General features: G+C 35.9%; 3 protein-coding genes and 2 non-coding genes across 5 annotated transcripts; all 5 read left to right on the top strand.

Annotated features, from left to right (window-relative positions):
- The first annotated feature begins 19,869 nt into the window (after positions 1 to 19,869).
- LOC141678019 (putative protein phosphatase 2C 13) lies at positions 19,870 to 22,269 on the top strand. The gene is made up of 2 exons (XM_074484204.1): positions 19,870 to 20,191; positions 21,159 to 22,269. Exons 1-2 carry the CDS (start codon positions 20,036 to 20,038, stop codon positions 22,152 to 22,154), a joined length of 1,152 nt encoding a protein of 383 aa, XP_074340305.1. The 5' UTR covers positions 19,870 to 20,035; the 3' UTR covers positions 22,155 to 22,269.
- A 1,135-nt stretch (positions 22,270 to 23,404) lies between these two features.
- On the top strand, positions 23,405 to 27,202 carry LOC141678801 (dihydrolipoyl dehydrogenase, mitochondrial). The gene is made up of 2 exons (XM_074485195.1): positions 23,405 to 23,756; positions 25,735 to 27,202. Exons 1-2 carry the CDS (start codon positions 23,490 to 23,492, stop codon positions 26,983 to 26,985), a joined length of 1,518 nt encoding a protein of 505 aa, XP_074341296.1. The 5' UTR covers positions 23,405 to 23,489; the 3' UTR covers positions 26,986 to 27,202.
- A 1,769-nt stretch (positions 27,203 to 28,971) lies between these two features.
- Positions 28,972 to 34,712, top strand: LOC141678411 (small ribosomal subunit protein bS1c-like). Its single transcript, XM_074484721.1, has 7 exons — positions 28,972 to 29,399; positions 31,017 to 31,292; positions 31,661 to 31,741; positions 32,072 to 32,353; positions 32,446 to 32,556; positions 33,081 to 33,167; positions 34,316 to 34,712. Exons 1-7 carry the CDS (start codon positions 29,094 to 29,096, stop codon positions 34,415 to 34,417), a joined length of 1,245 nt encoding a protein of 414 aa, XP_074340822.1. The 5' UTR covers positions 28,972 to 29,093; the 3' UTR covers positions 34,418 to 34,712.
- Positions 34,713 to 63,228: 28,516 nt separating this feature from the next.
- LOC141681314 (small nucleolar RNA R71) lies at positions 63,229 to 63,335 on the top strand. The gene has a single exon (XR_012558755.1). It is a non-coding gene; the product is annotated as a small nucleolar RNA R71 (small nucleolar RNA).
- A 4,267-nt stretch (positions 63,336 to 67,602) lies between these two features.
- On the top strand, positions 67,603 to 67,709 carry LOC141682011 (small nucleolar RNA R71). Its single transcript, XR_012559416.1, has one exon. It is a non-coding gene; the product is annotated as a small nucleolar RNA R71 (small nucleolar RNA).
- Positions 67,710 to 72,089: the final 4,380 nt, after the last annotated feature.

Below are 72,089 nucleotides of genomic sequence, written 5' to 3'. Positions count from 1 at the left end.
AGCAAAGTTGGTCTGAAAGGATTCAGGCATGGTAACATTTATGAAGCCAAGATTTCAACAAGTGCTGATGGTTCTGCAATCTGTCTGATGAGTAGAGCATCAATTGAAGAAAGCTGGAATTGGCACAAGAAACTCTCTCATTTAAATTTCAACAATATAAATGAGTTGGTCAAGAAAGATCTTGTGAGAGGACTGCCAAAGTCAGTATTTGTTCCTGATGGCCTTTGTGATTCTTGTCAGAAGGCTAAACAAAGTAAATCCTCATTCAAGAGCAAGACTGAATCATCAATTCATGAGCCTTATCACCTACTACATGTTGATCTGTTTGGTCCAGTAAATGTCATGTCTATTGCAAAGAAGAAATATACTTTGGTCATAGTGGATGAGTTCACCAGATACACATGGGTGTATTTCTTGCACACAAAAAGTGAGACTGCATCTATCTTGATTGATCATGTCAGGCAACTGGATAAATTGGTCAAAGACTCAGTAAAGATAATAAGGAGTGATAATGGCACTTAGTTTAAGAAATTAATAATTGAAGAGTTCTGCAAAAACCATGGAATAAAGCGGGAATTTTCTGCTCCTGGAACTCCACAGCAAAATGGAGTTGTTGAAAGGAAGAATAGAACTCTCATTGAAGCTGCACGTACAATGCTTGAAGACGCAAAGCTTCCAACCTATTTATGGGCTGAAGCTGTGCAGACTGCTTGTTTTACTCAAAATGCAACACTCATTAACAAGCAAGGAAAGACACCATATGAGATGGTGAAGAAAAAGAAGCCAAATCTGAAGTATTTTCATGTATTTGGATGCAAGTGTTTTGTTCTTAAGACTCATCCTGAACAGCTATCTAAATTTGATCTAAAAGCTGATGAAGGAATCTTTGTTGGATATCCACTTCCACAAAAGCCTTCAGAGTCTATAACTTGAGAACAAGAGTGGTCATGGAATCTATCAATGTCTCTTTTGATGATTAGAAGATTACTAGACTTGAAGATTTTATTGATCATGATCAGCTGAGATTTGAAAATGAAGACTCAAATTCTGATACTGAAAATCCTGACAATATAAGTCCTGATACTGCAAACTCTGATGGATTAAACTCTGATATTATTGAAACTGTGGTGACTACGCCAAAGGAAGATGCACCTATGTAGGGGGAGCATACTCAAGATATTACCACATCTCAAGAAGCATCAGAACATACATCTGGCTCTTCAAGTTCTGATTCGTCAAGATCTGATAAGCCAAGTTCTGATAGTACTGAAAATCTAAATTCTGAAGAATCCAACTCAGAGAGCATAGTTTCCGGGGGAGCATCAGAGAATGAAAATGAAGACAGCATGGATCATGGGGGAGCATCCAGTTCTAGAGAGAACCTTCCATCTGCAAGGAAGTGGACTAAATCACATACACCTGATTTGATAATTGGAAATCCTGATACAGGTGTCAGAACTAGAACAGGTACTTCAAATGAATGTCTTTACAATTCTTTTCTTTCTCATACTGAGCCAAAGAAAGTGGAAAAAGCTCTTCAAGATGCTGATTGGGTGTAAGCAATGCAGGAAGAGTTAAATGAATTTGAAAGAAACAAAGTCTGGACCCTAGTGCCAAGACCAAAGAACAGATCTGTTGTTGGTACAAAATGGGTATTCAGAAACAAAACTGATAGTGATGGCATAATTATAAGAAATAAGGCAAGGCTGGTTGCAAAAGGATATTCTCAACAGGAGGGAATTGATTATGATGAAACATTTGCACCAGTTGCTAGATTGGAAGCCATAAGGATATTTTTGGCTTATGTTGCTCACAAAAAGTTTACTGTCTTTCAAATGGATATGAAAAGTGCTTTTCTCAATGGAGAATTGGAGGAAGAAGTATATGTTGAACAACCTCCAGGCTTTGTAGATTCCAAATATCCAGATTATGTCTATAGGCTTGATAAAGTACTTTATGGACTTAAGCAAGCTCCTAGAGCATGGTATGAGACTTTAGCTCAGTTTCTTCTGGAAAGTGGATTTAACAGAGGAACTATAGACAAAACACTGTTCTACCTCAACCATGGAAAGGACTTACTTCTGGTCCAGATTTATGTTGATGATATCATTTTTGGGTCTACAAATGACAGACTTTGTAAGAAGTTTGCCAAACTGATGCAGTCAAGGTATCAGATGAGTATGATGGGGGAACTTAGCTATTTTCGGGCCTTCAAGTCAAGCAGAATGAAGAGGGCACTTTTATTTGTCAAACTAAGTACACCAGAAACTTGCTGAAGAAATTTGGAATGCAAGATTGTTCAAGTGCATCCACTCCCATGGCCACTGCAACAAAACTGGAGAAGGATACTGGTAAATCAGTAGATATTACTGATTACAGAGGTATGATTGGCTCTCTACTCTATCTAACTGCTAGTAGACCTGATATCATGTATGCTACCTGTCTTTGTGCAAGATTTCAAGCAGATCCAAGAGAACCTCACTTAACAGCTGTAAAAAGAATATTCAAGTATCTTAAGGGAACAACTGATCTGGAATTGTGGTATCCCGGAGAATAAGATTTTAAACTAATAGGTTACTCAGATGCAGATTTTGCAGGCTGCAAAATTGACAGGAAAAGCACAAGTGGAAGCTGCCAATTTCTTGGAGGCAGATTGGTTTCTTGGTTTAGCAAGAAATAAAAGTCAATTTCCACATCAACTGCAGAAGCAGAGTACATTACTACAGGAAGCTGTTGTGCACAGATTTTTTGGATGAAGAATCAGTTACTGGATTATGGGTTAACATATTTCAAAATCCCTATTTACTGTGATAATCAAAGTGCTATTGCTATGACAGGTAATCCAGTTCAACACTCAATGACAAAACACATCAGCATCAGGTACCACTTCATCAGGGAACATGTGGATGAAGGTACAGTGGAATTGCACTTTGTTCCAATAGATCAACAACTAGCAAATATCTTCACCAAACCATTGTGTGAAGCTACTTTTACAAGATTGGTAAATGAATTTGGAATGGTTTGAGGTTCTTTTTCTAAATCTACTTAGTTTTGTTCTGATGCATCAGACTTTTTGATCAGTATTTACAGAAATTACTCTCTTTGTGTATTCTGTGCTTAATTGAAAACTTACTTAAGTACTGACTGTTGTCTGTTGTAACTTTCTAAACTCTGATAGTGATATGTCTGTTTATGTAACTATTCAATCCTATGAGGATACTTGTGCTAGATGCTAACCTAGTAGTCTTTAATAAACTAGGGATCATATGTTAACAGTAATTATTTATGTGGAAATCCATTGACACAAGCAATTTCTGATATTGAGCCTAGTTGCGTTTACTTTGTCTATCTTATTACTAAGTCTCAAACTAGAATATTGCTTCTCATCTGTTAAGTTCTGATGCTAGTAAATCTGTTGAATGTACTAAGTGCTGATAAACCTCTCTTATCAAAAGAAAAAGAAAAGAATCAAGGATTAAAATCAGGTACTCCTTTGAGATCTAGAGTAAAAATGTGGAAGGGACGACCCAAGTGCATTGCTGATATTAAGTAAATATGCATCAGAAAAGCAAAATATTTCCTTGGTGACTTTTCACACTCTATGATTACTGGAGAAATACTCTGATAATAGCATAAATTCTGATAAGCAGTCGTGACTCACTTACACTGAGAAGCCACTGTACGATGGAATTTAAAAAGATGCACAAAATTAGCACAAAATAGTTGAGGTGGACTCAAGCATGAACTCATTCAATAGTAGGTTTCAGAATAGTGACAGGTTTTTAGTAAAGTTTTAGTTATGCCTTATTTCTAAGATGTACTGAAGTGAATCAGACTTTACTCTTTGTCTGATATTGAGCTTAATGCACACACTAAACACTCCATATGAATGATGAAAATTACTGTGGTGATCTATGTTATTTTAGATGAACAGTTTCTGTGTCACATTGAATAATTTCTGAGGACGAGTTCTGATTGCACGTTCTGATGATTAAGTTCTGAAGAATCTATATCATATTTTGTGTGAGGACTTACTAAGATAGGCATTCATTTTTCGAGTTAAGAAATCATGTTCTGATAACTGTTAAGTTCTGATATAAGTTTAAGTTCTGATATTACAATCTGATCCTTTACTTGACTTATTTGTGGATTAAATCTAAAAACAGTCTCTTTTTAAATCAGAATATGTTTGGATAGAATATTAACAGTCAATATCATTAGGGATAGTGGTTCACGTCCATGTACAATAATGTTTACTTGTTACTTGTGCGCATTAAACCCTGACTTACACTTCCAATGACTATTTTTCGTCTTCCCAGTCTAGGGAGACGAGGTAGAATTAACTCTACCTATTAGCATTAAATTTTCTTGCGTCTCCTGGCATTCTTTTGCCTATATAAACAACCACTTAACATCAGCCTTCACATCAATTTTTTTATCACAAACTCACCTTCATTCTCTTTATATCAAAAACATCATGGTCAATTACAACATGTTTTTGAACTATGAAACATTCAACATGGACTGAGCTGTGAAGCCTGGCAGCAGGAATGACACGTCACTGCCATTCCTGATGAGATATGGGACTCAGTTCCCCAGGAGGTACTCACCCACCTCCTGTTCTTCTACATGGATTACCATCGCCATCTGGAGCGATTGGAGGATGAAAGGCTGGAAGCTCTCCGCCAGCAAGAGCGAATCATCAGACTCGCTATTCTGTTTGTCGAGAGTAGGAAGAAGAAATGATTTACTTTCTTCTTCCTGTTTTTCTTCATCGTCAGCCTTGCCCTGCTTCTCAGCTAGGACAAAGGCTGTTGACGTTAGGTTTAACAGCTTAGGACAATCTTGTAAAAGTTCTGATGTAATTTAATTTTCATGAATGTATTCACTTAATATATTAATGAAATTTCTTTTTTTGCAAGTTCTTGTCTCTGAGATGTTTTGTAATGCATTGATAAATCATGATAAATATTCATATTCTGATGACCATTTCAATTTTAATTTAAATTAAGTTCTGATCTTACAATATCAGTACTTGTTTACTTGATTTATTTTGGTCATTCTCACTCGAATTTTTTTTCAGAATATTGGTGTTGCAGTGAAAAATAATTGAATAAGTGGGAACAGTTTCAATTTTGAATTAAAACCGATTTACCTTGATTAATGGAATTACTGGGTAAGTGGAACGATTTTTCCTTGAAAAACTGCAAGTGGGTAAGTAATGATTACTGTTTTCCCGTGCCCATTAATTATTCATTATTACTGCATGTCTGACAGGTGTTCAACGGTTACATTTTTTTTCTTTTCAAAGTATAAGTATGACAGAGAGAGGATTTTTTTTAATCTTTTATTCACTTTTATACTTTATCTCTCTATTTGCTTTTACTCTCTTTCTTCTCCTGACGTTGGTTTTTTATATAGGCATTTTATCAAACACCTAACATGCACTCTTAAACCTCGATTATTTTTATGGCACCTAAGGATTTGATCATTGATGGAGCTAAATTTGTTCCAAACAACTATGCTGCAATTCTCGATCATGTTGAAGCTCCATCTGAGTTGCATTTTGTGCAAGATCTACTTGCACATAGTGAAATTGGGTATGCATTGGCCCAACCTTCAACCTTTTCGGGCCAACAAGTTCTGACATTTTGGAGGACTGGAAACTTTAATAATGGTGGTCCAAATGATACTCCTAGTATTGTTTTCGAAGTGGGTGATTCTACATATGGGGTAACTCCTGGTACAATTCGCAAGGCCCTACATCTACCAGAAAGATGTACTTTTTCAACCCCGGAGGAATCAGCTCTTAAAGTGTTCATGGCTAGTTTGGGGTATGAGCAGAGTTTGGTAAAGCTTGGGCAGTTGAAACGGGCTCATATCAGAAAGGAATGGAGCTTCTTCTTTGACTACATCACTAAAGCTTTTGGGAATAAATGTTCAAACTTTGATGCTATCCCTATAATGAGTCAGCACATCGGGTATGCTATCATTAACCAAACTCATTTTGATTTTGCAAATGCTGTGATAGGTTTTATTGGGGATAGGATGACAGAAGATAGGAATGTTGTCTACTTTGCTAGATTTTGTCAGCTTATTTATAACTATTGTTGTGCTGATGAACCCCAACCTACCACTGACTTAACTCCATCTTTCAAAATTGCAAAACGAGCCTTTAATGACTTGGTAAATGCTGATCTTAAGAAAAGGGTGGTTAGACCTTTACAGATTCCTCAGTCTGTAAAACAGATCTTGGTAAATGCTGATCCTGACACCTATAGATCTGTTTATCCTGATATCCAACCTACCACCACATCTCAAACACCACAGCAACCATCAGATCATACCACTCATACTACTCAACCATCCCTCAGAACATATCTCAAATCATATCTCTCCACTTCACAGACAGCTCAACCCTCATCCTCAACACCTACTGTGAAGCCTTCATCTTCCGAGCTTAAAAGGACAAAGACTGTTCCTCAAACACCTCAGAAGAGAAGGAGGATTGTTTTGAGAGATGAATCTGACAGTGAGGAACAGGTTTCTACATCAGAACCTGTTGTCAAAGAAGCTGAGAAAGTTGATTCTCAGAAGGATTCTGGAATTGGGGGATCTAAGCTTCTCAAAAGACTTAGAAGAATGACTGAAGCTCCCAAGGAATCCCCACCTTCAAAGAGATACAAGAAACAGAGAGCTAAAATGCCAGTTTCAGATGATGAGGAAGCAACAGCTAAGGAAGGAGATCAGGAATCTCTGATCTCACAAGAAAAGGAATCTGCTCAAGCCACTGCTTCTCCATTAACTCAAACTCAGGAAGCTGCTACTGAAAAGGCCAACACACCATCTGTGTCTCCTAAGACTGTATCTCCTGTTGATCCAGGCACAAGTGCTGATATTGATATCCAGAACTTGGTTGTGCCTGAAGTACTTTACTTAGAAGCTCCAACAACAATTAATCCATCAACAACACCTGCCACTGATGCTGCTCAAACTCCAGAATTATCCAGTTCACCTTCTCTGCATCAAGATGTTGATGATCTGAATATAAGGGAGCATCAGGATATGGCTGTTGATCAGAACTTGGAACCAGATCAGCAATTAGAGGATGATGCTGAAGCCTCCATTGCTACTCATACTGTTGTTTTCTCAGAAGATACTGATTTTGTAAGTTCTGATGCTGCAAATGCTGGAGATACTGGTGATGTTGCTCCAAGTGCAGATGCTGATGAAGCAGGTCCTTCAGGACATGCACCTCAACAAACTGTTCTTAAATCTGAACTTGTTAAGAAGTTTGTTACAAGAGAAGCACCAGTGCCTTGGAGTGAAACTCCTGCATGACAGGAGTGGACTAAGGAATGGAACTCAGTTACCTGTGCTCCAACTGCACAGCACCTGGCTGAGCACTTGACAAAAGCTGATGAGATGTTAAATACTGATGATTTCAAAACACAGCTTAGAGTCACTGTATTGAGTACTAAACATTTACAAGGTCTCCATTCAACTACTCATGCAGAATTACATCACTTACGGGAAGAATTAATGAAGCAAGAACAAGTTCAGAAGATTGACAAGAAAAAATTCTTCCAACCTACCTTTGACGGAGTTGCTTATATTGAGAAGACTCGAGAGTCACAACAAGCTCAGATTGATGATATTCTGAAAAATCAAGCTTCTCAGCAATCTCAACTTAATGAAATCCAAGCCTCAGTGGAATTGCTTGTCTCTCTTCTCTTAACTGCTGATGCCAAAAAGGGGGAGAAAGTAATTAAGTCCAAATACAAAACTGATAGGAGACTGAAGGGGAAGGATGATGAAAAGGATGATTAAGGAAACCCTGGAATGGGTAGAGGTCATAGTCGAGGTAGAGGTGTTTCATCAAGAAAAGCTGAAATCACAAGTCACGGGACAAGTTCTGATACTGGAAAAGGAATTAGTTCTGCTACTGGTAAAAGGATAAGTTCTGATGAACTTTTAGATCTTGATGAAGAAATGTCAAGACAGTTATTTCTTCAGGAAAAATCCAGGAATGGACTTGGAGAGTTTAATGGAAGAAGAAGCCAGACTTAAATCAGAAAAAGTCACATCTAAATCTGAAGCTTCTGGTAAAAAGACTCTTCCAAAACTCAAGGGCATTGTGATAAAAGAAAGGACAAATTCTGAAGCAACCATGGTTGAATCACAACCGCAGATAGATCCAAGATCCAAGGGTAAAGAAAAAGTTGGTGAAGCTACCAAGGTTTATGTGCCTCCTGTGGATGAAGAAATTACTGATGAAAAGGATGATCTTGCTCTGACTTCAAGAAAAGTTTTTAAGACAACCTCTAACATGGCTCAAGTTGTTCAGAGTCAAGAGACAGTAAGTTCTGATATTTCAAAGAAGCAAGTAACCTCTGACACAGCTCAAGTTAACTTGATATCAGAAGATAAATCAAAGAAACTCCTACCAGGATTCACTAAAGCAAAACAGACTCAACCTTTGAAGACTGCTGCAAGTGGTTTTAAAGCAAGAGTAGTTACTGGAAAGGAAGCAAGAGATAAAACTGGATTGGGAAGTGATGATGAAAGAAGAATACATAACACTACCAATGATCCAACTTCCTTGAGTGAACCAGGTATTGGAGCAACTCCTGAGAGATTGAATCAACTAGAATCTGTACAAATGGTTTACCATACCTACTTGAAAGAACACATCTTGTTGTACTTCATGACAGATGGTAGGGTTTATCATATAAGGTAAAATGTCATTCCATTGAAGTATTTTGAAGAACTGGAGCATGTACTATTCTTACTTCAAGTGAATGACAGATTAACAAAAAGTGCTGCAAACTATTTGAAGGATCAGATTCAGAGACAGAAAAGGCTTTATTCTGTTAAGTCTGACAACACATATCTTCCAAAGTACAGAGATCACAAGGGTGATATAGTTGAAATGAAGCCCAACACTGCTAAGATTATAACTACCTTTCTGGGTTACAGGGCTGTGGAATTCAATCCAGAGTCTGATAAGGCATATTTGATCAGACTGGATCAGGATATAAGAAAAGCTAAGATTAATGATCTCAGGGCTGCAATCTTTCAAATTGGTGAAGATACTGCAGAACTTAAAGATGCTAAAAGGAGGATGATTGATGAACTCAGATATGCTGAGAGATGTTTGTTGAAGAACTATCTCAGAACAACTCCTGACATCAGAGAGATCAGAAGATGAAGCCAAGTCAAGATCTACAACTGCTTAAATTTTGATATGAATACTGTTGTTATCAGAAGTTAAAATTTTTTAAAGCTTTAAGGACTGTAAGTTGTAGTTATCTAGTCTAATTCTCATGCATTTGTACTTAATGTTTTTGACATCATCAAATATCTGTTAAACTTGTATATTATGCTAATTTACAAGTTGGGGGAGATTGTTAGATATATTTGATAATGTCATGACTAATATGATTTATGTTTAGATCTTACTTAAACAGGATAAATCAGTACTTACTGGAAGTCAGGACTTAAGGATATCAGTACTTATATTATCAGGAGATAATCATCAGAAGATGGATATCAGAACTTAAGTACTGAAGGACGTTCAGATAAGGACAGCAGCTGATTAAAGGAAAGAAGATCGAGATAAACATAAGAAGAGATATGCATGAAAAAGGAATTCTATGAAGAATAGAATACTTGGAACAAAAGATATCTGATTGATATATTTTAGGAAGCATAATTATATTCCATATCAATTAGCAATTATCTTGTAACTGTGTAGTATATAAACACAGACATAGGGTTTATACTATAAGTGTTATCATATTCGAGAAGATTATTCATTGTAACCCTATCAGCTCTCGTGATATTTGTTCATCACTGAGAGGTAACAGTTCCATACTGTAACATAATTTATTGTTTCAATAAAGTTTGCTTTCTATTACTTGAGTTATAAAAGTTCAATTTGATTGTACTATACACTGTATTCACCCCCTCTACAGTGTGTGTGTGACCTAACAATATCCTAAAGAGACTTTGGGGTATTACTTTTACACCGATCATCGGGTGTTTGTCTCCAGACATGCTACCTTCTTGGAAAAGGAGTTTATCCTTGAAGGAAACAGTGGGAGCAAAATTGAACTTGATGAAGTTCAAGAAGCACAAACTACTATGGATCAAATGGAAACACCGTTCAGACTGAACAAGCTTCTGTGGAACAGCCCATTCGTACGACAGGGAGAGTGTCTCGCCAACCTGAGAGGTATTATGGCCTTGTCATTGAGAATGGCAATGAGTTGTCAATCATTGATGATGACGACCCTCTGACCTATAATGAGGCTATGAGTAGTGTTGACTCAGAGAAATGGCATAGTGCCATGAAATCCGAAATGGAATCTATGTATACCAACCAAGTATGGACTCTGGTTGAGGCGCCTGAAGGTGTTAAGCCTATTGGGTGCAAGTGGGTATACAAAAGAAAGATTGGAGCAGATGGCCAGGTGGAGACCTATAAGGCCAGGCTCGTGGCAAAAGGATTAAAACAAAGGCAAGGGATTGACTTTCATGAAACTTTTTCGCCTATAGCCCTGTTAAAATCAATTCGGATTTTGCTTGCGATTGCTACTTACTACGACTATGAGATCTGGCAAATGGACATGAAAACGGCCTTCCTCAATGGGGAACTTGAGGAGGAAGTGTATATGACACAGCCATAGGGTTTTCTTTCCAAGGGAAATGAACACCTAGTGTGTAAGCTGCTGCGAACCATATATGGTTTAAGGCAAGCTTCTCGTAGATGGAACATCCGTTTTGATGAGACAATCAAAGAGTTTGGTTTTATCAAAAACATAGATGAACCATGTGTCTACAAGAAGGTTAGTGGGAGCGCGGTAACATTTCTTGTATTGTATGTAGATGACATACTTCTTATAGGAAATGATATACCAATGCTACAATCAGTCAAAGTATGGCTATCAAAGAACTTCACCATGAAGGACTTGAGAGAAGCATCCTACATTCTCGGTATGAAGATCTATAGAGATAGATCTAGAAGAATGATAGGTCTTACCCAGAGTACATACATCCAGAAAGTGCTTAAAAGGTTTAGCATGGAAAACTCCAAAAGAGGTCTCATACCGATGAGCCATGGAGTGTCCCTTTCCGGAAAAAAATGTCTCCTAAGACACCTGAGGAAAGAGAGCGTATGAGTAAGATTCCTTATGCTTCAGCAATAGGATCTATCATGTACGCGATGTTGTGTACAAGGCCTGATGTTGCTTATTCAATTAGTGTGACGAGCAGATATCAGTCCAATCCAGGTGAAGACCACTAGAAAGCAATGAAAAACATCCTTAAGTACTTGCGAAGGACTCATGACATTTTTCTTGTTTTTGATGGTGAATCTAAGTTGAAAATAGAGGGTTATGCTGACTCTAGTTTTTAATCAGAAAGTGATACCAAATCCATGTCAGGGTACGTGTTTACTCTGAATGGTGGTGAGATTATTGAAAGAAGAGATGTCAACGTCGAGAGAGTTGACACACATAACAACATAGCAGACCCACTCACAAAGCTGCTTTCTCAAAGTCACTTTGATCGTCATAAAGACAAGATGGGTATTAGATACCAGAGTGATTGGCTTTAGTACAAGTGGGAGATTGAAAGAGATATGTCCTAAGTCCAATCATGTATGAGGATTTAGGAATAACTTTTAAGTAATCTGTTTTGATTTCATTGATATTAATAAAAGACTTGTTTTATTTTTATTGCGGGCTCTATCTATATAAATGTTTAAATAAGATATACCACAGTTTAGAGTAAAGCTTTTTATGGATTGTGATGAGATCATAATAATGAGACCTAAAAGATGATAACTCTAAACTTAAATAGTTCCTGGTCGTAGGATTACTAACTGGTAATTAATAATTCGCAAAGATCGGTACATACTATGCTTGCTTCATTATGAATGATGTCTGTTCACATAGACATTTGTGTGGTGACACTATAGCTAGTATGTAGGTGCTTATTATAGAATAAGTTCACTGAACATGACTCACACAGCTGAACAACTGATGGAGTTCACTCACGTGTCAGCAGTTGTTCACATAGTGATAGTTGTACAAGTATCCTTAGACTTGAGGTCATCATAGTCATCTTGTGTACACTGAACTATGCTTTTGTTTAGTTCTTAGTCTCAAGGGACAATTATAAGGGCTCTACTAGGTATAGGAATTTGTACACGAAGATAGTGTATGATCAATAAAGGATATACCCCTTCCAGTGAAGGAAGAGAATGTTCAATGCTGATCCACTGATGTTAGTTCAGGAATCTCTGGCCAGAGTGAATGAAATTAGAAAAGAGTTTCTAATTTACATTAAATAGAACTAAGCATAGTGAATGAGAAAGCAAATGATTAAATAAGATAGGCTTGACACAAGTTCCATGCCTTGTATTTAATCGTGACATTGCAGGGTAGCAGGAATTGATTGTACGGTAACTACTCACTGAATAGGTTTTTGGTATTCTAAACAGTGAATTCGTATTATCCGGATAGTCGCGATATGCTGAGAAGTATCCCTCACGATGTAGAATAAATATGATTAATTAATTAATCATATTTAATGAATTAGCGAATTTATATAAATAATGATAAAATAGTTTTATTATTATTTATTTCTACTACCGGCTTAATATTGAACCTACAGGGTCACACCATAAAAGAGAATGATTTAATGGTGGAGGAATTAATTAATAATGACTGATAATTATTTATTTATGAAATAAATAATTAATTGGCAAATTTAATAATTGATTAAATGAGATTTAATTGATTATAAATTAATTAAGAAAACTTCTTAATATTATTAATTAAGAATTTAATTTTTGGAAATTAAATCAAGTGAGAGAATTATTTCTAAAGAGTTTAGAAAAAGGATTAATAATCAAAAGGTGTTTTAATTATTAATGAGAATAATAAAGGGTTAATAATAATAATAATATTTTATGGGAAAATTTTCCGCTGAAAATTTTGCCTATAAATATAGTATTATAAACCCTATTTTTGCCTCAACCAAAAAGATTTACAAAACCCTAATTCTTTCCACCTCCTCCTCCTTCATTACATCGTTTTCTTGGTGGAAACCGGTGGAGTGCTTCACACTTGAGGAGCAGCTGCTAAGGATCTCCGCTCGTTATTCTTGGATCGTCATTAAAGACCTCCATTTTTCCATTAACGTAAAGATTCTTAAGGTAAATATACTGAACTACGAATTAAATATTATTTTTCGCATGGATCCTGTGGAGGGTTTCGGTTTTTTAAGATTTAAATTTACGTTTTCGTTGCGTTTATGTGCTAAAAACCCTTCAGGAACTTGTTTTTCTCTGAGCATATCCTTTGTAGGAAGACAATTACTTGCAGCACGCCAGATGAAATTCTTGTCCTTGGGTAGAATTTTTAAAGTCCATAGTTTCCGCCAAAAGCCTGAATTGTTAGCGTTTTGAACACTGTAAGCCGCGTTTGTAAGCAACATGAATGCACTATTTACTAAGTAAATTCCCAGCTTTTCAACTTTCTTATACCAGTTATCAACATCGGAGTTGTTTAAAGGAATTGACAAAATGAGGTCTGCATCACGATCATCAAATAAGTCATGTATCAAATCACTATCCCATCTATTTTCACCTGTAACCATGAAAGCTGAGGTATTTTGATTAAGAAGAGCTTTTTGTGTAGAGTGTGAAGGGTTTTTAGCACATAAATGCAACGAAAATGTAAATTTAAATCTTAAAAAAACCGAAACCCTCCGTAGGATTCATGCGAAAAATAATATTTAATTCGTAGTTCAGTATGTTTACCTTAAGAAGCTTTACGTTAATGGAAAGATGGAGGTCTTTAATAGCGATCCAAGAACGATGAACGGAAATCCCTAACAGCTGCTCCTCAAGTGTGAAACACTCCACCGGTATCCACCAAGAGTACAATGTGATGGAGGAGGAAGAGGTTGAGAGAATTAGTTGCCTCCCTCTTGTTCTACTTTAGAATTAGGGTTAATTATTTGGGGTTTTTTTGGCAAATAGGGTTATATAATAGTATATTTATAGGCAAAATTTTCAGCTGAAATTTTTTCATAAAATATTATTATTATTAACCCTTTAATTGATTATTCTTATTAACCAATTAACTAATAATTAAAACACATTTTAATCATTAATCCTTTTTCTAAACACTTTAGAAAAATAATTCTCTCACTTGATTTAATTTCCAAAATTAAATTCTTAATTAATAATATTAAGAATTAATTAAATCTCATTTAATCAATTATTAAATCTACTAATTAATTATTTATTTCACAAATAAATAATTACCAGCCATTATTAATTAATTCCTCCACCATTAAATCATTCTCTTTTATGGTGTGACCCTGTAGGTTCAATATTAAGCCGGTAGTAGAAATAAATAATAATAAAACTATTTTATCATTATTTATATAAATTCTCTAATTCATTAAATATGATTAATTAATAAATTAATCATATTTATTCTACATCGTGAGAGATACTTCTCAACATATCGCGACTATCCGGATAATACGAATTCACTGCTTAGAATACCAAGAACCTATTCAGTGAGTAGTTACCGTACAATCAATTCCTGCTACCCTGCAATGTCACGATTAAATATATGGTATGGAACTTGTGTCAAGCCTTTCTTATTTAATCATTTGCTTTTCCATTCACTATGCTTAGTTCTATTTAATGTAAATTAGAAACTCCTTTCTAATTTCATTCACTCTGGACAGAGATTCCTGAACTAGCATAAGTGGATCAACATTGAGCATTCTCTTCCTTCACTGGAAGGGGTAGATCATTTATTGATCATACACTATCTTCGTGTACAAATTCCTATACCCAGTAAAGCCCTTATAATTGTCCCTGGAGACTAAGAACTAAACCAAAGCATAGTTCAGTGTACACAAGATGACTATGATGACTTCAAGTCTAAGGATACTTGTACAACTATCACTATGTGAACAAGTGCTGACACGTGAGTGAACTCCATCAGTTGTTCAGCTGTGTGAGTCATGTTCAGTGAACTTATTCTATAATAAGCACCTAAATACTAGCTATAGTGTCACCACACAAATGTCTATGAGAACAGACATCCTTCATAATGAAGCAAAAATAGTATGTACCGATCTTTGCGGATTACTAATTACCAGTTAGTAATCCTACGACCAGGAAATATTTAAGTTTAGAGTTATCATCTTTTAGGTCTCATTATTATGATCTCATCATAATCCATAAAAAGCTTTACTCTAAACTATGGTATATCTTATTTAAACACTTAAATAGATAAAGCCCGCAATAAAACCAAAACAAGTCTTTTATTAATATCAATGAAATCAAAACAAATTACATAAAAGTTATTCATAAATCATCATACATGATTGGACTTAGGACACATCTCTTTCAGAATGTACATAAGGATCATCTGCACCTGCGAGCCAAGGAACTCCCATAATTGATAAAGATTGACCGTTTCCCAATCGACGACAACTACCTCGATTGATCAAACTTTGAGCTTCAAATATGCTTCTCCATATATAACTAGGGTTGCTACCTAGTTTTGCTGTCATAAAAGATCACGAAGGATAGTAACTTGCTTTGAAAATTCGAGATACTAACTTTTCTGGGTGGACCAATAATTTCCAAGTTTGCTTGCCAATAAGAGCGATGTTGAAGTCCGGGATACTTCGAAAGCCCATTCCACCATTTGTTTTCCTCGAGGTCATTCTGTCCTAAGACATATAATGTATGCAATTCACTTTTTTTGGAGTTAGTTCGCCACCAAAACTTGCACATTGTTCTTTCCAAATCCTTACAAATCTCTAATGGAAGTAAGAATACACTCATAGTGTAGTTAGGGAGTGACTGTGCCACATATTTTAGCAACACTTCTTTTCCTCCCTTTGATAAACTGCTTTTGTCCCAGCCCTGTAAACGTTCCTGCATCCTTTCCTTTATATACCCAAAAGCAACTGTCTTTTTTCGATTCAAAAAACTTGGTAAGCTTAAATACATATTTTTATCTCCTGCCTCAGTAAACCTCAGTTGTTGCCTCAATTCTGCATTAAGGCTGCTACACACATTTAATAATCCTTCGTATTTTGTTAAAATTGAAATTAGTAGAAGGTATTAAGAAATTATAAAATTGTTATTTACTAAAAGATGTACGAGTTAAAAGTATATTTCATATTTGAGTTTTAACCGAATACGAACCATGGATTAGGGATAAAAAAATGGATCACTTCGCGGTCGGATAGTGTTATTCACACCCCCGATCCCCGCACCATAACTCATTTTCTGAACCCGCCCCGGGGATGACCTTACTTCCCGATCCCCTATCTAATATTTTTTACTAAATAAAATTATAGATATTTTTAAATTATTTTTAATAAAAATAATAATTTAATAAATCATAACATATAAATATGTTTAAAATTTAATGTAATATTATAAATAGTAATTAAAATTTAAATGTATTTATAATAAAATATAGAATTAATTTTTTTTATTAAATCATATTCTACTATAAAAATTAATTTGATAAAAAATTTAAAAATGTATATACATTATATTTTATTAATAATATTATATTTATTCATATTATTTTAATTAATATACAAACAAATTATTATTTATTTATGTTAGATATAAAAATCGGGGATCGGGCCGGGGATACCCTTATCACTAACCCGCACAAATCCCCGATCTTTTTTTTTTATAATTTTCCCCATTCCCTACCCCGACCCGAAAAATTCTCTGAATCCCTAACACGTTCGGGGCGGGGACCAGATCAGGTAGGGGCGGGTCGGGTGAAATGCACATCTATTCGGGTAAAATCATTTTATAAAAGAATAATATGAAACAAAGTTCATAATATTTTCTCAAAACTTAATAACCAAAAAAAATCAGAGTCTTTATTTTTTTAAAAAGAGAATTAATTCAATAGTGAAAAGTCATATGACATCTACAAATATAATCGAAATTGATTAACGCATAAACATTTCGATATTAAATCCTTCTTCTTCAAAATGCAACCAAACGATATTTTGAAGATAATATGAATATATGTACTTGTTATGACTCACCTATTATTTTGAGCAATCGATTGTAGATGCAGATTCATGAAATTCTTTATCACTAAGGCAAAAATTTGAAAATTTTGCATATTTATGATCTCGAACATGAAAAACACAAAACACATAAAAAATAAATCAAACTCTCACAATTATGGGTGTACTATTGTCAGAAGTGCACCCACCATATCTCACACTTGATGTTTGCTATTATTTTTTCTTCAAAGCAACTAAGTTAGATGTAAGTGTAATGAAGTGAATTTTAACCCAGTATGAAACTATAACTGGTCAGATGGTTAATTATAATATGTCTGTTGTTACGTTCTCTCCTAATACTGATAAAGAAATTAGAACATAAGTATGTATTGAACTACGTGTGTTGTAAAATACAACTTCTGACAAATATTTTGGTATATCCATGGCTATTGGTCGAAAAAAGGTTGCAGCCTTTACATTTTTGCAAGAAAAAGCTGAACAAAAGTTACAGCTATACGGGAACCAAGTCATTTCGAAAGCAGGAAAAATGACATTATTGAAGACAGCGACACTGGCGATTTTGGATGAATTTATTTATGATTCCATAGGGTATGTGTGACAGAACTGAAAAAAGCATAATTGTTTTTGGTGGGAAAGTGAAGGTACATATGAGGGGTTAAATGAATGACGTGGAATCGAATGTTTACGGTAAAGGAAGATGGGGTTTGGGACTTAAATATCTAAGGAAAATATTGAAATATTTTCTAAACATGATTGTAAATTGTGAATAATGTCAATTCTTTAGTAACAAAGTTAATAAATGCCGAATATTACCCTGAGTCAGAATTTTTAACTGCGAAGGTTGGAACTAATCCAAGTTATATGTGACAAAATATGATGAAAGCTGCAAGGCTGTAGAATACATTGTAGAAGACGTATTGGAGATTGTTTGAGTACGAAAATGTGGGAGATGTCGTGGTTTTCTTGCCTAGATAACGAATTTATTACATATGAAATGTCAGAAGGGTTGAAAGGAGCGACAATACCAAGCTTAATGGATATCAATCATCGAGAGTGGGACAATGATATTATCTCTGTTTTATTCAATTACAAGGATGGCGGTTTAATACAGCAAATCCCTATACCTGTAAGGAGTCGGGAGGATACATGATTTTAGCTGAAGAAATATGAGGGAAACTACACGGTAAAGAGTTGTTATGGAATGTTACATGGAGATAATGAATGTCCAAATGTAAGATTTTGGAGAAAGTTACGGGATTTAATATTACCAGGTAAGATGATTACCTTTTTATGACGTGTTTGTGGAGATTGCTTGTCTACATTATTTGCTTTTGCAGCAAAACATGTACCGGTAGATATAGCTTGTCCTTGGTGTCGTGATCATTAGGAAGATATGATGCACATACTTTTTATTGTAATTTTGCTCAGAAAATCTGGAATGTTGTTGGAATTCATAAATTAATTATAGTATTATAGGTGATATATTTTTTGAAATGTGGTAGAGACTTTTTATAAATAGTAAAGGTAAATAATATGTATTGGTGGGTTTGTTTTGCCGTAGTCTATGGCATAGGCGAAATAAATAATTGTGGGATCGTGTTAGCCCGTCTGTGCTGGAATAAAAGTTATGACATTCAACATGTTGACAGACCGACGAAAAGCACGGAAGGAAGGAGTTAAACAAAAAATGCAACACAAACATTGAGTTAAAGTATGAACTAGACCCCCTGAAGGGTGGGTAGAAATTAATATTGATGCGGCATATGTCAACAAACAAATATTATTGGATTTGGGTTAGGATGTATTGTTCGTGATGAGTATAAGTAGTTTCTACGAACTTGTAGTAAGTTTGTAGAACAAATTATGCAATATAAGAAAGCAGAAACTCTTAATTTGAAAGAATCCCTTTCATGGACAAAATAATGGAGTGGTAACATGTGTATTTTTGAGTCTGATGCAAAGAATATGGTAAATGCGAATAATGAACGTGGATGACATTCTTATTTTGATATAATCGTGAATGATTATAATGAGTTGCTTTACAGAAGTATCAGTTGTTTTTGTTTCTAGTTCTACGAATACAGGTCCAGGTTGTCTGATTGCTTGCAAGAGCCGCATATACTATGTCAGGTCACAAAGAGTGATATTTCATTGCTTCGAATTTCATTGCTTGTAACATTCTTAATATAGTAAGTACTGGTATTTCAAAAAGAAAAGGATGGATTAAACAAAACCAAAATATACTTGGAAATTATTGAAGAAAACAAAAAAATAATTAAGAAACATAAATAAGAAAGAAATGGTTTGACCTTTTCTCGGATAAAAAAGAATCCTCAAAAAATGTTAAGGCGTCTACTTAATGTAAAGGGAGAATATTAGGACTCGTGCTAGTACTAAAAATATCATATTCTTAAAAATAAAAATATTATGACTATTTGGTAAAAATATTATCATAAAATATTTATTATTTAACAAGATATTATGACTCAGTTTGTTACTCGTTCAAGTCATATGTACTTTTCTTTTTAACTAATAATCCATTTTCTTTGGCCTGAAATGAACAATAAAAATATAATTAGAACAAAAAAAGAAGACGAACACCACATAATATCCAATTATAACGACTTTTCGTAAAAATCGAATCATCTAGACATCTCCCACACGCGGCTTTCCTTTCCCCACCAAAAATTGACCTAATTATTATATTTCCGATCCTATTTCAATTTTACATACACCCCCCCACCCCCTATATAACAAACTCCGCGGACACATCCCCCACACTTTTCCTGCCATTTTTTTCACCACTTTTTTAAAAATCTCTCTCAAAAATCTCTCTCAAAATCTCTCCCAAAAATCTCTATTTAAATTAATTAAAAACCCTAATTAGTTTCATCAGTTCGAAGCTTAATATATTCCGGTAATTATGGTGGCTGAAGCTAAGATTATTTGTGAGCAGAGTACTAGTCTCTCTGTTTCGATCCGACCCGACTTCTTCGATCTCTCTGCGTCGTCGTCTAAAGCTCTTGTTGATATTTGTGCTTCTGATTCTGTTTCTCTTGAGTTGACTCGCTCTGAATCGGTATGTTATTTAGTTTTTAATTATTTTTTTTGTTATGTTTTTGTGTTTTTTTGGTGAATTATTTGTTTTAAACTGTGTTGATTAGTCTAATTATGTGTTTTTGTGTGCTAGTTGAATTATATGTTGTTGTTTGATTTTGTTGATCGATTGTTGTGGTTAGCTGATTGTGTTGTTTTTATTGGATTCTTCGTTGCGAAATTAGGGTTCGATTGTTGATTTGTTTCGGGGTAGGGTTATTGGTTGCTTTGCGTGATTACGAAGCATCAAATTGGGTGTTTTATTAAATTAATATTGTTGTGACTTGTGAGAATGGATAAAGTGTTTTAGACTTTTAGCTATTAGATTTGTTTGTATAAGTATATGGAAATTGAAATTAAAATTTATTGATAGTTTTAACGAACACGGATTAGGATATTGTAGTTTGCTGTTATTGATAGGTAAATTTCTAGAGGATTCATAAGGTGATCGCTCACTAAAAGTATAATCGTGTAATTGATGAAAAAAGGATGTTGATTTCTGTAAAGGAAGATTTCGGGTGAGTGGGATGGATCATGATTTCTGTAAAGGAAGATTTCGGGTGAGTGGGATGGATCATGACCTTTTTAGTTTGTGGGATTGTTCGAGTTCAACTTTAATATTATATTCTGTCATGAAAGTTTGAAAGCTGTTTGAAGTCTAAATTTCCTTTGTGGTTGATTATGGTTTTAATCCTTATTCGACAGCCTCTAAATTACTGTTGTTACTAATGAATAAAACATGATGATTTTGAAGGAGCATATCAGATGACAATAGGGTCATTGGGTACCTTATTTGTGAAACCATTTTTGTTCACCTTACATAGTTTGTCATGTACCCAAGTTTGTGATATCTTTCAAGTTCCCTTTGTGGCTATATATAAGTTTACAATATCGCTTGGTATTGCACAAAACTATATTCTGGGATTAATCTTATTTTTTCTTTTATACAGGTTGTTAGGTGCTCTACTATTATTGAAGCTACTTCATTTGAATCTGCTGCCTCAAAGTATGTTCCAACCGTTCGTTCAGGCAGTTACACTGATATCGGACCACGCCGTCGCAATGAGGATGAACACATCTGTGTTGATGATCTGTCTGCCCAGTTAGGATCTCACTACACATGGCCACTACCCAGTTCGTTTTATGCTGTGTTTGACGGTCATGGGGGTTCTGAGGCAGCAGCATATGTAAAGAATAATGCAATGCGGCTGTTCTTCGAAGATACTGCTTTGCCACAGATATATGATAATGACGATAAATTATTGGAAGACTTGGGAAATTCTCATCGGAAAGCATTTTCACTTGCTGACCAAGCACTGGCCGATGAATGCTCTGTATGTGACTTTTGCGGAACAACAGCTTTGACTGCTTTGGTACTTGGAAATCATCTACTGGTTGCGAATGCAGGTGATTCCCGCGCAGTTCTTTGCAGAAAAGGAGTTGCAGTCCCTTTGTCTGAAGATCATAGACCTAGTTGCTTGCCTGAGCAGATACGAGTCAAGGGTTTAGGTGGCTACATTGAGGATGGCTACCTAAACGGTGAACTAGCTGTAACCCGAGCTCTTGGAGACTGGTACATGAAATCTCCATCTGGGTGTCCTGCACCACTCACTGCGGAGCCTGATGTTCGACAAACCTTGTTGACGGAAGATGATGAGTTCTTAATACTTGGCTGCGATGGAATCTGGGATGTAATGTCAAATCAGGAAGCTGTTAGGCTGGTTCGTAGCACTCTAAGACAGCATGACGATCCTCAGGAATGTGCCAAAGCTCTAGTGGATCAAGCCTTACGCCTGGACACATCAGACAATCTCACTGCTATTGTCATCTGCTTCACTTCCCCTGTGAAACAAAGAGAATCTGTCCCTCAACGCCCAAAGTCAAGATGTTTCAGTTTGTCTGACGACGCCCGGATTAAACTGATGAGTTTGCTACAAGGCAACTGAATTTGATTTGTAATTGTTTGCTTGCTTGCGGATGTAATAGTATATAGCGTAGAGTGTAAACCAGAGAAATTTTGCTGAATATTTATGAATAGATATTGAAGTTATTATAGTCTTACAGGCTCTTGTTAGCATTATTTGAATGAAAATTTATTCCAATTTCTCAGGTTTTAGGAAGATTGTTTGGCAGTTTGTTGCCCCTTCAAGGCCCTTGAAGGCACCTTGTTTAATGGTTTATTTTTTTACTTGATTTAGATGTTTTGAATTATTTAACTTCTTTAATACTGAAAATAAATATATTTATTTTGTTAAGAAAAATATAATTTCATCCAAATAACTACTCTCTTTTTCCTTACCACAACCATCTTATCTTATTGGTATGCTTAATTAATTGATTATTTTCTGTTTAATTTTGAACACAAGAATAATTTATTTTTGTTAATGTTACATAAATAAAGGTTAAAAGGATGAAAAACATATAATTTGTTCTATTACATCAAAACATTTACCAGCACATATTAGATGAAAATCGAAACTAAAAACTTAAAACGAAACAAAAAAATTAAAACAATAAATATCATAGTTATCTCCAGTTCCATCCAAATATATCGAATGAGTGCCAAAATGATATAATTTAATCACAAAAATTTGTATCGACATAAATAATAAACAAATAACTTAAACCAGAAATTTGTTTCAACTCTACGCGAAAAAAATTAAAATTTATATTAACTTAACTACTTTATCCTTTCAAATTAGATATTCACTTTCAACATATCGCATAGTTTAAGAAAAAATAAATGTTCATGAATTAATTATATTAATGGATCATAACATGTGAAATGAGGTCTAGAAAATGTAAATAAAAGATAGAATGTGAAGTAAAGTTAACTTTTTAATTTAAATTTGTATTAAAAATTGAAGTGCATAACTGAATTGAAATAATTTTTTTAAGTGAACATGTAATTTAAAATAAATACACTAATAAATAAATAATTATGCATTTAAATTATAATTATGTGCCCAAAAGTCAAATAAAAGGAAACAGAGAGCATAGACTGTATAGTATATGTATAAAACTTGCTCTCCAAGACACCGAAAAGTTAGAAATTTGATACTACTAAAAAAATCTCGTAACAAAAGGAATAAATAAATAAATTGATAATTAAAAAGAAAACACAATTCCAAAAAATAGACGCCAATAAAAGGAGAAAAGGAAACACATCACACATTCATCATCAAGATAATAATATAAATACACACAAAAAGCCACCATTATATCGAACAGCTCCATCCCTAATAAAATATACACACACAACTCAATCTATACATACAAAAATGGCGATGGCGAGTATTGCTCGAAGAAAAGCGACGCTTCTCTCCGGCAAGACTTCCGACGTCTTCCGTTACTCTCTTTCACTCACCTCTTTTTCCAGAACCTTCTCTTCCGGATCTGACGAAAACGACGTCGTCGTCATCGGCGGCGGTCCTGGCGGTTATGTCGCCGCGATTAAGGCTGCGCAGTTAGGGTTTAAAACGACGTGTATTGAGAAACGCGGCACTCTCGGCGGTACTTGTCTTAATGTTGGATGTATTCCTTCTAAGGTAGCTTTGAATTTCAGTTTTGCGTGTTAGATCTCGTTTTTAGCTTGATTTATGCTTTTTTGATGTGTTGAATTTGTTTTTGTTGCGAGTGTGTGTGAATTGATGTTTTGAGTGTCGAATATGCGAAGAATTTAGGTAGTTTGGATGAGTTTTGTGTGTTTTAGTGATTTTGTTATGGAGAATTAGGTGATTTGTAACTGTACTGAATTTTGTGTTATACAAGAAACATGATGTGTTATCTGTATGTATGTTTTGGTGATTTAGTTTCGTAGATTTTACGTGGTACTGAATTTTATTTTACGTGGTACTGAATTTTGTTCTATTAAAGAAAAATGACGTGTTAGATGTATTTATCTGCTGGTGATTTAGTTTTGTAAATTTTACACAGTACTGAATTTTGTTTGGGTGTGTTTTAGTGATTTTATTTTGGAGAATGAGGTGATTAATTTTGTTTTATTTGAACAAATTGATGTGTTATTTGTATGTATGTGTTGGTGATTTAGTAGCGTAAATATTACGTGGTACTGAATTTGGTTGTATTCAGGCAAAGTGTTATGTTTATATGTTATATATCTACATTTATTTAAATTTTAGGTAGTTATATGTGGTATCGACAAAATAACACACTTCGTATTTTGTGAATTTTTATTTGTATGCATGTTTTTGTGAATATTAGGGGTGATGGGACTATATTTTATCATATTCGATCAAAATTAATGATGTGTTGTTTTTATGTTACGTGTATTTTATTGGTGTATCTAGATTTCTATGTTTATCCATAAAATTCTCGCATTTTGTGCTGTTCTTTTGCGGTTCAGGGTAGCTTTGGGGACTTTTTTAAAAACAATAAATAAATATCGTAACTGCTTTTGCTTTATTGTAATTTGCTGTCCATTCTGCTAACTCTTAGGATTAGCTTCGGTTTAAGTGAGTTTAATAGTTCCTGTATTCAATGATTTGGATCTACTTATTTCAACCATAAGTAGGAAAAATATTCTTAGGAAATGATCGAATCGGGTGGCTATCTTAATTTCATAAGGGAAGCAATTGAATTGGCTTTTGATCTAGCAGTTTTGTATGTTTAATTTATTACTAGTGTTGCTGATTCTTATTGCATTCTGATATTTTGTTTGTTATGGATATATTAACTGTGTGTTCATAAGTTTGGAGTATAAAATTTTGTGAAGACTGTAGGAAATTTAGATAGTACTTGTATATGTAAATTGGCACTGAATCTTCTCACATTTTAACAAAAAAATGTTTTATTTGTTTCAAGTTCAGCTAGAGTGGTATTGGTGCTTGTATTGGTAGTTTATTATTATTATCAGAAAGTCAGATTATGTAAACCGTTACTGAATCATGTTACATTAAGAGATGTTATGTAATATATATTCTAAATGCAGCTGACTGTGTAAATGATATATATCCAATTTGGTTTTTGAAAATCCCTTTTCACTTAAATGTTTTATTTCTGCACTTTAGTTCCCTTTATAATTTTTTAGTACTTCAATAAAAAGCATTAATATCATAGTTGCAGTAGGTACTTCCAATATTAGATTAATTAGGCCAGATTAGTAGTTAAAGCTTTGTATAGGTCAGAAAATTAGCATTTATAATTCAAACTCTCAGGCGACCTGATGACATGCTTTTTGTCTTGGATAACTAATACACTGTCTATGTCACTTACTGTTTTAAAAAGGCATGGCCTTCTACGTCACTTAAACACCACATGAAAGTTGAGATATTGTATATTAGAGGTTTGTTGGCTAAATATGGCTGGAATTTTGGCCATCGTCAGCTAAGCAGGAACCTGTTCAAGGAGTTCGAGACTTGTCTATTTCTCTCCAATTTGACTAAAAATCTAATTTATGTTCTGGAATGGAAAAATTTCCCATTTTGGTTTTGCTAAGTTACATTCTTATCGTTTTGTTTTTGAAAGGCAGATTTCTCATTGCTCATATGTTTCAACTCCATTTAGGCCCTTCTTCATTCCTCACATATGTATCACGAAGCCAAGCATTCATTTGCCAATCATGGCGTAAAGTTCCCCTCTGTGGAGGTCGATCTGCCTGCAATGATGGCCCAAAAAGATAAATCCGTGGCTGGCCTAACAAAAGGTATCGAGGGTCTTTTTAAGAAAAATAAGGTGAACTATGTGAAAGGTTATGGCAAGTTCATATCCCCCTCTGAGATCTCTGTAGACACTATTGAAGGTGGAAATACTGTAGTAAAAGGAAAACATATAATTATTGCCACCGGATCTGATGTTAAAAGTTTACCTGGCGTCACAATTGATGAAAAAAGGATTGTGTCATCTACTGGAGCTTTAGCATTGCCAGAGATCCCTAAGAAACTCATAGTTATTGGTGCTGGCTATATTGGCCTTGAAATGGGATCTGTGTGGGCACGTCTTGGCTCCGAAGTTACTGTTGTTGAATATGCGCCAGAAATTGTCCCCTCAATGGATGGTGAAATCCGCAAGCAATTTAAACGTACACTCGAGAAGCAAAAGATGAAATTTAAACTCACAACTAAGGTAGTGTCAATTGACACATCCAGTAGTGGTGTGAAATTGACCCTTGAACCAGCAGCTGGTGGTGACCAGAGCATTCTTGAGGCCGATTATGTTCTTATTTCTGCTGGTAGAAGCCCATTCACTTCTGGACTTGGATTGGACAAAATTGGAGTTGAAACTGACAAGATGGGTAGAATTCCAGTTAATGAACGTTTTGCTACAAATGTTCCAGGGGTGTATGCTATTGGTGATGTTGTCCCCGGTCCAATGTTGGCTCACAAGGCCGAAGAGGATGGGGTTGCATGCGTTGAGTACCTTGCTGGGAAAGAAGGTCATGTGGACTATGATTTGGTACCTGGCGTAGTTTATACTCATCCTGAAGTGGCTTCTATTGGGAAGACTGAAGAGCAGGTCAAGGAAACAGGGGTTAAGTACCGTGTTGGAAAGTTCCCTTTAATGGCAAACAGCAGGGCAAAAGCAATTGATGATGCAGAGGGAGTGGTCAAGGTTATAGCTGAGACGGAGACGGACAAGATATTAGGCGTACACATCATGGCACCAAATGCCGGGGAGCTCATTCATGAAGCAGTGCTGGCAATGCAGTATGGGGCCTCAAGTGAGGATATTGCACGCACATGTCATGCACATCCAACAATGTCCGAGGCCTTGAAGGAGGCTGCGATGGCCACTTATGACAAGCCAATTCATATGTAAAAGATGTGGTAATTGGTCTACAATTGTTTTTTTTTCAGTAGCATCTCTCTTGCAAAGATCTCAAATAACTCAAAACAAGTTTGCTGATTTATAGTTCTGATTCCGACCTTCTATATAAAGGTTTCTGAACTGAAACTGTTTTTTCATACCAAATTTTTATTGTTCCCTTACATCTGCATATTAAAATGCTTAATAAGGAGTAGACAATTGCAGCCTATACTGCTCTATTAGTGCCAATCATTTCCTTTGAGCAATCATTAGGACACATTTGTTTTGTAAGTTATGTTAAATATTATTCTCTAGTTATGCATGCTCCTTGAAGCATCCCTTTATCAAGATGAAGTATAATACTTCACAAAAAAACTAAGTATTGCGGAGAATGTCTTATTATACAATAGGTACTTCCTTTTGATTTGTATTAAATGTGTGTGAGCATGTAACGTGGGATTGATTATTAAGCTATAGAATCAGAATAGAGTAGACTACAAAATCTTGGCTCCTCAATTACTATTACCAAAATCCAGTCATAAGTCCTCGTTACCGAATTGATCTTCGTTCTTGTTAATACCAGTCATTGATCTCGTAATTGATCTTCATTACCAGACGCAACATCTTTATTGTTACCTCCCGCTGATTTTTTTTTTCTTTTGAAACTGAAATTCATTTGATACAACTTGTAGAGCAATATTCAAGATCAGTATTATTTTTTTTTACTTTCACATACAAGTTTGTAAAAATACATATTAAAACAGACTGATAATTTTTGTATTAATTTCTCCCCAACAATAAAAACAAATTTAAATTATAAACCTTACGGTTCAAGCTTAAGCTTTTCTCCAAATGCAACTTTTAAGAAATTTATCTGTATTTCAATTACCCGCTTGAAATGTACCAACATAATCAACACGAATTGCAACCAGACATGCATAAAAAGCCTATCGGGTCTGGCTTGATCCGGACTTTTTAAAGCCCGTTTTTTTCAAAAGGACCGGGCCATGTTTTTTTAAAAATCCGGCTGGACTTTATCCGGGTTTTTTTATTTATATTTAAAAAAAATATTTTAATATTTTATAACTCGAATTATGAGTAGTTTAAATACCGGAGAAAATAATATCTTGATATATCAGATAGAGTAGTTTAGACACCGAAACAAATAATTATTTTTAATATAATATATAAATAATCATATATACTTTAATTGTTTCCAATATTATGATATATTATTTTAAAAATCATAAAAATTATTGTATATTTTCAAATTTTATATAAAAAATCGGTTTTTAATCGGGTTTTTCAAAAAGTCCGGGTTTTTATCCGGGTAGAACCGGACTTTTATTCGGGTTTTTTTCGATCCGGACTTTTATCCGGACTTTTTGCCTTTTTCTTCCCGAAGAAATTGTAGCCGCATATATCCTAGCATATATCCTAGTAAAATAAATAAATAAAAACAATCATATTAATTTCATAAGCGGTAAACTGGTAAAGCAGTATTTTACATTTAAAAGTTTCAAAAATTCTTACTTTTAAAATGGAAATTTTTCAACGAAATATAAATAAATACAATCAAAACCAAAGTTAAAGTTAATATGATTTAAAAATACCAAATATGAATTACATATGGTTTTGAGTGGAAAGCCGCAAATGCTTTATTTTGTTTTGATTGATATAATTTTCTTCAATAATCTTACTATATGGGGAAGGATTTCTACCCATTTGATTTATTTTGATTTGTTTTTTAGGTCTACATCATCTAAACTTGTAGATTTTTGGTTTTCATTTAATCGGAGCTTATTATTTTCTATAGATATATTATCTACATATTTTCCAAAAGAAATAACTAAATTGAAGCTCAAATATAAACATAAGAAACTGTAATTTTCTGTAAAAATCAAAACAAATTACATTTAATTTATTTTTTGTTAGCATAAATATAAAACAAACAGCATTTTCCTTAAGTTTTCAAAAAACATCAGAAAACAAGACATATCCTAAACAAAAAACTGGACCCACCACCTCTCCCAATCTATCCCTGTAAACTCATTCATCAAACTCAACTTCTTCATCAAAATCAAACACAACCCCAATTCTATCTCTATCCCCACACAAAAATGTCTGCACTAGCCCATCAAATTGGGTATGCTTTAAAATGCCCATCTCTCTCCTCAACCAATCTCTCCAGAAAGACAAATAATCTCTACAAGAAAAGCAGGCCTTACATTGTAAAAGCAGCAGTAACAGCCCCAGGTGTGAGTGTTCCAACACCACAAACAAAAGAGAGAGCTAAGCTTAAAGAAATGTTTGAAGATGCTTATGAGAGGTGTAGAACTAACCCCTTGGAAGGTGTTTCTTTTAATGTTCAAGATTTTCATCTTGCTATTCAGCAGTATGATTTTAATTCTGAGATTGGCACCAAGGTTGTTCCTCTTTTCTCGTTTTTTGTGTGTGTTTGTGTGTGTGTGTTGAGGTGATTGTGTGAATAATTGAGGTGGGGTTGGGGTAAAATTTAGAATTTAGATATAAAGTTTGGATTTTTATATGCTTGTCTTGTTAATGTGGGCAAAATTATATATGTATGATTTATGGTTGCTTTGTTTGAGTTGAATTTGAGAAGAATTGAGGTGGGGTTGGGGTAAAACCTAGAATTTAGATGTGAAGTTTAAATTTTTATGTGTCTGTCTTGTTAATGTGGGCACGATTATATATGTATAATTTATGTATGTTTTGATTGAGTTGAATTTGAGAAGAATTGCCAGGCGGCGTTGGGGCAAAACCGGAAAAACCTAAAAAATTGATTTGAATTGTGACTTTTATATGTTTGTTTTGGAAATGTTGGAAAAAGTAATTTTTTTGGAGTGTTGTTTTGCGATTTTTCCGGGGTAGTTGTAATTGACATTTTGATGAGGTAGTGATTGATAGGTTAGAAGTTTGATGGGTGATGTTTTAAGGTTATTGTGGGGGGTTTTGGATTAATTTGGGTAGAGGTTTTGATAAGGACTCGTTGAATGTGTTTTATGAGGAGATTGAAGTAGTCATGATATTAATGCAGAGAAATGGTTAGATTGCGACGAGCTTATACTTGTGGAAATCTGGATTTTGATTATTAAGAGTTGGACAACTTAATACATAAAAGCAACCACATTTGTTTTTATTCGAAATATATGTTGTGCTTTTTGTTTTTCACTAGTTAATGATAGAAAGGATAACTAGAAGTCCATGTGGTCGGAAGAAGTGGAATGATATTTGCACCGTATACAAATTATGAAATATTTTTTTATTTCATTCTTTCCTCCATTCCTTTCCACACTTGATAAAGCTCAGTTTTACGAATTTACGAGTGAATGATTCTTCATTAATTACTCGTAGTCATATCCTAAAGATATTGAATTAAGATCTCTCATTTTATTCACTCTTTCCTTTTGCATTCTCCTTAAGTCTTTAACTTTTCTCTAATTTTTCATTACATTCCAATCCCTTCAAGAAATAGTAGGATTATCTATATTAGAAATTTTATCTGCCCTGATGTTTAGCAAGAAAAATAAAACAACTTGAAGGACTAAAATATCATTCTATATCTTTTTGGTAGTGTACATACTACATAGTTATTTCGGTAAAGAGAGAGGGAATGTGGTTTCAAACTGATGACCACCTAATGAGGGGGAAGGGAGTGGGTGATGACCCTTTGCCAATAGGCTATCTCTGATTCCATATTTACCCTTGAGGACCTAATTCCATTAGAAAAGTAATATAAGCAGAATGTGATTCATAATGTATTTTTGTGGGAATCGTGTCAGTATCCACTACCATAAAAAAGTTCTCCTTTTATAGAGATTCCAAATTTGAATTGGAAATTTTTTGGTAGAACACGGGAGGTATTACCGTATTAGCTTACAGGTAAGAGTTTCATACGTTAAGTTGGATTGCATTTATACAAAATATATAAATAAAATTATTTAGATTGCATTAGACGTGATAAGAACATTTGCTTTAATGTGTAAAAACAAGCTTGATTATGTTTGCATGTCTGTGTTTAGGTCATCGGAACAGTATTCAATACAGATGCTAATGGAGCTCTAGTAGACATAACTGCCAAATCTTCAGCATACTTGCCTGTTCGGGAAGTTTGCATCTACGATATAAAGCATGTGAAAGAGGCAGGAATAGTTCCTGGTTTGCGTGAGGAGTTTGTAATTATTGGTGAAAATTCAAACGATGATAGTCTGATCTTGAGCTTACGCTCTGCCCAATATGACCTTGCTTGGGAAAGATGTAGACAGCTTCAGGCTGAAGATGTTGTCGTCAAGGGTAAGGTGGGAATTTCTGATGCCAGACATCTGTGGTTTTATTCTAATAAATTTTTTAATTAAGCGATTATGATATCTCGTTGAATTAAGTCAATCAGATGCAAACAATAATTTCTGATGCAATACTTAATGTTCATGCGTTCATTAGTGATATTCTGTAAAAACATTAGATTCTGCTGCACTAATTAATGTTTATGCTTCCGTTTATCAGATTGTGTAATCACCGGTAACAGATAGTAAGAATGTTTTGCTTAGTATGATATGCTTGCTGATGAATTTGTGTAGCAATTTGCATTGTGTTTTGTCCTTAAGTAAGGTCCTTCGAATCGCAAGTTTGTCTTTCTGTAATATGATCATTTTCCGTGGTTATGTAGGTTGTTGGTGCTAATAAAGGCGGAGTCGTTGCATTGGTTGAAGGCCTTCGCGGATTTGTTCCCTTCTCACAAATATCAACAGTATATACTTAAAACTGACATTTGACTTTCAATAGCATGTCATATTCTATTGAAGTCATTATTTAATGCACATGCTGTTTTTCTGTATGTCTATACTGCATGCCCTTTCTACTATTCTTATGTTTATTTCAGTGGGTCCATGTCATGATAATCGTAGGAAGAAGGGGACCTTTAAAAAGTATTATTTACATTTATAACTTTCTAAAACCAACTACTAACCCTTGTTTTGTTGCGCGAGCCCCTAAAATGTTGCATATGTGAAAATGTATATATAGATTAAACTTCAAATTTTATTACTCATTAGTAATCAACTACTCATCTACTCATCAGAAATCACCGGCAGAAGAGCTTATTGAAAAGGAAATTCCACTAAAGTTTGTTGAGGTAGATGAGGAACAATCTAGGCTGGTTCTTAGTAACCGGAAGGCCATGGCGGACAGCCAGGCTCAGCTTGGAATTGGATCAGTCGTCATTGGAACTGTACAGAGCTTGAAACCATACGGTGCCTTCATAGATATTGGTGGTATCAATGGACTTCTTCATGTTAGTCAGATCAGTCATGATCGTGTCTCGGACATTGCAACAGTCCTTCAGCCTGGCGACACTCTCAAGGTGAGTAATTAGCAGCATATATTTCAAATGGTGCTAGACAGCGACCAATTTCCACAACTTTCTGAGGTTGACATCACTTTTCCTATCTGTAGGTCATGATACTGAGTCATGATCGTGAAAGAGGTCGAGTCAGTCTTTCTACTAAAAAGTTGGAACCTACTCCTGGAGACATGATTCGCAATCCCAAGCTAGTTTTTGAGAAGGTAATTATTTCGGATGCATGATAATGGTTTTTTTATGTACATATTGTTAAGTTGATAGATGAAGGGCTTATCTCTCATCTTCCAAGGCATTGACAAGGAGGGGCTAACCCAGGATAATGCCCTTGTTGACCTTGAAAACAGTCAATTTTTTTTGAGTGCCAATATATCTTGAAAAATCAGTATATCATTTCTGTTATGCCCCCCACTGACCTTGTAAGATCTGTGAATATTTATATTAGTATATATTTAAATGACAGATCTGCTTAAGTTAAGTTCCAACTTCCGTTATTGATAAAAAATAACTTGCTTATAAATCCCATCTTTGTAATAATATCTTTTGTATCCACCTATTAACATTTTTATAAATGATTTTTTAAAATATAAGTATCTGGACTACCGTTTCTAAATGATGCAGGGATGTTATATTATGACCTTCTTACCTCATCATTTTATTAGTATACATCTTGTATGTTCTGCTTCATCAACTTGACGATTGTCTGAGGTGCTCCTTTCTCTTTATATAGGCAGAGGAGATGGCACAGACATTCAGGCAGAGAATTGCGCAAGCTGAAGCCATGGCTCGTGCTGACATGCTAAGATTCCAGCCTGAGGTACTTATCAATGTATTTAGTTGGCCTTTGCATCGATATTACTCTAAATGCATGGATAAGAGCTAAGATGGCGAGATATTCTCATCTTACAAAGGTTTAAATTTGTCTGAATGCTCAAATTTGTGATCTGTCTGCCTTTTACCTTCTTTATTGCTGCATTTTCATAATAGCACCAGGCAATTGGTGGGGGATAGGGGATTTAAAAGCCAAAATCTGGTTAGTAATTACTAAAAGACTTTTAATTTGACTCATGCAAACATAAAATGCTATGAAAGGTTTGACATATTTATTTACCCCTCTCCCAGTGATGGGTATTTATAACAGCGATAAATATATTAGCATTTGTCATTTATATGTCCATATATATATATCATATGTTGCATATGATATTGCTGGTCATCCTATATATATATATATACACGCACACACACATACACACACACACACATATGATAAAGTACTCGAAGTTGTAATCCTTGCCTCGAAAAGTGAGTCATGCAGGACAATAGCGGAAAGCACAGATAAGCAAACCACTTGAGCGAGACCCGAAGCGTAAAACCCCAAATTGATACTAAAACTATATTCACATGTTGATAGTTTGTATAATCCAAATTCCAAGCGCGAAAACCAATTTCACCAATAAGCTGTCAGTTACAAGTATAAACATATTATACTTATTATACTTATTATTACATGTTGATAGTTTTGTTGGTTAAACTTGTTATGTTTTTGTTATCTTCAATATACAAATTTTTTATTAAAAACTCCTTGTGTCGACCAGCATACCTTATTCTTTAGCTTAATTGATTTCTATAAATACACATTCTAATAATAAACCCCTCTAATATAACTGATTTCTATCAGTGAGGCAGAGTTTGAACTTTTTTTTTTTAATATTTTTACTTTATATACAGGATTAGACTTTCAAAGATAGAATTGCTACATTTTCTAGAAAAATGTATCACTAATTCAGAAACTGAGTCTATATATATGTATCCAACCTTTTATATCGGAAGGATGCATACCTTATCTGGCATCTCGGCTTATATGGGATGGTCCCATAAGAGCTAAACTCTACTTTCTATGTGCATTATTTAATCACCTGGCAATCTTGTTGAATCTAATATGTGTTTTTCCTACCTTTGCAGAGTACTCTTACTCTTACCCCGGACGGGATCCTAGGTCCACTCTCTTCAGACTTGCCTGCAATGGGTTTGAATTTGAATGATATTCCCTTAGCTGAAGATTGAAGGTCATTTAACTAGATCAAATAACCTCCTAAGAGTATGTATCCATTGTTTTGTATTGGTAGTTATATAGCTAGCAATATATAATATCAACAGTCTTGTAGCGGTCTCCTCATCATCATGTCCCTCGCCTTGGTATTTTTTCTATTGCAATCGGCTTTATGTAAATTATACATTCATAGTTTAACAATTAGAGGCAAGTTAAGCATGAACAAACACTAGAAAGACTCGATTGCATCTACTCCTTAAACTATCTACTCATTACTAATCAGCATCGGTAGACATCTATTCGATTGAAGTTCGTATACAATATAAACTATATAAACTGGAATCTAAAAATTATGGTTTTGAAATTGAATCTATTTAACTTGGCTACTGATTAAAAAAAATTGAAAAACTATATTTGACTTTCAATATATAATTTGAATTTTCTGGCTGACTCTTGAAAATGCAATTTTGACTTAACTTCAGAATATATCTGCAATACGGATGTTTTATTTTTAAAAAGACAACAAAACTTTAAACTACCGAGGGCGAAATGTTAACATATCCAGCAGTTAACACACAAATCCAATGGAAGATACTGCATCCTCCTCAACAAACAAAGGCCCCAATTTAAAGTCGCGGTTTATGTCGATCGTTCCATGGAGTTTCTGTCCCCAAAAGTTCCAATGGAACAGATATTTCAGGTCATCGACCACCTCCGGGGTAGTACAAAAGGGGAAACTGGTACCTTCCGGTTCAAATCCAAACCCTCTGGGATTTCTTCTTGCCCTCACAACCTTTGCTGCACAATCAAAGACTAGAATCCCATAACCCATGGAATGTTTCATCGGCATTCACAGCTGCATTCTCCATATATATCATCATGCAGTGTCAACCACGGCAGCACCTTAAACTCATTAATCGTACCCTTGCTTTCCAGTTAACATTCATGGAGTTTAACTATAATGCATGTCGAGATGATACTCAGAAAAGACTAAGATTGTCTTGCCTCCAATGTTGGAGAATGGAACCTCCTCAAGGGCCGCATCGGACCCAGAATCTTGAACAAGGACTGCTCCAGGACCAAATAATGCCTCAAACTTCAGGTTCTTTACTTTTTCAAACTGCAGCTTGTAAGCTTCATTGCAGGTGAAAGGGTATGCATTAATGCCAATTTCCATCAATACTCTAGCACCACCAAATGGCTCAAAGATTTTACCACGATGCCCGATTATTACAAGCTAAGGATCAGGGCCGTGTCGAGGGTGTGCGACTTCCTCGACGGACTAAAATTTGTAGTGACACATTTTGATGAATGCCTATATTATATATTTTATTTGCAAAAAAAAGTGTAATATCTTTTTAATGAAAAAAATGTACAAATAGCAGGCAAACTATAGTGAATTATTAGTAAATGTCAAATGATTATAAATAATTATTTTGAGCTAAAGTAAAAATGTTATATTAATTTTAATAATTTAAGTAAGTTATTAAATTTTAGAAAAAAAATTAGTAAGCAAAGTATTTAAAAAGAATATTAATTATTTTGATAACTAGTTTAGACTACTACTAGTCTTAACAATAAAATATTATGAATATTAATTTTTCTTTTGACAAATTGTGCAATATATTAGTTTTTAATAATTCAATTTCTAGGTTATCAATTTATTTTAAATTATATTTATATTTAGCATTTATATATTCAATGAAAAAAGTTATTCAAGAACTTATTAATTAATATTTATATATAAATTTAAATAAGTTTACATGTAAATTAGTTTCTATGTGAATATTTTTTTTGTTTATAATAATTTGTTAGGCCCTTAATCAACTTTAGAGAGGGGGATGAATACAGTTAATACAATCAAGTTGACAAAACTTCAACATAATCAACAGTTTTTATATTAACTGATAAAAACTTATTACAAATGTACTCTCTCGAAAGGATGAACAAAGATGTAACAATGTCGCAATGCATATAGCATGAACCTAATATGTGCTTTATATAGAGCACAACTACACAATGTATAAGGAATCCTATTCTATCAACAACAAGAAAACCTATACAATTGCTTCTGAGATAAAATCCTTCACTGCCTTGAGTTCCTGTTTCCTTTTTCCTCTCGAAGATCAATTGATGTGACAAATACTGATTTCATCATCCGTTGACATCATCATCCGTCGATATCCTTATTCGTCGATTATCAACATCCGTCGATGTCCTTATCCGTCGATATCAACATCCGTCGATGTCATCAACATCCGTTGATGTAAGTTCTGATATAAACTTCTGATAATTTTTGCTTGATATCATCAACTGCTCCTAATAATCTACCCCAACTTGTTCATTATAGAAATATGAACAAGTTCCAATTGATGATGTCAAAATTATCTAAATGCAGGAATCAAGTGTGCATATTCAATCTTGCTTCAGTGTATATCATACTTTACTCTTCATCCTGAATTGCTTCTTTAATGTTGTGCAAGACATGCCTGTACTTTAACAAGACTAAGATAATTTGTCAACCCTAAGTAAATTGTATTATTATCTTAATTTGTATATTGTACTTGTAACATTTTAAAGTCTGTAAAAATGCAAAGGAGCAGACTGAAGTCTTTTTCTTTAAACGGTATCAAGCCTAAGGATTCTATCCAGAAGAAGATCAAGATGATCATGCCTCAGAAGAATTTTGAAGAAGCTTGGAGTTGAATAAATCTGTTTGAATAAAAATACTCTAAGTCAAGATCTCTACAAGTCACATATTTAGTGTTATAGAGAAGTCATTCGAGAACTCCAAATGACTTATCGAGAAGTCAGGAAAGGTTATAGAGAACTCAGAGATATCGACAAGCCAAATTGAAGACATGAAGATTAGAGATATCGACAAGTCATTTCTTCACTAGAGAACTCAGAGTTATCGACAAGTCTACATTCATTAGAGAACTCTGAGTTATCGATAAGTCAAAGTCCACTAGAGAACTCAGAGATATCGATAAGTCAAAATTCACTAGAGAACTCTAAGTTGTCGACAAGTCAAAATGAAGACATGAAGCTGAGAGGTCTCGATAAGCCAAAGTCTCATTCGAGAACTCAGAGACCTCTATAAGTCAAAATTACTATGAAGTATTAGAGATCTCGATAAGCCAATATACTTATCGAGATGTCAAGTTCTCTATAGACCAAATGGAGATCTCGAGGTAAAATCTCAAAGTACAAAATTGTAGATCAGTCCAATATCCAAGATTAACAATCAATAAACAATCCAAATAGCTGGATTGACAAGTCTACAAACAGCAGCTTGAATGATGTGCAACATCAATGGTGAAGATTAATTGACAAAGGAAGATCAAGATAATCACAGAATACTAAAGATATACTAAGACAAAAATAGAAGATAAACTTTTCTATAAATGGAAATGGCAAGTGACTGTTTACAAAAGCTAATAACATGTCTTATTGTATATTGTGTAAAGCAGCAGTTAACTGAATTATAAAGTTAATACTGGTCCTTTAGTTAGTAGTAATAATTCAGATAGAAAATCTTGTAACACTCTCAAGAAGAAGCTAAACTCTTTATCAACAAAGAGCCTAGAAATTTTGTAGCAAAACATTCTTAATTTTAATATAAAATTAAGTGAGTTTTGAAAATCTGTGTTCTCTATTTTTGCAAGTTTAATTTCTGCATGAACACACTTTTACTACAAGATTTAATTTACTTTGTTCAACCATAAAAGATTCAAGAAAAGCTCAAAAACAGTAAAACACATTTACCCCCTATGTGTGTTATTCATTTCCTAACAATTGGTATCAGAGACAAATCTGAAAGTAAACAGATTCAAGATCTTGGAAGAATGAATACACAGAAAATCAGTAGCATCAAAATTCCTACCTTTGACAAAGCTAACTATACTCTTTGGAAAAATATTGCTGTTTGTCAGGATGGCCAATCCACTCTATATTCAGATTCTCAAAAATGGGCCTTTCACTCTTATGGTTAGAGTTGAAGAATCAACAGATGGTGATATGGTTATTACAGCTCATTATGCTACAAAAGACCCTTTGTAGTATACTGATCCTGAAAAGGATAAAGTTTCCCTGGATAGTGGCTTGCAATTGATATTGACTGAGTCACTTGACAATGTGATGTACAACAACATTGTCAATTGTGACATTGCCAAGAAAATATGGGAAAAGATTGAAATACTCTGTGAGGGAACTGAGGAAGTTAGATCAAATCAGAGAAGGATACTGATTTCACAGTATGAGGGTTTCATGGCCAAGCCAAAAGAAAGTATAACTGATGTATTTAAAAGATTCAATAAGCTGATAAATGACTTGCAGCTCCCTGACAAATACTATGAAGCTGAAGAGGTGAACTTGAAGTTCTTGCTTAATCTCCCTGATCATTTGGAACAGAAAATCTCAGCTATCAGGGAATAGAGAGACTTGAGTAGAATAATACTGGAAGTTATATATGGAATTCTCAAAACATATGAACTAGAAATGATTCAAAGGAAATCATTGAGATCTGATCAAGGACATGTTGTAGATGGCTCAAGTGCTTTAATTGTCAATGAAAGCCAAACATCAAATGATGAGCCAGGATCTCAAACTCCAGTTGCCTCAACAAGTGAGCAAAGAACAAATGATTTACAAGAATAAGTCATTCTGGAATTGGAAGAAGATGAGTTCTACACTCTTGATGAACTGGATGAGCTAGATCAGTCAATGGCCTATTTGGATAGAAAATTCTCTAACATTAGAGTAAAGAAGCCTAGATACTTTAAGGGTAAATGACAGTCTTTTAACAAAGACAGCAGCTGGAAAGGAAAAGGGAAGTACACTTCTGACATCAAGAATGGTTACAAAACTGGATCTGTTGACAGATCTAAGATAAGGTGCTTCAACTTTGATGAACTAGGCCATTTTGCTACAGAATGCAGGAAATCCAAGAAAGCAAAGAAATACAAAGCTTATCTTGAACTGGAAGCAAAGTATGAAGCTCTTCTGAAGAAACAGCAAAACAAAGCTTATACCGCTGAGGGTAAAAGTTGGGATGATTCTGATAATGATGAAGATGAAAAATTTAGAAATTATGCACTCATGGCCTTGGAGCAAGGAGAGTCATCCTAATCTAAATCACTAGTACCAACTCTTACCACCATTGATTTAAATGTGAGTCAATATAAGGAAACTATAGAGAAGATGAGCATAAAAATGTTTCACATTCACACAAGCATTGTTGCTGTTAATGAAGAAGTGAGCAGACTGACAAAGATAAATGAGAAGCTTGAAAGTGAGAAGCAAGAAACTGAATTGTTGTTGGTGGAGCTTGAAGCTGTAAAATAAGAGAATGCTTATCTCAAGAAAAAGCTCAACTGTGCAAATGAAATTAAAGCAGTGCTAAAGGAGAAGCTGGAAAAGAATGAGGTAAAGTTGAAGTCTTTCAGAAATGCATCTGAGTTAGTTGAACAATACCATGAGAAAAATAAACCATGTGAAAATATTGCTATTGGTCTTGACTATGATGCCTTGAACAGTAAGAAGAAAGAAATAGGTGACAAAGGAAAAGCAACAATTAATGAAAATGTTCCAGCTATGCTGAAAAAGATTGTATCACCTATGTTCAAAGCATGTGAAGTCAACTTTAGTATAGAAGAATTGATTATTAAGCAAGAAATTGCTGATGAAGACAAAGAGAAGAAAACTACAGAATCAACTTAGTCTTCCAATACTGAAGAGAAGCTCATGGACAAACAAAGTCCCAAGACACCTGTTAAAGAAACCAAAACTGAAGATGCAAGAAAGAAAAAGAAAATAGAAATATGAAAATAGGGATAAACAAAAGCAATAATTTTGCTTATGTTGCAGATGCTCCAAGAAATAAATATGAAAAATGTGGCTCTGTGAATCACCTAACTCACCTTTGTAAAAAGGCAGTTAGGAAGCCAATTGAAGGAGCCTGCAAATACAATGAAGCAAATGCAAATGATCCCTACTCCTTCTGTGATAAGTTTGATTGCATTCCTTGCAACTTAAAAGTGATGAAAAGTTATCACAAACTGAGAGTAGACCTCAAAGAAATGAAAATTGTGTCTACAATAGAAAGGGAAAATGCTCAACAGTAAATGAACTCTATTTTATCTAAAACTACTCATTCTACTTCTGCTAAATCAGTTAACAAGAAAAAAGTACCCAACACTGCTTGGGTTGCTAAACACACTTAAAACTCATTGTGTGCAGGGCAAAGTTAAGAAAGTCATCTGGATCATAGACAGTGGATGTTCCAGGCATATGATAGGTGATAAAGCCCTGCTATCACAGTTTGAGGCGAAAGCTGGCCCTTTGGTGACCTTTGGAGACAACAACAAAGGATTCACAATGAGATATGGTAAGATTGTTTCTGAAAATGTTGTCATTGATGATGTAGCATTGGTAGCTGGTCTTGATGTGAATTTTCTCAGTGTTAGCCAATTTGCAGACAAAGGCTTTGAAGTTTTATTCAACAAAGAAGAATGCACTTTTATCAACAAGAAAACTGGGAAAGTTGCTCTGAAAGGAGCAAGGAAAGGAAGCTTGTTTGTTGCATACTTAGACTCAACAAATAAGGATGGAATTTGTCGCTTCTACACTAAGGCATTAGAAGAACAAAGCAAGCTATGACATAAGAAATTGTCTTACTTGAATTTCAAGACAATTAACACCTTGGTCAAAAAGGCGTTAGTAAGAAATATGCCGAAACTGGAGTTTGCTCAAGTTGAAGTTTGTGAAGCTTGTCAGAAAGGAAAACTGAATAGATCAAGTCACAAGTCAAAAACTGGGGATTCTATAAGTGCACCATTGCAACTTATCCACATGGACTTGTTTGGGCCAATAAATGTCTTATCAATTTCAAGAAACAAATATACACTTGTGATGGTGGATGATTTCTCAAGATACACCTGGGTAGAGTTCATGCACTCTAAAGATGAAACTCCACAGATCATAATTGAGCAGATCAAGAAGATAGAAAAATAGGCCGAAGATCATAATTGTGTAAAAAGATTGAGAAGTGATAATGGAACATAATACAGAAATGCAACATTGAGTGAATTATGCAAAAGTAAAAGCATTGTTCAAGAATTCTCAACTGCTAGAACACCTCACAAAATGGAGTAGTTGAAAGAAAGAACATAACATTAGTTGAAGCTGCTAGAACAATGCTGCAAGATGCCAAATTGCCAAAAATTTTCAGGGAAGAGGCTGTTAATACTGCATCAGAACATATATCTCATTAACAAGGCACATGGAAAATCACCTTACTCAATTATGTCTAAAAGAAAGCCTACTGTAAAGCATCTTCATGTGTTTGGAAGCAAGTGTTATATTTTGAAAGACAACTTTGAATATGTAGGAAAATTTGACCCAAAAGTCTTTGAAGCAATTTTTCAGGGATATTCATTGGAAAGAACAGCATACAAAGTTTATGTGATAGATCAAAAGAAGATTATGGAAAGCACATATGTGACTTTTGATGATGACAAGTGTCCAGGCTTGGAATGCCTTGATTGAAGATGAAGCCCTTATATTTGAAAACCTCAACATTGATAATGATTGTGATGGGGAAGATGAGATTGATGCACAACAGAAGAAAAATGAAGAGTCCACTGAACAAGAAAATCATGGAAATGGAAGCTCATCTCAAATACCTAAATTTGACAGCACAAACTCAGGGGGAGAAAGAGAAGAAAGATCTAGCAGTCATACCAATAATGAAGAAAATGATGAAGGCACAAACCAACAAACTCATACAAGAAAGTGGGATAGAAGTCACACTAGAGAATCAATAATAGGTGATCATACTCTTGGTGTGAGGACTAGAAGTGCAACTGCTAATGAGTGCCTACATGCATGTTTTTTGTCTCAAGTAGAGCCTAAGAAAATTGATGAAGCTCTACTGGATCCTGATTGGATATCTACCATGCAGGAAGAGCTGAATCAGTTTGAAAGAAATAATGTTTGGAAATTGGTTCCGCACCAAAGAATAGAAGCATTATTGGAATAAAATGGGTGTTCAGGAATAAGATGGATGAAAATGGTATAGTTACCAGAAACAAAGCAAGGTTGGTTGCAAAAGGCTACTCACAAGAAGAAGGAATTGATTATGATTAAACTTTTGCTCCAGTTGCAAGACTTGAAGCAATAAGGATCTTTCTAGCATTTGTTGCACACTCAAATTTTAAAGTGTATCAAATGGATGTCAAGAGTGCCTTCCTAAATGGTGAACTAGAAGAAGAAGTTTATGTGCAACAACCACCTGGCTTTGAAGATCCAGAATTTCCAAATTTTGTGTACAAGTTACTTAAGGCTCTATATGGACTAAAACAGGAACCTAGAGCTTGGTATGACACACTGTCAGAATTCCTACTGAAGCATGGTTTTAATAGAGGTACCATAGACAAGACTCTCTTTTACAAGAAACATGGTGAGGATATGATCCTAGTTTAGATCTATGTGGATGATATCATCTTTGGTTCTACAAATGAGAAGCTTTGCCAAAGATTCTCTAAGCTTATGTAAAGTGAATATGAAATGAGTATGATGGGGGAACTGAGTTACTTTCTTGGACTTCAAGTCAGTCAAAGAAGTGATGTGATCTTCATCAGCCAAACTAAATATGTCAAAGATTTATTGAAAAAGTTTGGTATGGTTGATTGTTCACCTGCATCTACACCTATGTCTACTGCAACAAAGCTGGATGAAGATAAAAAGGGCAAGAGTGTAGATATTTCAAGCTATAGAGGGATGATTAGATCATTGCTTTACTTAATTACAAGTAGACCAAACATCATGTTTGCTACATGTCTATGTGCAAAATTTTAAGCCAATCCAAAAGAATCACATTTGATGGTTGTGAAGAGGATTTTCAGATATTTGAAGGGAACTCCAAACTTGGGATTATGGTATCCTAAGGGAACTGGTTTTGAAGTTGTTGGTTACACAGATGCAGATTTTGCTGGGTGCAGGGTTGCCAGAAAGAGTACTAGTGGAAGCTGTCAATTTCTTGGACAAAGACTTGTATCATGGTATAGCAAGAAACGACAATCTGTAACAACTTCTACAGCTGAGGTTGAATACATAGCTGCATGAAGTTTTTGTGCTCAAGTGCTTTGGATTAGAAATCAGCTAATGGATTATGGCCTAGTGTTACACAAAATTCCTATCATGTGTGACAATACTAGTGCTATATCTATAGTGGCTAATTCAATTAATCATTCTAGAACAAAGCACATTGATGTAAGGTACCATTTTATTAGAGAACATGCTGCAAATGGTACCATTGAGCTTATTTTTGTTCCAACAGAATAACAGTTAGCTGACATTTTTACTAAACCTTTGGATGGAGCAACTTTCACTAGACTTGTAGGTGAAATTGGAATGCTTAATTCTTCAACCTAAGGCAAGAACTCAGCTAATGTTTTGCAGCAGATCAATTTTTAATAAATCAATCTTTATTTGATTTAAATTGGAAATTAACTGAAATATGAATTATAAATATTTCAAAAATCTCTGCATATTTATTTTTCAAAATTCAAAATTCAACTTGGAATTTTTCAAATTCTAAGTAAATTGCTCAGTTGTTAATTTACATCCTTAATATGTAAAATTAACACAAGGCAGAACCATATTGATCAAAAGTATATAGAAAACTGAGTTCTCGATAAGTCTAATTGACTTCTCGACAAGTCATTTTAGGACTTCTCGAGTGAGTTCTCGACAAGTCAATTTACTGACTTCTCGAGTGATTTCTCGATAGGCTTAAGTATGACTTATCGATAAGTCCTTGTAGAGTTCTCTAGTAGTTTTATTTCACAGAGTTCTCTACAAGTACAATTTTTGACTTATCAATAACTCAGAACTGAAATAATTTAATTTGATAAATTATTTTGGTAAAATACTTTTGAAAAATTTATTCTAATTTTATTTTAAATTTACTCAAATAAAATTTGGAATTAATCAGTCCATTTTTGGACAAACTGGGTATTTATATGACATCTCGATAAGTCAATTTTTAGTTCTCTATAAGAGTAATTTAAAATGACTTCTCGATATGTTTTTCATTTCTAAAAATGACTTCTCGATAGACAAATTCCAAACGTCTATTTTTGAGTTCTCGACAAGTCATTTGCTTTTACTATAAATACCCAGACTTCTTGATACATATACATACTTACAATTTTCGAGATCTCAAGTGACCTAGCCTTTCAACCAAAAATCAATTTCTCTCTCGTTTTTACCCCTTTCTCAAAAATTCTTCTTACCCATTCTCACTCACTAAACTACAATGGCACAAAACAATGTAAGAGCAACTATTTCAGAGAAAGGAACAAACTATTTGGCTTTTACTGATGCTAACCAAGCCCCTGATAGTTTCAAGGGGTTTGTGAAATTTCTATCTGAATCTTATATTGCAGGAGCCTTGACTACTAACCCATTGTTGTACCTGGATGTGTTGCATGAGTTTTGGACTACAGCTGTGGTAAGAACTGCTATGAATGACAATTCTGTATCTATGGTGGTGACTTGCTCAGTTGGAGGACAACAAATTGAGTTTAATGAGCAAGATGTGAACCTAGCTTTGGGATTGCCCACTGCAAATCTGGTGGAGGTGCCAACTCCTGATAAGCTGACTGAGTTTCTGGACTTCATCAACTATGGTGAAAGAATCAACTTGTCAAGCCTGAATAGAACTAATCTAAGGAAGGAGTGGTCATTCATCTTTGATTCTGTGATGAGGGCCTTCACATGCAGGAAGACAGGATATGACAACATTTTAAGTGTTGTGCAAAAGCTGGTGTATTCAATTGCCCACAACATACACTTAAATGTTGGTCTGTTGATCCTGGAAGAACTTGCAACCAGGCTAACAATGCCCCTGTCAGCTAGAGGTAAGGAAATTTTCTTTCCTAGATTTATCATGTCCACTTTAAATCATAAAGTAGCAGACATACACTTATTGAATGGTATAAATAACACAAAAATAGGCAATTGTAAGCAAGTGTCCAAAATAATATTTGGCTCACTTACTACAAAGAATAAGGTAAATGTAAGTTTGAAAATTACCCCATTCATGTTGGAGAGGTTTAACACTTACCCTTACCCTATGCCTGACATGAGGTCAAATATTCAATCTAAGACAGCTATGATCCCTGAACCTGTGGAAGTACAAATACAGGAATACCAACAGGGATCTTCCCAAGCTGCAACCATTTCTTCTAAACCCTTAGTAGCTAGGAAACCAACCACCTCATCTTCTCAAAAGGATGAGGTGAGTAAAAGGAAGAAAAATGAGGTAACCCTAACAATTCTAACTGAGAGTGGTGAGGATCAAGCTGTAGCTGAGTCACCTTTGGTCAAGAGATCCAAAAGAAGTAAGAAAACTGAGCTGACGACTCAAGCCACCTCTGTACCCTCCTAACAGGATGCAGTTGTAAAAGCACCCAGTATTGAGTCTGCACAGCCTGCACCTGAAGCAATTCAAGTGTATGGTAGAAGAAATAAGGATGAAATACACTGTGAGAGCACATCTCTTGAAGCTTCCTCATCTACTCAGGGGGAGCTGCCAACACTCTTATCTGAGCAACAGTCTCTCAAATCTCAAATTTCTTCCTCACCAACTGCACTTGAATTCAATTCTCAAGTGCAAGCTCACTCAAGTGACTTAGCTCAAGAAGCTTTGTTCACCACCGAGATACTCAATTTAGATGGTGAGAGGCTACATGCTGGGGTAGACCTTGATGACACCATCAAAACCATGGGGGGTTCATCAGTTTTTACTGAAGACCCCATGGATGTTTCTAATGCACCTTCATATACAAAATAGTCTTCACAGACTGAAAGGTTTGAGGGTAGTACTCCTGAGGGGGAGCTATCTAAATCCTCTCCAATTCAGTTAAAGGTTCCTCATGTAGGAGCAACTCCCCTCAAAACCCTAGCAGAAATTGCCTTGGTAGTTGAATCTAGGAGTCCAATTGCCAATGATCCTGTCACAGGGGACGCAAGTATAACACATTCAAGTGCCAGTGTGTTGCAAGACACACAAGGGTTTGAGACTGGTGCATATGGCAGTAACCCAGTCAAATCCCCTCCAATTTAATTGGAGGTTCCCACACCTAGTGAGGAACAACAACTAGCCATAACCACAGAGCAATCTGTGAGTAAAACTGTGACTTCAGTCACAGGTGTTTCTGAACCATCTACCTCACAACCTCAACAATCTCACATTCTCTCTCAATGGCTGCAAGAATCTGGCTCTCAACCAACTTCTGTAGATGATCTACTGGTAGTGCAGATTTCTGGACTGGCAAACATCTCACGACATCTTTTGACTTCCAACATGAGCAATCAAGATTATTAAGCTATCATGCTTACATACAATGAAGAAGTTGAGAAGCAAAAAGAGAAAATTTTCAATGATGAAGAACAAGATGGAAATGTGGATGCATGGATCTCTGATGATAATGTCTTGGAAATGGATCAATTCTTGGCCAGATTTAGGGAAGAATACATCACTATTACGGGTAACAATGCAAAGGACTTGACTCCACAGGCTGTATATGATGCCATCACAGATGTATGCAAAGCTCAGATCAAAGCATTTCATCTTTTTGGTAGAGCTCTGGAAGTCAAGCTAACTGGTCATGAAGATAAGATCTATAAAATTAGTGAATGAGAAGATGGATAAGATTATACCCTCTCAAGAACATATTACTACCAAATTCAAGCACTTTGATGAGCAAATGTCAAGGATGGATCTTGCTTCTATTGAGAAAGAAGTCAAAAATCTCAAACAATCTTTCATCAATCTCAATACACTTATCCAGCAACAAATCACTCACTCAAATGACACTAAGGTCAAGCTGGAACAACTTCACAAGAGCAGATCTGAGCCCTCAGCTTTCCTTATGGAAGGCATCAAACAGGCTGTAGATGAAACATTTGGCACATCTACTAACTCTTTTCAGCCTGGCTCCATCTCTACAAACCTACAAATTCAATCTCTACAAGGCCAAGTCTCAGCATTGCAAGACTCCAACTCTTCTCCCACTACACAAGTTCAAGCCTTGACATCTCTTGTCCAGAGCCAACAAACAGACATCCAAACCCTAGTGGACTCCCATAAGCATCTTCAAATGCAGAATTCTATAGTTTTGGAAGCCATCATGGGCAAACTCAACATACCACTACCTTCTCTACCTGAACAAGTTATGCCTGAAATCTCTACTCCCCTACTCATGCCTGCCAACAAGACTAAGGGGGAGATAGAGGCTAGGCTAGCACAATAAAGATAATCTCAACAGGTCCAGGGTGCTGAAAATAAATTAAATAAAGAAGTAGATCTTGACATGGAGAGACTTATTAGGGCTGCTGGAGGACGTAGTTTGACCAGATAATTTGATGAACTACTCAAGTCCCTAAACGCTTCTCTCAATAATAATCACTTCATATACAAAAAGGCCCTGGACAAGACAATTATTTCATAAGAGTGATCATGGTCAATCGGGACAACTTTTTGCAAACGAAGATAGTGATCAATGCAAATGACTTAGGGACAGACAGATGTATGCAGGTGTCCCTCAATTACCTTGTCTCATGGAGGGCATCTGAGTTGGATATCTTCATCAACAAATTCAAAGTTATAACTCATGAAGATACCTTGCTATTAACTGAATTGAGAAACAATCAAGTGACTGCTTTTTCTGAAGCATATCTACAGCTAAGCAAGGGTATAGCATACATCCGTCCAAACACCAAAAACTTCAAACATTTTCAGATCCCTAAGTAGTGTGTCATGAGCAACAAGAAGCTTATCATGGTCCTAGAAACTGTCTTAAAAACCAAGAAGAACAAGAACTTTGATGACATGAAAATGATAAAGCTATTGGGTAGATACTTGAACAATGCAGAAGCCAACTTGCCCAAAACTCAAATCAACAAGGATGACTTGGATGGTGATGAGCAGAAGAAAGAGAAAAGGAAGGAGGATGATAAGAAAGATGAAGAGAAGAAGAGAAAAAGTGAGAGGAGGAGCAAAAAGAATAATGATAGCTCAGAAACACAACAATCCCTAAAAATCCAAACAGACCTAGCTCAACCTTTATCTCAACCTTCAAAAACAACCATCTCAAACATTATACCCTCCCAAACTCCAAAGCCTAAATTTCTTTACAAGCAAACTGCATATTCTTTCCTAAAAATTTCAATCACCACAAGCCAAACAAGTCTCAAGAAAATCTCAACCCTACCTTTAACCAAGCCTTCACTAAAAGTTAATCTTAAATCTGTTGGAAGAAAAACTAAGAAAGTCAAGTCTTCCGAAAAAGTTGAAGTCACTGAAAGGTCCATCTGGAACTGTTTCAAGCAATCTGACTTCCTACCTTTAAATTGGTGCATCTCAGATGAAGATCATATTCAACAACTTGCTGAGGAAATAGTCAGAGTCTGGGTTGTATCTCTTAGGGAAGTTAGTGAAGATGGTTCTTTCACCTTTCTTGGCAGTGATCTAATGGATTCTCTCTCTCCCACATAAATTAAGAGAATAATAAGTTTTTTAAAGGACAAGGATACTGCCACAAGAGCATGGAGATCAGTTATAGCTAAATGGTTGATTGAAAGGGAAATAACAAGAAAAAGGAATGAAGTTGAAGCTGAAGAAAGAAGGAGGAGGTATGATGAAGAAATTGAGATGTTTATAAAAAGATCAGAAGAGTTTAGGGCAAAAGGAATGAGCAGAATCTCTAAGGATGGGAAATTTCTAAACATCAAAGCTGGTGGATTCTTAAGTTTTAGAATAGATTTGCTAGACAGTGGCTATCCCAAGGTAGCAAGACAAAAACTTGTAGAAGATCTAGGTGGAACAACTATTATAGAAGAATTATAAATTCTTGATCACTTAAATGATGTTCTTAAGGAAGAAGCAAATACAAAAACCGTCTTTACCTGATACTTGTAACCATTGAACTCTGTAAATCTTATGTTGTACAAAAGTTGTAATTCTATCAAGCTTTGTGTATCAATCTTATTTTCCATCATTTTAAACTTGGGGTTAGTTTTGTTAACAGGAATGAATTTGTGTTAAGTAATCTTCTTACAAATTTGGGGAGATTGTTGTGCAAGTCATGCTTGTACTTTAACAAGACTAAGACAATTCGTCAACCCTAAGTAAGTTGTATTGTTATCTTAATTTGTATTTTGTACTTGTAATATTTTAAAGTCTGTAAAAATGCAAAGGAGCAGACTGAAGTCTTTTTCTTTAAACAGTATCAAGCCTAAGGATTCTATCTGGAAGAAGATCAAGATGATCATGCCTCAGAAGAATTTTGAAGAAGCTTGGAGTCGAATAAATATGTTTGAATAAAAATACTCTAAGTCAAGATCTCTACAAGTCACAGATTTAGTGTTATAGAGAAGTCATTCGAGAACTCCATATGACTTATCGAGAAGTCAGGAAAACTTATAGAGAACTCATAGATATCGACAAGCCAAATTGAAGACATGAAGATTGGAGATATCGACAAGTCATTTCTTCACTAGAGAACTCAGAGTTATCGACAAGTCTACATTCATTAGAAAATTCTGAGTTATCGATAAGTCAAAGTCCACTAGAGAACTCAGAGATATCGATAAATCAAAATTCACTAGAGAACTCTAAGTTGTCGACAAGTCAAAATAAAGACATGAAGCTAAGAGATTTCGACAAGCCAAAGTCTCATTCGAGAACTCAGAGACCTCTATAAGTCAAATTTACTATGGAGTATTAGAGATCTCGATAAGCCAATATACTTATTGAGATGTCAAGTTCTCTATAGACAAAATGGAGATCTCGAAGTAAAATATCAAAGTACAAAATTGCAGATCAATTCAATATCCATGATTAACAATCAACAAATAATCCAAACAGCTGGATTGACAAGTCTACAAAAAGTAGCTTGAAGGATGTGCAAGATCAATGGTGAAGATTAACTGTTAGGAAATGAATAACACACGGGGGGGGGGTGGTGGTGAATGTGTTTTACTGTTTTTAAGCTTTTCTTGAATCTTTTATGGTTGAACAAAGTAAATTAAATCTTGTTGTGAAAGTGTATTCATGAAAAAATTAAACTTGCAAGAATAAAGAACACAGATCTTCAAAACTCACTTAATTTTATATTAAAATTAAGAATGTTTTGCTACAAAATTTCTAGGTTCTTTGTTGATAAAGAGATTAGCTTCTTCTTGAAAGTGTTACAAGATTTTCTATCTCAATTGTTACAACTGACTAAGTGACCAGTGTTAACTTTATAATTCAGTTAACTACTGGTTTACACAGTGTACAATAAGACATGCTATTAGCTTTAGTAAACAGTCACTTGTCATTTCCATTTATAGAAAAGTATATCTTCTATTTCTGGCTTAGCATATCTTTAGCATCCTGTGATTATCTTGATCTTCCTTTGTCAGTTAATGTTCATCATTGATATTGCACATCCTTCAAGCTGCTTTTTGTAGACTTGTCAATCCAGCTGTTTAGATTGTTTGTTGATTGTTAATCTTGGATATTGAACTGATATGCAATTTTGTACTTTGAGATTTTACCTCGAGATCTCCAGTTTGATCTATAGAGAACTTGACATCTCGATAAGTATATTGGCTTATCGAGATCTCTAGTACTCTATAGTTAATTTGGCTTGTAGATGTCTCAAGTTCTCTATTAAAGAATTTGACTTATCGAGATCTCTAGTCTTCATATCTTCACTTTGACTTATCGATAACTCTGAGTTCTCTAGTGGCTTCTTGACTTATCGATATCTCAGAGTTCTCTAGTCAAATTTGACTAGTTGATATCTCAGAGTTCTCTAGTAAATTATGACTAATCTATATCTCTGAGTTCTCTAGTAGAATTTGACTTATCGATAACTCAGAGTTCTCTAATGAATGTTAACTTGTCGATAACTCTGAGTTCTCTAGTGAAGAAATGACTTGTCGATATCTCCAATCTTTATGTCTTCAATTTGGCTTGTCGATATCTCTGAGTTCTCTATAAGCTTTTTTGAGTTTTCTATAAGCTTTCTTGAGTTCTCTATAAGTTATTCTAGAGTTCTCTATAAGTCATTCTGGAGTTCTCGAATGACTTCTTGTTAGGGCGAAAACATGCGCTAAAATTCACGCAAGTATACGCGTTCACAAGTAGTATAAGATATAAATCAGATTCGTTCCCACATAGACTGGTTTAGGTTAATTTCAATTTATGCACCTATACAACAATGTATGGTTATCGCTCAATGCTAAGACAAATAATAAATTGGGTTTTTATTAAACTAAGAAATTATACTAAATAACATTAACTAAGAGAATTGAGGTTGAATTACTATATATGACAAACGTGGAATTCTAACTTTATTACTACTTCATTCCAAGTCATTGTTCTTAACCTTAGCATGTGATGGTGATGACACTAATCAGATAATACGAAACTAGTAAACGCTAACTTTCGTTATACGAATAACCTACTACCAAGCATCCACAAAAGAGATAGAAGTTGAAAAAACACCAATTATGCTTAGTCCTTATATGCCTATAAGAATTGAAAATATAACGGTTTAATGCGCAAGTAAGATGGTTAAAATTACCTACGAATCATGCATAACAAATACATGAACCTATGCTAGCATGACAAGTTCTAAACCTCTATATTCACTGTCGCTTCAATAGAGATTAACACGCTATCTTATATGTTAGCTACGCACATAAGACGAATAGGCACAACCAATACCAGGATATCAATCAATCACCACACACTAAGGTATCAGAACAAATTAACTATAGAAATCTATTAGTAAATCCGCTAGAATCCCATGATAACGATTAGCCATAATTGAACTCATCATCATCATGGGTTCCAATGAAAGCATGGTATAAAACAAGGTCTTAATAAACTGAATAATAATCAAAGTACGAATAAAAAAAGTCTACGTTCAACAAGAATGAAAACGGGCATCCAAAGTTACAACTATTTTCAAAGAATCATAAGTAGAAAACAAGATTTTCTTTTTCGGAGTTATTTTGTGCTTCTAGGTCTTCTCCTTGATCTCCCAATCTTCCCTAATGATAAAAACCCTTTTTTTTAAGTATATATAAGCCCCTAGTGGACCTTTACCCTTAAAATTATCGAATTCCACTCAAAAAAGGCCTTTTCAGCGAAATCAACCCCGCATCAGCATGCGGTCGCGTGCGGGTCTGACGTGGCCGCGTGGGCGGCTTCTAAAAAATTATGATGAATCTTATTTTGGCCATAACTTGAGTTCTACTCGTCAGAATTAGGCGATTCAACTGCCCACGCGAAGCTAACGAGATTCTCCACAACTTGACAATGACTTTGGCTTCCAAATATGATCACTTTTCATCATATTTCGTTTAAAAACTTCTTTCTTCATTTAACTGATACCTGAAATGCAATAACACAAAAACACAACAAAATACCAAAAACTTGAGTCCAAAACACCAATTTAAGCTTGTAATAAAGCGTTCCAAGTGGATATAAAATCCACTTATCACACCTCCAAACTTGAATCGTTGCTTGTCCTCAAGCATAAACAGACTCAAGACTACAAAACAAACCTAATGCATGAATGCAACTACGTGAATGCAATTAAATGATAATGCAATCGATCCCCTCAGAATAACCATAACCAAATGAATAAGCCAATGCCTCTAAGAATGCAATGACTTAAAACAGAGTTCGAATAAATCTCACAAACAAACTCATAAACCTGATACGTGCGTGTGTGGAATGCTTAACAGATATCTCTCGATACTAGATCAATAACCATAACTTATCTATCATCAAAACAATCAAAAGTTTATAAACAGAATAGATAATAAACGCATTATGACTCACAACACCTCCTTTCTACTAGAGTTATACAAGGATTCACACTATTATTGAACATATAACAAAGATGCTTATTTGACTGTGCAATGAATGAGGTCCCAAAAAACTTATGCAATAATACCCATGTAGCGAGCGTTAGGTTAGCGGATCCCAGACTATAAAAGCCTTAGGTCACTAGGCACAAATTCCCCTAGAACTTAATAACTCGAGTATTAAAGAGCTCACTCTTGATCAATTATGCATAAACACATACTTTTTTTTCTTTTTTTTTCAATAATTTCTGAATGAGTGCGTTTCGCTCCATCTCATTCAACCCTAGAATACTCATAAAAATATGAGCCGGCTACTAGCCATTTGACGCCTAGCCTTACAAAAACTAGCAATGAAATCCAAGTTTTTCTGCAGATAAAAAAATCAGTATTTTTACGTCATTACGAGAACATTACAAATTCTAAATATAACCAAGTGATTAAATCTCAACAACAAACAAGTATGATCATGATCTAGATCAAAAGCAACCCTATAAGACTTTGTGAAAATATTTATTTCTGGCATGCAAATCAATTCATTAGGACTTAAACATCCCTCTATTCGTCATCACCACACTCAAATCAACATCAACTTATCAAATATCATAGTTCATCTTAAGGGATCATGCTAAATATACATGCAAATACAACTGTATGAAATCACACAAAAAACAAATATGTCCTAAATGAACAATCATGCAAAATTATGAATGAACTACAACTAAACATGCAATATGAATCTATATGGACACACACACTACTAATCCTTACATTATCACCCCCAAACTTAAAATTTTCAATGTCCTCATTAAAGGTAATAATAAGAATTTCAGGCATACCTAATTAGTGTTAGGCACAATGCATGCGCTAAATAATTCACGCAAGTATACACGTTCGTAAGTAATATAGAATGATTTCTAGTTCGTTCCCACATAGACTCTGATTAATTATATTTAATTAACACTTACTCACCAATGTATGATTATTCTTCAATGCCAAGACAATAACAATTAAAATTGGTTAACTAATATTAACTACGATAATTAAACACTTGAATTAACAATATTAAACACACATGAGATCCTAACTTCATTACTACTTCATTCAATAGTTGTTGTCATTAACCTTAGCATGTAATGGTGATGATATTAATCAAACAACAAGAAACTGATAAACGCCAACTTTCGTTGTACGAATACCATTCTACCAAGCATCCAAAATTAAGATAGAAGTTGAATAGGCATCAATTATATTGAGACCCTATATGTGTACAGAATTTGACAACATAACGATTTAAGCACAAGTTATTCATGATGATTACACAGGGCAAGTAAAACGGTTAGAGTTACCCACTAATCATGCATATAATACATGAACCTATGCTAGTATGGCAAGTTCTAAATCTCAAGATTCACTGTCGCTTCACAATAGATTAACATGCTATCTTACATGTTCACGACACATTTAAGACGAATAAGCATAACCTATACTAGATATCATACAATCACCACATACCAAGGTATTAAACAATGAACTAAAGAAATCCATAGTAAATCCGCTAGAATCCCATGATCACGATTAGCCTATAATAGAACTCATCGTCACCATGGGTTCATATGAAAGTATGATAATAACACAACAATACAAGGCTAATAAAAATACTTAATAAATAATGAAGTACGTCACAAGAGTATTAAGGTTCAAAGCATAAATAAAACTAGCATCCACAGTTATAACGAATTAAAAGAATCACAAGATAACATATGCTTCCTCTTCTTCGTTGTTGCGTGCTAAAACGGTCTTCTCAATCTTCTTGCCCTTGCTCTTGATTTCTTGATGAAGAAAACGTCTTTCCATAAGGTTTATATATTAGCCCAAGAGAACCAGCGCAAATAGAAGCCCAATCGTACTCGAATTATAAAATCCAGATTCTAAAAATCCGCCCACAGGCGGTCGCCTGCATCCTCCACACGGCCGCCTGCTTCTAGTGCGCGAAAATTCCTTATTCTACTTTTGTTTTTGCTGATTTCTTCGGTCATCACCCCTAGACTGATTCTAAGCACTTCCTTAAGCTTTATTTGATGAAAAACACATATCTAAGCAAGTTATACCCTAAAATGCAAAAACACTAGAAAATGCGTCAAATACACAAAATACTTAAGTCCAAGACACCAATTCAAGCCGTTATGAGATGCTCTAAGTGGTATAAAATGCCACTTATCACACCCCTAAACTTGAATCGATGCTTGTCCTCATGCATCACAGACTCAAATTCAGAATAAAACATGCATGAATGCAACTATATGAATGCAGCGATCCCCACGCGATGACTAAACCAACCAACACATGACATATCAACAAATGCAATTAGGTGACTAAAGATCAATCAAATCACGCAAGTTAACATACAACTAGAAACGTGGTGTGTGCAAATGCTTAACAGATATGCTTCGAAACTAGATCAATCATCATAACTTAATTATCCTCAAGGCAATCACAAACTTATACGAAGAATATATTCTAGACACAAAATAACTTATAACACTTCAAGATTATTGGAGTTTATTACGGAATCATACTTTTATTCAACACATAAATAAATGCTTATTTGATCGTGCAATGAGTGAGGTCCACAAAAGATTTATGCAATGGTACCCATTTAACGAGCGTTAGGTTAGCGAATCCCAGACTATAAAAACCTTAGGTCACTAGGCACAAAGTCCCCTAAGAACTTAATAACTCGAATACCAAAGAGCCCACTCGTGATCAATTATGCATTAACCATATTTTTCTTCCATATTTTTTCCCTCTTTTTTTTTTCTTTTTCTTTTTTCTTTTTAATTTCTGAGCAAGTGCATTTCACTCCATCTTGCTCAACCCTAGACTACTCGTATACAATACGAGCCGACTACTAGCCATTTGACGCCTAACCACAACTAGCAATGAATTCTAATTTTTTTTCCAATTTTTATCTTTTCATGTCTTTTATCATTAAGAGCCTATCATGCATTTTAAGTATAAACAATAGATTAACCTCAAAAACCATCAAATCATGACAACAATCTAGTCCTTAAGCATAATCTAAGACTTGGTGAAATTACAAGTGTTTCTATCATGCATGTCAACCTAAAAAAATTCAACATCACTCTAACGCTATCACTACACTCGCATCAATATCACATATTAATCGGTAAAGCAACACAATGAGATTATGGTATATGCATGAGCTATATGCCATGATAAATAAAGCTATAAAATAAAATAAAAAACTAAAAAAAGAACTATATGACAAAAATATGCAACTATATGAACTAAACTAACATGAAAATGCAACCACATGACACACACACAAATATGTTCCTTAACTACCACCCCAAAACTTAAAATCTTCACTGTCTCCAGTGAAGGTAATAGAAAGGAACACAGGGTATACCTACTTAGACGAATCATCATCATCATTATCATCACCCTCAGAGGGTGGAGTGTCAGGAGGTGGATAAGCAGAATCCTCACCATAAACGGGCCATTGGATGTTAGCTCCAAGGCCTCTAAATGCAGTCCCAAGTGCTTGGGTGAGCTCCTGCGCAAACCGACTCTGTGACTCATACATCGCATCCATCCTCCTAAAAAGCCTCCTGTACTGGACATCAGCCAATCCCGAACCATCTCCTCCCTGAGCTCTCGAAGAGCCTGCCTCTCCTGAGCCTAACTGGGCCTAGCCATGGCAGCACCGGCTGCTGGAACTCCTCCCGGAAGGCGATACCCCAAACCACGTGACTCGGGCTCTCCACCCGTCCACTCCTGCATCATATTCAATGTCAATGAATCAATATGAGCGACCGGCATCTACAGCTGCTCATAAGAAGGCCACTGGACTCCTCATGCCTTGCAAAGCTTCGTGACAATAGAGGCATGCGGGATAGAGTACTGCGATTTCCCCCTCAAAAACTTCAAAATCCCTTGATAGATAAATTCACCAAGGTCCACATAATATTCATCATTCATAATCCCCCATAATAATCTCGCCCTCTCCACTGTAACCTCATGTGCATGCGAATAAGGAAGAATATTAGCACATATAAATGCATTCCAAGCACGATCATACCTGTTCATCGCGACAGCAGGGAAACTATGATAATCGTTGGATACCTTTTTGAACTTCCACACTGTGTCCGACTGACAGAGAGTAGCAATAATCAAGTCCAAATCAAAGTCCTCAGGGGCCTTTGCATTCCAGTTCTTCTCCTGTGGTTTCCTTTGTCAATGTCCATTAACACGACGAATCACCTCGGGCTGATAATCAACAGTAAGCCCACGAACAACAGAAAACCCATTCTTGTCAGCCTTGGCATTCTCATAGAACTCGCGAACAACACTCATCGATACCGCCTCAGGTGACTCGTAGAATGTAATCCATCCCTTCTCAGCAATCATCGGCAGCAACTCACCATCCCTCCCTGATGGCAAGAGCCCCCTCTCCTTCATAATTGGCTTAGTCAGAAGCTTGGTGTACTCTTCTTCAGCATCCCTATCCAATAATCGGGGCCTCGCAACAATATTCCTCTAAGAATCAGTAGCAGTCGGGTTGGTGCTGCTGCTACCGATAGTTCGTGATCTCTTTGGGGCCATGAGAACTGAGAATAAGAGTTAGAGAGTTTGTGTTTGGTGTGTAGGAGAGATTTTGTAGAGTTGAAAGTGTGTAGGATGTGTATGTAGAGGTTGTATATATTTATAGGGCAAAATTAGGGTTAGAATTTGATTAGGAGTGGGGATTGTGGCTAAGTATGGGGGAATTCGTGGGTTAATGGGTGATATGGCTTCTGTGAATTTTGTTTTTTTGTTTTGTTGTTTTTTTATAGGCTGAAAAATGATTTTTCAAAAATCAGGGTCGCACGCGACCACCTGGCACCAGCAGGCGGGCGCCTGCTAGCACGCGGTCGCGCGCTCATAGCATGCGGGCGCCAGCTAGGCTTCTGGATTTTTTTTTCTGCCAATGTTTTTTGGATTTTTTTTGGGTTTTTAGATAAAGTACTAAATTCTAAGGTGTCCTATGGTCTCATATCTTGGGTTGCCTCCCAAGAAGCGCTTCTTTTACGTCATTAGCTTGACGTAGAGTAATGCGATTAAGTGAACAATAAAACAGCACTAACCACTTCACGGTTTGCCGTATCCCCATAATAGTGCTTCAATCTCTGACCATTTACTTTGAATGCTTGGCCCGGATCGTTCTCAAAAATCTTCACCGCTCCATGTGGAAACATAGTTTTGACGATAAATGGTCCAGGCCACTTTGATTTCAACTTTCCAGGAAAAAGTCGGAGACGGGAATTGAATAGAAGGACTTGTTACCCCGGCACGAATGACTTAGGCGATAGCTTCCTGTCATGCCACCTTTTTACCTTTTTCTTGTACATTTTGTTATTTTCGTACGCTTGAAGTCAAAATTCATCAAGTTCATTTAACTGAAGCATTCGCTTCTTCCCAACTGCATATAGATCAAGGTTTAACTTTTTCAATACCCCATAACTCTTATGCTCAAGCTCCGCAGTTAAATGACATCCCTTACCATAGACAAGTTGAAACGGGGATATCCCAAGTGGAGTCTTGTATGCTGTTCTATAAGCCCAAACAGCTTCATCGAGCTTCAAAGACCAATCTTTCCTTGACGGACAAACGACTTTCTTTAGAATGCGCTTGATCTCTCTATTAGACACTTCAGCTTGACCATTAGTTTATGGATGATAGGCAGTAACAATGCGATGATTCACATTGTAGCGTTGTATCATAGAAGTGAACTTACGATTGCAGAAATGCGACCCTTCGTTACTTATGATAACTCATGGCGTTCCAAACCTTGTGAATATCTGCTTATGAAGAAAACTCAACACTACCTTTGCATCAGCCTGCTCCAGTCCCCTTACGAAACTTTCGTTTAGTCGGTAGAGCATTGAATCTACCCATTTCGAGACATAATCGACTGCCAGCAAGATGTACTGATTATTGCAGGACGAGATAAATGGTCCCATGAAATCGATTCCCCAAACATCGAAGACCTCAACTTCAAGTAGCACATTTAAAGGCATCTCATCCTTTCTGGAAAGATTCCCAACTCTTTGGCAACAATCATACCTTAAAATGAACTGATGTGCATCCTTAAACAACGTAGGCCATAAAAAACCTGCTTGCAGAATACGAGCTGCTGTCTTTTCACCATCATAATGTCCACCATAAACTGTGGAATGACAGTCTCGTAATATCCCCTCCATCTCACAGAATGGGATACATCTCTTGATGATCTGGTCAGCTCCTTGTCTAAACAAATATGGTTCATCCCACATATACCACTTTACCTCATGCAAAAACTTCTTCTTTTGTGCCGCATTCATATTATGAGGCATTATATTGCTAACAAGATAATTCACAATATCTGCGAACCATGGCTCTTCCTCTTGAATTGCGAACAACTGCTCATCCGGAAAAGATTCATTGATCAATGTCTTATCATGTGAAGTAGAATTGGGATTCTCCAATCTAGAGAGATGGCCAGCCACTTGATTTTCAGTACCTTTTCGATCCTTGATCTCTAACTCGAATTCCTGTAGTAAGAGAACCCAACGAATACGTCTAGGCTTCGAATCCTTCTTTGAGACCAGATAGCGGATGACAGCATGATCAGTGAACATTGTCACCTTTGTCCCCAGTAGATACGATCGAAATTTTTCGAAACCAAAAACTATAGCCAAGAGCTCCTTCTCAGTAGTAGTGTAGTTCAGTTTGGCTCCATTTAGCATCTTACTAGCATAGTAGACCACATGAAAGATATTAGTCTTTCGCTGCCCAAGAACTGCTCCCACTGCATAATCACTTGCATCACACATCATCTCAAAAGGTTCTCTCCAATCAGGCGCCGTAATAACTGGTGCGGTGATTAAACTCTTCTTGAGAGTCTCGAATGCTGCCAAGCATTCATCATAAAATTTGAAAGGCACATCTTTCTCGAGCAAATTGCACAACGGCTTAGATATCTTAGAGAAGTCCTTGATAACACGCCGATAAAAACCCGCATGACCAAGAAAGCTACGGATTCCTTTCACAGAAATAGGTGGTGGAAGATTTTCAATAACGTCCACCTTGGCTTTATCCACCTCAAGACCTTTACTAGAGACCTTATGCCCAAAAATGATGCCTTGTTGCACCATGAAGTGACATTTTTCCCAATTCAGCACCAGATTGGTCTCAACACATCTTTTGAGCACCAAACAGAGATTATTCAAGCATTCATCATACGAATGTCCAAAGACGGAGAAGTCGTCCATGAATACTTCGATATTATTTCCAATCATATCAGAGAATATGACCATCATGCATCTCTGAAAAGTGGCAGGTGCACCACATAAGCCAAAAGAAACTCTGCGAAAAGCAAACGTTCCAAATGGACAAGTGAAGGTGGTCTTCTCTTGATCTTCTGGTGCAATTCAAATCTGATTGTAGCCCGAATAGCCATCCAGAAGACAATAATACTCATGATCAGCCAACCTGTCAAGCATCTGATCAATGGATGGAAGAGGGAAGTGATCCTTCCTCGTGGCTTTATGCAACTTCCTGTAGTCCATGCATACACTCCATCATGTGACTGTTTGAGTAGGGATGAACTCGTTCTTCTGATTTGCTACCACAGTAATATCTCCTTTCTTAGGTACACATTGCACGGGGCTCACCCAAGAACTGTCGGAAATAGGATATCATGATACATGCATCTAGCCATTTTAGAATTTCTTTCTTCACCACTTCTTTCATGATAGGATTACGCCTTCTCTATTGCTCAACAGTCGGCTTGCTACCTTCCTCTAGCAGAATTTTATGCATGCAGTACGAAGGGCTGATCCCTTTTATATATGCTATAGTCCATCCGATAGCCGATTTGAATTCTCTCAGAATCCTCAAGAGCTTGTCCTCATTACTACCTGAAAGGCCAGATGTAATAATAACAAGCAAAGTAGATGCTTCACCTAAAAAAACATACCTCAAGTGTTCAGGCAATGGTTTAAGCTCCAAAGTAGGTGCTTCCTCAATAGATGGTTTGAGCTTTCCCTCAGCATTCTTGAGATCAGTATTACTAAGAGATTCAAATGGCATGTCTAACTTATATTTCCAAAAAGAAGCATTCAGATATTGTAACTGCTCATTGCCTTCATCATCTTCACTGTCAAAATCCCCCAATAAGGCTTTTTCTAAGACATCAGACCTTAGCACATGATCAAGTTCTGAAATGACTGCAGAATCGACCAAATCCACCTTGAAGCACTCCTCATCTTCCGTAGGGAATTTCATCGCATTGAATACATTGAATGTCACATCTTGATCTTGCACCCTCATAGTGAGTTCACCTTTTTGCACATCTATCAAGGTACGACATGTGGCCAAGAAAGGTCTTCCCAAGATTATGAGAATCTTCTTATCTTCCTCGAAATCCAGAATGACAAAATCTGCAGGAAAGATGAGCTTGTCTACCTTTACTAGCACGTCCTCCACAATGCCTCGTGGGTATGTAATCGAACGATCAGCCAATTGTAGAGACATGTAGGTGGGCTTCAGATCAGGAAAATTCAGCTTTTTGAAGATAGACAATGGCATCAGATTGATGCTTGCTCCCAAATCGCAAAGGCACTTGTCAAATGACAACTTGCCAATAGTGCAAGGAATGGTGAAGCTACCTGGATCCTTAAGCTTTGGAGGTAACTTTTGTTGCAGAACGACACTGCACTCTTCCGTCAGAGCAATGATATCAAGATCATCCAGTTTCACCTTCCTCAAAAGAATACCTTTCATGAATTTCGTATAACTAGGAATTTACTCAAGAGCCTTAACGAAAGGTATGTTAATGTGAAGTTTGTTGAACACCTCCAGAAACTTACCAAATTGCTTGTCCACCTTTTGTTTTTGCAACCGCTTAGGAAAAGGTGGTGGATGATAGAGCTGTTTCTCCCCTATATTACCCTCAGGCAGAGTGTGTTCAATAATAGTCTTCCTTGGTTCCCCCTCTTTCTCCTTTTGCATTCCTTCTTCATCAATAACTTTAACTTCTACATCTTTTGCTTTTTCAGCATCAACAACTTTTCCAGACTTTAAGGTGACAACTTTGACTTGCTCTTTAGCTTCCTTCCTGCCTGGCACTTCAGTATCGCTGGGAAGTGTGCCAGGTTGACGATTGAGCAAGGCATTGGCTATTTGTCCAATTTGATTTTCCAAGGTCTTGATAGAAATAGCATGACTTTTGCACAATAGTTTTAACTCCTCGAAATCAACACTAGACGGTGGAGCAACACCTCCTTGTTGAGAATATGTTTGCCTTTGAGCAAATTGCTGAGGTTGCTGGAATCCAGGTGGATTAAACTGTTTATTTGCAGCTTGCTGATATGGTTGCTGAACAGCATTCTGATTATTGCTCCAGCTGAAATTGGGATGATTTCTGTTATTAGGATGATAAGTAGCGGGCACAGGTTGCTGTGATCTCTGAAAATTGTTCACATACTGAACAGATTCATTAACAAGAGAACACTGATCCATAGCATGAGAGCCTGCACAAAGCTTACATACACTAGCTATTTGATTTACGCCATAGTTGGTTAAAGAATCGACCTTCATAGACAACGCCTGGAGTTACACTGCAATAGCTGTAGCTGCATCGACTTCTAGAATACCTGCTACTTTCCCAGGCATCATCCTTTGAGTTGGGTTTTGATACTCGTTTGCAGCCATAATTTCAATGAGATTATAGGCCTCAGTATAGCTTTTGGCCCACAAGGCGCCTCCAGAAGCTGCATCGAGCATGGGTCGAGATTGAACCCCCAAACCATTATAGAAACCAGTAATCACCATCCAGTCAGGCATACCATGATGTGGACACTTTCTCAACATCTCCTTGTAGTGCTCCCAAGCTTCGCACATAGATTCTCCTGGTTGCTGCGCAAACTGAGTAAGAGCATTTCTCATAGCTGCAGTTTTGGCCATTGGATAGAACTTCACCAGAAACTTTTGTGCAAGATCATCCCAAGTAGTGATGGACCCATCTGGTAACGAATGTAACCAGTCCTTAGCTTTGTCCCTCAGAGAGAATGGGAAAAGCCTCAGCTTGATAGCCTCATCAGTGACACCATTATATTTGAAAGTACTACAGATCTCGATAAAATTCCTGATATGCATGTTGGGATCTTCAGTCGCAGCCCCTCCGAAAGAAACAGAATTCTGCACCATATGAATAGTGCCCGATTTGATTTCAAAATTATTGGCCTCAATAGCCAGATGAATGATGCTTGACTGAATATCATCAATTTTAGGCTGAGAAAATTCCATAAGAGCTGGATCAGCTTGAGCTAGACGATCACCCATTATTTCAGGTTCTTTCTTTTCACTCTCTTTATACGAATCTTCAAAAGCTATCTTCTCCGGAGAGTCAAGAGCTTTATCTGTTTTCTCAGCTTTATCCAGATTTCTCTTGCGAGTGCGAGAACGTGTTTGCATAAACGCTCGCTAGAGTACCTGAAACAAAACTGAAAGCAATAAGTAAGAAGTCTTAATCAATGAATCCTAATGACCACTGATGGCAAGTACATAAATTAAACAATTAACACCGAGTTCCCGGCAGCGGCGCCAAAAACTTGTTAGGCACAAAACATGCGCTAAATTATTCACGCAAGTAATATAGAATGATTTCTAGTTCGTTCCCACAGAGACTCTGATTAATTATATTTAATTAAAACTTACTCACCAATGTATGATTATTCTTCAATGCCAAGACAATAACAATTAAGATTGGTTAACTAATATTAACTACGAGAATTAAACACTTGAATTAACAATATTAAACACACATGAGATGCTAACTTCATTACTACTTCATTCAATAGTTGTTGTCATTAACCTTAGCATGTAATGGTGATGATATTAATCGAACAACACGAAACTGATTAACGCCAACTTTCGTTGTACGAATACCATTCTACCAAGCATCCACAATTAAGATAGAAGTTGAATAAGCATCAATTATGTTGAGACCCTATATGTCTACAGAATTTGACAACATTACGATTTAAGTACAAGTTATTCATGATGATTACACATGGCAAGTAAAATGTTTAGAGTTACCCACTAATCATGCATACAATACATGAACCTATGCTAGCATGGCAAGTTCTAAATCTCAAGATTCATTGTCGCTTCACAAGAGATTAACAGGCTATCTTTACATGTTCACGACGCATATAAGACGAATAAGCACAACCTATACTAGATATCATACAATCACCACATACCAAGGTATTAAACAATTAACTAAAGAAATCCATAGTAAATCCGCTAGAATCCCATGATCACGATTAGCCCATAATAGAACTCATCGTCACCATGGGTTCATATGAAAGCATGATAATAATACAACAATATAAGGCTAATAAAAATACTTAATAAATAATGAAGTACGTCACAAGAGTATTAAAGTTCAAAGCATAAAGAAAACTAGCATCCACAGTTACAACGAATTAAAAGAATCACAAGAGAACGTATGCTTCCTTTTCTTCGTTATTGTGTGCTAAAACGATCTTCTCAATCTTCTTGCCCTTGCTCTTGATTTTTTGATGAAGAAAACGTCTTCCCATAAGGTTTATATAATAGCCCAAGAGAACCAGCGCCAATAGAAGCCCAATCATACTCCAATTATAAAATCCAGATTCTAAAAATCCGCCCACAGGCGGCCGCCTACATCCTCCACGTGGCCACCTGCTAGCACGCGGTCGCCTGCTTCTAGCGCGCGACCGCCTGCTACCTTACTGGAAAATTCCTTATTCTGCTTTTGTTTTTGCTGATTTCTTCGCTCGTCACCCCTAGACTGATTCCAAGCACTTCCTTAAGCTTTATTGATGAAAAATACCTATCTAAGCAAGTATACCCTGAAATGCATAAATACTAGAAATGCGTCAAATACACAAAATAGTTAAGTCCAAGACACCAATTCAAGCCGTTATGAGGTGTTCTAAGTGGTATAAAATGCCACTTATCAATTAGCGGGAGAGTCACCCTCGTCGGGTGGAGGATCAGGTGGCCAATCAACCTCGCCACCATGTCTCGAACAACAGTACCGAAAGCGTGTGTCAAATCTTCAGCAAAATATCGGTGGATGACATGCATGGCCTCCATTCGCCTAGTCAATCTTCTATACTGTGCATCACCAACACCAGTCCTATCAACTACCTGTTGCACATGAGAAGAACCCTCTGTAGGCACGGGAATATCCGTCCAGCCACTTTCTACATCATCAAAAATATATCCCAACCCCTTATCATGGGGTGCACCTAAGAATGAATAACTCAAGTGATCTGGCATTCGGTTGAGCTCAAGTGTGGGAGCTTCTTGAATAAATGGTTCAAAACACTCCTTAGAAATTTTCAGCTCTGCTAACCAAAAGAATCGAATGGCAAATCCAACTTCCTCATCTACGGAGGTGCATTCAAATCCTGCAATTGCTCTGCTCCTTCTTTATCTTCAATAACTGATTCCCCTACTAAGGATCTCTCTAAGGTATCTGACTTTGGCAATTGTTCAGAAACTGAATTTACTACAGAGTCGACCCACTCTACTTTAAAGCACTCCTCTTTAGCTGTGGGTAACTTTATTTCCTTGAACACATTAAAAGTGACCTTTTGATCGTAAACCTTCATCGAAAGCTCTCCTTTTTGCACATCGATCATAGTTCGGCCTGTAGCCAAGAATGGTCTTACCAAGATAATGGAAATCTTCTTATCTTTCTCAAAATCAAGAATTATAAAGTCAGCAGGGAAGATGAGTTTATCCACCTTGACCAAGACATCCTCCACTATACCTCGTGGATAGGCGATGGAACGGTCAGCTAGTTGCAATGACATGTATGTTGGTTTCAGATCAGGCAGACCAAGCTTTTTGAAGATAGATAAGGGAATCAGATTGATTCTAGCTCCTAAATCACATAAACACTTGTCGAATGACAAGTTTCCGATGGTGCAAGGAATAGTGAAGCTTCCAGGATCTTTAAGCTTCAGAGGCAACTTCTGTTGCAGCACAGCACTGCATTCCTCCGTTAAAGCAACGGTCTGTAAGTCATTGAGCTTCACTTTCCGAGAGAGAATACCTTTCATAAACCTCACATAGCTAGGCATCTGTTCAAGAGTTTCAGCGAAAGGTATGTTGATATGAAGTTTCTTGAACACCTCCAAAAACTTCTCAAACTGCTTATCCAACTTTTTCTTCAACAGCCTCTTAGGAAAATGAGGTGGAGGATAGATCTGTTTCTCCCCTGTATTACCCTCAGGAGGAGTGTGTTCCACAGTACTCTTCCTTGGTTCCACCTCTGCTTCCTTCTGCACTTCTTCTTCAGCCACAACTACATTTTCTGAAACTTGAGATTTTTCAGGCTCTTCGTCTTGCTGAATTGGGGGCTTGCAACCTTTTCAGACCTTAAGGTGATGGCGTTCACCTGTTCTTCAACTTCCCTCTTGCCTGGATTTGTTTTTATATCACTAGGAAGTATTCCTGGTGGTCGATTCAATAAGGCATTAGCAATTTGCATATTTGGTCCTCCAGAGTCTTGATAGAAACAGCCTGGCTTTGGCATATAAGAGCCTGGTTTTTGCACATAAGCCGCAACTCCTCCAATTCAAATTTTTCATTCGAAGATAGACATGCACCATGAGTTTGTTGTTTTGGTGTAATTTGTTGTTGAAAACCAGGAGGGTTGAATAGCTTATTTCCAAACTGCTGGAACGGCTGTTGCATCGCATTCTGATTGTTGCTCCAGCTGAAGTTATGATGATTCCAGTTGTCAGGATGATAAGTGTTTGGAACTGGTTGCTGCGATCTCTGAAAGTTGCTCACAAACTGAGCTTAGTCACTAGATATAGCGCATTGCTCCGTCACATGCGGACCTGCACACAACTCACAAACATTAATTATCTGCTTAACACCATAGTTAGCCAGAGAATCGATCTTCATAGACAACGCCTTTAGTTGAGCAGTGATAGCCGTAGCTGTGTCCACTTCAATAACTCCTGCTACCTTGCCCTGTGGACATCTCTGGGTTTGATACTAATATTCATTAGCAGGCATCAGTTCAATTAGATCATAAGCTTCCTCATAGCTCTTTGCCCATAATGCTCTGTTTGATGCTGCATCGAGTATGGGTCTGGACTGTGCTCCCAACCCATTGTAAAAACAATTGATGATCATCCAATCAGACATTCCATGATGAGGACACTTCCTAAGCATCTCCTTGTAGCGCTCCCAAGCTTCACATAGCGATTCTCCCATTTGCTGCACAAATTGAGTAATAGCATTCCTGAGTGCAGCTGTCTTTGCCATAGGGAAGAATTTAGTAAGAAACTTCTGAGCAAGATCTTCCCAAGTAGTAATCGAACTAGCTGGTAGAGAGTGTAACTAGCTCTTAGCCTTGTCCCTAAAGGGTTTTTAGCACATAAACACAAAGAAAACGTAAATTTAAATCTTAAAAAAAATCAAAACCCTCCGCAGGATCCATGCGAAAAATAATATTTAATTCGTAGTTCAGTATGTTTACCTTAAGAAGCTTTACGTTAATTGAAAGATAGAGGTCTTTAATAGCGATCCAAGAACGACGAGCGGAGATCCCTAGCAGCTGCTCCTCAAGTGTGAAGAACTCCACCGGTATCCACCAAGAGATCAATGTAATGGAGGAGGAAGGGGTGGGAGAATTATGGTTTTCATAACTTTTTAGGTTGAGGCAAAATAAGGGTTTATAATAGTATATTTATAGGCAAAATTTTCAGCTGAAAATTTTCCCATAAAATATTATTATTATTAACCCTTTATTCTTATTAACCTATCAACTAATAATTAAAACACCTTTTAATTATTAATCCTTTTTCTAAACACTTTAAAAATAATTCTCTAACTTGATTTAATTTCCAAAATTAAATTCTTAATTAATAATATTAAGAACTTTTCTTAATTAATTTATAATTAATTAAATCTCATTTAATGAATTATTAAATTTGCTAATTAATTATTTATTTCACAAATAAATAATTACCAACCATTATTAATTAATTCCTCCACCATTAAATCATTCTCTTTTATGGTGTGACCCTGTAGGTTCAATATTAAGCCGGTAGTAGAAATAAATAATAATAAAACTATTTTATCATTATTTATATAAATTCTCTAATTCATTAAATATGATTAATTAATTAATCATACTTATTCTACATCGTGAGGGATACTTCTCAGCATATCGCGACTATCCGGATAATACGAATTCACTGCTTAGAATACCAAGAACCCATTCAGTGTGTAGTTACCGTACAATCAATTCCTTCCATCCTGCAATGTCACGATTAAATACAAGGCATGGAACTTGTGTCAAGCCTATCTTATTTAATCATTTGCTTTCCCATTCACTATGCTTAGTTCTATTTAATGTAAATTAGAAACTCCTTTCTAATTTCATTCACTCTCGCCAGAGATTCCTGAACTAGCATAAGTGGATCAGCATTGAACATTCTCTTCCTTCACTGGAAGGGGTAGATCCTTTATTGATCATTTACTATCTTCGTGTACAAATTCCTATACCCAGTAGAGCTCTTATAATTGTCCCTGGAGACTAAAAACTAAACCAAAGCATAGTTCAGTGTACACAAGATGACTATGATGACTTCAAGTCTAAGGATACTTGTACAACTATCACTATGTGAACAACTGCTGACACGTGAGTGAACTCCACAGTTGTTCAGCAGTGTGAGTCATGTTCAGTGAACTTATCTATAATAAGCACCTATATACTAGCTATAGTGTCACCACACAAATGTCTATGCGAACAGACATCCTTCATAATGAAGCAAGTATAGTATGTACCGATCTTTGCGGATTACTAATTACCAGTTAGTAATCCTACGACCAGGAAATATTTAAGTTTAGAGTTATCATCTTTTAGGTCTCATTATTATGATCTCATCATAATTCATAAAAAGCTTTACTCTAAACTATGGTATATCTTCTTTAAACACTTAAATAGATAAAGCCCGCAATAAAACCAAAAAAAGTCTTTTATTGATATCAATGAAATCAAAAAAGATTACATAAAAGTTATTCCTAAATCATCATACATGATTGGACTTGGGACACATCTCTTTCAATCTCCCACTTGTACTAAAGCCAATCACTCTGGTATTTAATACCCATATTGTCTTTATGACGATCAAAGTGACTTTGAGAAAGTGGCTTTGTGAGTGGGTCTGCTAGTTGTTATGTGTGCCAACTCTCTTGACGTCTCCTCTTTCAATACAATACAAGAAATGTTACCGCACTCCCACTAACCTTTTTATAGACACATGGTTCATCTATGTTTTTGATAAAATCAAACTCTTTGATTGTCTCATCAAAACGGATGTTCCATCTCCGAGAAGCTTGCTTTAAACCATATATGGTTCGCAACAGCTTACACACTAGGTGTTCATTTCCCTTGGAAAGAAAACCCTCTGGCTGTGTCATATACACTTCCTCTTCAAGTTTCCCATTGAGGACGACCGTTTTTACGTCCATTTGCCAGATCTCATAGTCGTAGTAATCGAAAATCGCAAGCAAAATCCGAATTGATTTTAACAGGGCTACAGGCAAAAAAGTTTCATCAAAGTCAATCCCTTGCCTTTGTCTGAATCCTTTTGCCACGAGCCTGGCCTTATAGGTCTCCACCTGGCCATCTACTCCAATCTTTCTTTTGTATACCCACTTGCACCCAATAGGCTTAACACCTTCAGGCGCCTCAACCAGAGTCCATACTTGGTTGGTATACATAGATTCCATTTCGGATTTCATGGCACTATGCCATTTCTCTAAGTCAACACTACTCATAGCCTCATTATAGGTCACAGGGTCATCATCATCAATGATTGACAACTCATTGTCATTCTCAATGACAAGGCCATAATACCTCTCAGGTTGGCGAGACACTCTCCCTGACCTATGAATGGGCTGTTCCACAGAAGGTTGTTTAGTCTGAACAGGTGTTTCCACTTGATCCGTAGTAGTTTGTGCTTCTTAAACTTCATCAAGTTCAATTTTGCTCTCACTGTTTCCTTCAAGGACAAACTGCTTTTCCAAGAAGGTAGCTTGTCTGGAGACAAACACCCGATGATCGGTGTAAAAGTAATACCCTAAAGTCTCTTTAGGATATCCCACAAAATTACATTTTACAGATTGAGATTCCAGCTTATCTGGGTCAACTTTCTTGACATAAGCTGGACATCCCCAAATCATAACGTGTTTAAGACTGGGTTTCCGTTCTTTCCATATCTCATATGGAGTTTGAGGAACAGATTTGGAAGGCACCTTATTCAGTAAATATGCTGAGGTTTCCAATGCATAACTCCACAAGAATACTGGAAGATTCGCATAGCTCATCATGGACCGAACCATGTCTAACAAAGTTTGATTTGTCCTTTCAGATACCCCATTCAACTGTGGAGTATATGGAGGAGTCCACTAGGAGACTATACCATTTTCTTTGAGATAAGCTAGAAACTCTCCATTCAAGTATTCACCACCTCGATCTGATCGAAGAGTTATGATACTATGTTTGGTTTGTTTCTCCACTTTATACTTATATTCTTTAAACTTTTCAAAGGCTTCAAACTTGTGTTTCATCAAATACACATATCTGAATCTAGATCGATCATCTATGAAAGCAATAAAGTATGAAAATCCACCCATGTCTTGCGTAGACATTGGTCCACATACATCTGTGTGTACCAATCCTAGCAATTCTGTAGCCCTCTCTCTATGTCCACTAAATGGAGATTGATCATTTTACCCAATAGACAAGACTCACATGTAGGATATGATTCAAAATCAAAGGGGTCAAGTAACCCTTCCTTATGCAATATCCGCAGTCTATTTTCACTAATATGACCAAGTTCGCAGTGCCACAAGAAAGTGAGATTTTCAAAATCCCTTTTTCTTTTATTAGTATGTTCAATTTGTAGTAAATTATGATCTATGTCACATACATATAGACCATTGTTTAAAATACCACTTCCATAAAGAACGTTATCTCTAAGAATTGAACATTTATTATTCTGCATAACAAACAAAAATCCAGCCAAGTCGAACATGGAATAGAAAAAATATTCCTAACAATTGAGGGAACAAAATAACAATTATTTAGAACAATAGTCTTGCCCGTAGGCATATGTAAATGAAATAATCCTACAGCTTCAGCAACAACTCTTGCTCCATTTCCCATCCGTAGAATCACCTCCTCTTTTTTAAGAGTCCTACTTCTTCTTAGTCCCTGCAACGAATTGCAAATATGAGAACCACAGGCGGTATCTAATACCCAAGTAGAAATTTGACTTAGTGATATATTAACTTCGATCATGAACATACCTGAATCAGAAGCGGTAGTCTCACTACCCTTCTTCTTCTTCAATTCTGCAAGGTAAACCTTGCAGTTCCTCTTCCAATGCCCCACCTTGTTACAGTGAAAGCAAACAGCTTTGCTCTTGGGGCCTTCAGCTTTTGGTGGAACCGGCTTTTTCTCACCTACTTTAATCTTCTTGGAAGGGTTCTTCTTCCTTTTCTTAGGATTGGAACCTTCACCAATTAGAAGAATAGAACTCTTCTTAGGGGGAAAATTCAATTCCGCAATCTTCAACATGTTGTGGAGTTCAGGCAGGCTGACATCCAGCTTATTCA

The sequence above is a fragment of the Apium graveolens genome, chromosome 8 (assembly GCF_009905375.1).
Source record: "Apium graveolens cultivar Ventura chromosome 8, ASM990537v1, whole genome shotgun sequence".
NCBI classification, from domain to species: domain Eukaryota; kingdom Viridiplantae; phylum Streptophyta; class Magnoliopsida; order Apiales; family Apiaceae; genus Apium; species Apium graveolens.
The sequence above is the reverse complement of the archived record's forward strand: the minus strand, read 5'-3'. Positions and strand labels throughout refer to the sequence as shown.

What these genes read in the sequence shown, in the direction of transcription:
- LOC141678019 (XM_074484204.1), top strand. Translation starts at nt 20,036, where the DNA reads ATGGTGGCTGAAGCTAAGATTATTTGTGAGCAGAGTACTAGTCTCTCT. An exon ending in AGTTGACTCGCTCTGAATCG is followed by an intron (nt 20,192 to 21,158) that starts GTATGTTATTTA and finishes TCTTTTATACAG; the next exon opens with GTTGTTAGGTGCTCTACTAT.
- LOC141678801 (XM_074485195.1), top strand. Translation starts at nt 23,490, where the DNA reads ATGGCGATGGCGAGTATTGCTCGAAGAAAAGCGACGCTTCTCTCCGGC. An exon ending in TTGGATGTATTCCTTCTAAG is followed by an intron (nt 23,757 to 25,734) that starts GTAGCTTTGAAT and finishes AACTCCATTTAG; the next exon opens with GCCCTTCTTCATTCCTCACA.
- LOC141678411 (XM_074484721.1), top strand. Translation starts at nt 29,094, where the DNA reads ATGTCTGCACTAGCCCATCAAATTGGGTATGCTTTAAAATGCCCATCT. An exon ending in ATGTTGTCGTCAAGGGTAAG is followed by an intron (nt 31,293 to 31,660) that starts GTGGGAATTTCT and finishes GTGGTTATGTAG; the next exon opens with GTTGTTGGTGCTAATAAAGG. An exon ending in TGCTAAGATTCCAGCCTGAG is followed by an intron (nt 33,168 to 34,315) that starts GTACTTATCAAT and finishes CTACCTTTGCAG; the next exon opens with AGTACTCTTACTCTTACCCC.